Genomic DNA, 69,127 nt, shown 5'->3' with positions numbered 1-69,127 from the left:
ATCCTAAAGGAAATCAGTCCTGAAAATTCATTGGAAGGACTGATGCTGAAGCTGAAGCTCCAATCCTTTGGCCACCTGATATGAAGAGCCTACTCATTGGAAAAGACTCTAATGCTGGGAAAGATTGAAGTCAGGAGGAGAAGGGGTTGACAGAGGATGAGATGGTTGGATGGCATCACTGACTCGATGGACATGAGTCTGAGCAAACTTGGAGAGATAGTGAAGGACAGGGAGGCTTGGCATGCTGCAGTCCATGGGGTTGCAAAGAGTTGGACATGACTGAGTGATGGAACAACAACAATAGCAATTGGGGAATGGCATTGGGGGCAGGGAGGTGATGGGTGGGTCCCCCATGGAACCGCATCTTTGTGGCTAGCTGATCCTCATGGTCTTTGCAGCCATGTTGGCCCTTAGTCCCTGGAAGCTGACTGGCCACAGAGCAGTGCTTGTGTCTCTACCTGCCACCAGGGCGGGATCCAGGGACTGCCTCCTCTGAGCTCTGCTGTCCTGGGCTTGGGTCGTGGGTAATTATGCTATAGAATAAGGTAGGTAAAGGATCAAATACATTTCTTTCTTGTAAAAGGAAGGAAAGAAAGAAACTACTTGAAGCTGTAGCAAAGATGAGCTTGCTGCATTTGACTTGCTCTGAATCAATGTGAGAAATCCTGGAGGCCAGGTTTCCCAGAGGACCTACCCTGGGTGGGGTTTGCCCCACCTCCCCTGCAGGCTTTGGGGCCCTAGAGAGGGCAAGGGTGGCAAAGCATAGGGGCTTGGAGAGCCAGGGTGGAGGCTTGCCACCTGCAGGCTGGTCTCGGGGTACCTTGCTGTGGTGGGACCCTCTGAGAGACCTCTGTTCATGGCCCAAGAGCCCATCCCATGGTGCTGCTCACTTGTTGGTGGGAAAATGTGACAAGCAAGCTGTGTCACTCTACCCACTGTCCTCTGGGCGCTTCGGCCAGAAACAGGCTGAGACAGAGGAGGATGTTCAGCATCTTTATCATGTTCCTGCTTTGTTCAGAAGTCTTGCCTACTTGATGCTCTTTTAAAAGCTAGGTGTCCCGAGGATGTCAGGTAGTTAGGATACCCCTTGGCTCTGCAGTTTCGCTCTGCAGAGAGCAGAGGGTGATAGTTAGACATCCACCCCCAGTCCTTGCCATTGTCAAGTGGCTTTCCACTTCCCCCTCCCCCTCACCCACTGCTGGGACCCCACAGCAGGGGACACGAGTTGGCAGGACCTGTGTAGCTTTTGTGAGGGAAGAGAGGGGAAAGCCTGAGCTCATTCTCTCTCAGCAGTCTGCAGTTTCCATCCTTGTAGGCTTAGAGACCCCAGAGAGGAGAGGCAGCTCTTTTCTCAGCCCGGCCCCAGGTGGTTGGATCGGGGGGGGGGGGGGGAAGAATTCTAAACTGTATGCCTCAATCTCCTCTGATCAGCACCTCCTTTCTACTCTTTTAAAATATTTCATGTCAGTGTGAAGAATGTGACAGTCCTTTCTCCATCTACGAAAGCGACATCTTTTCTGAAACAGTCACCAAGTGTGTGCTCTGCCGGATGAATGAGACAGACTTGTCAACAGAGGCCTCACACTCATCAGAAGGAGAGGCCTCACTGTCAAGGGAGAGCAGCCCAGATGAGGATGGCTGATGACCACAAGACCCTTGGGGTGACTTGAGCCCAGGTCACCTGTCACGTAGGCTTGGGGGCTCTGCAGAGACCTCTCTCTGGGGCCCCTCCCCAGTGGGTGGGCCCATCAGAATAAGGCAGGGGCCAGGCCAGGCTCTGGCTGGACTCCCACCACTGCTTGGCCTCCTCAGCTCCACAGCACCTCAGGGATCCCTTTGTCTGTAGTTTTCATGCAGAATAAATCTAGATGCTTTTGGAAAACAGTGCGTGTGTGAATTCTAGAAACATTTTGGCTATTTCTATGTCCTGGTGTTCATCCTGTCTCATTTTGGGAACATATTCTGGTCTCTGGGTTTGCCCTGTAAAGCAGTCATTGGGTGCTGGCACCAGCAACCCCTGAGGAAGGGTCTGTGGAATGAAGAGGAAGCTGTGTAGCCCCCCTCTGTGGAAAGGACTGTACTGTGGCCCTATGGGTGCCTCCCTGGCTGATGCACCCAGATGGTCACCTGCCTAGAGCTGAGGAAGATCTCGTTAGGCAGGTAGGTGAGGGCATTTCCATCACAGAATGCTGCTTGTTTTCCACCCCAGTGTCCTCAATTTCCAGAATGCCCAAGCATGTGTACAGCCTCCTTCCTGCTTCCACAGCATCGAATACAACGTAAATCAATTACTGCACAAAGAGTGAAGGTTTCAGGTAAACAAGAAGGGCTCCCTTTTCCATTTGGTATGGCTTACAGGAGTCCCATCAGGTTTCCCTGGTGGCTCAGATGGTAAAGCATCCTCCTGCAGGAGACCTGGGTTCGATCCCTGGGTTGGGAAGATCCCCTGGAGGAGGGCATGGCAACCGTCTCCAGAGTTCTGGCCTGGAGAATCCCATGGACAGAGGAGCCTGGCAGGCGACATATCGACTACCCCCATGGGGTCGCAGAGTCCCATACAACTGAGCGACTCAGCACAGCACAGGATTTCCATCAAATATCATTAGTATGCCCCTTGGTCCCTCTTAAAAACTTAGGCGCAGGACTGATTTACTTAATGTTAATTGACTGGCATCCTAGAATTCTGTCCAAGAGCACCCTAACCCGGTAGTCATTGCCTAGGCAGGCCCTGTGCTTGGTGCTGCCCTCCTTCGTCACAACAGGGGTGACTGCCCAGCTTCAGCAGACTGTTCAGTATTTATCCATTAATTTACAATCATGATGGATGGTACACGGCAAAACTCCACCGAATGGCCTCCCAGTATTGGAAGAGAAGTCGTATCCCTTCTCCCTCACACGAAGACACGCAGGGATTATTTTTCCTCACTGCGGAGGAGGATGGACAGCCTGCATGTATCAACACTGTCCCCAGGGATGGACACTTAGGTTGCTTCTCCTTTTTGACTTTTACAAACAGTGCTGGAACGAACCTTCTTGTGTACATAGGTCTGCAGAGACTGCCATTCCTCCTGTGGATGAAACGCTCCCACTGGAGAAATCTCTAGGTCAATGAATTAGCAGGTTTCGGGTTTGTTGCTGCTCAAAAGCCCTCTGAAAAGTCTTGCGACGAAGGGGCTGATGTGTCTGAGTGAGGAGCCCCAGAAGGCGTAAAGAAGAAGCCTTGGTCGGTAGGGCTCTGCTTTTCTCTGGGCGCAGAATCCTCCCACGTATGGTGTTGATGCTCCAAGGGCGGCAGCCTAGGCCCCTTGAAGCTCTGGATCCTTCAGTGCTTATTCAGGGTCCCCTCGGTGCCCCGGATTCTTTCCGTGCTCAGGACCCGCGGAAGAGGCCCAGTGCAACCTAGAGGTCTGGTGTGGACCGGCGGGCGAATGAGCCCCCAGAACTGGCGGCGCCCGAGATCACGGTGGCTAGTGTGCGGCCGAGGAGGGCAATCGGCTTCCCAGGCTGAGGGCGCCAGTGCTATGGGTCCGACGCGTGGTCACCGTGGGACCACCGCCGGGTGTGAGCCGAGACCTAGCGCGGGGGCAGCCGGCGGCCAGGCAGCGCTCGCGGGGCCGGGATCTCTGGCGCGGGAGGGGCTCGGCCTTGCCGGACAGCGTGGGGCTTCCCTGCACCAGTTATGGAGGGCCGGAGACCGGACCTTGCGCGAGCATCCCCTAAAGACGGGCCATCCTGGCTCCACGTCGGTGAGCAGATACCACAACACTGAGATCACCGGCCCCTCAGCTCACTGTCCGAGCTTCCGGTTTCAGAGTGCCCCTGGTCTAAGTTGCCTGTGACAGAGACCTTACACCGCGCATGCGTCACCCACCAACAAAGTTTGTGCGCATGCGCGCAGCCTATCTAGGCAACAGTGATGGGGAACACATTTGCAAAGCTGAAACGCGGGTGGCGCCGTGGCTTAGTTGGTTAAAGCGCCTGTCTAGTAAACAGGAGATCCTGGGTTCGAATCCCAGCGGTGCCTCAACCGAGCGTCCCGGCTCTCTTTTTGCCCAACTAACCCAATTTTGCTGCGCCTCTACCCTGTTCCTCCTCGCTTTGGGGGTATGACATGAGGCTTTGTTGTAGTTCAGTCTCTGTCGTGTCTGACCCTTTGCGACCCGATGGGTGGCTGCACGCCAGGCTTCCCTGGACTTCATTATCTCCGGGAGTTTGCTCAAACTCAGGTCCGTGGAGTCGGTGATGCCATGCACCCTAACCCTAACGCTAACCCTCTCATCCCGTCTCCCTCTTCTACTGCCTTCAATCTTTCCTAGCATCAGGGAAAAGAGAGCTTAATAAGCCATTTTAGTCAGCCCCTGCCCGTGGCGCGGTGGGGCGCTGGCCCTGCTCGGAGTCCCTAGAGTTTCTTGAGTGGCGTGGGATCACTGACTGGGGCTTCGGTGCCGAGGGGACGCTAGCTGGAGGCGGCGCAGGACTTCCATTTAGCCGTGGGAACACTCTGGGGTTGGAGACCTGCACAGGTTCCGCGGCGGCTGCGTGGCGAGGCCCAGCCCTCGCGCTCCTCCATCGATTTCTCGGTGCTGGGCGCCCCTCACACAGCTCTCCCGACTTACTCCTCTCTCTCTAGCCACACAATCCGGATCATCTTTCCCCAAACTGAAAGATGGGTTCGATGAGGTCAAGGGAGGCCCAAAGTCGCCGGGGAGAAAGGAGGATTGAACCCTGCCAGAGCGACTCTCGGGGTGATGAAAGTATGAAATTTCCAGGGAGGGAGCCTCAAATGGGACTCCCTGTGCCAAGTTTAGAGCCAGCTTCTCCGAGGTGCCTTCTGTGAGGCTGAATCCTAAGGCCCGGAGCCGCACAAGTAGATGATTGTGGGTTCTGACCCCGAGCAATTGCATCGGAGTCTCTGGAGGGGTCAATGAGGCCTTGGAAAGAAAAGAACAAGTTACCCAGGAATTCTCATGTCAACCTCAACAATTTTCCTGTTACATGCTTCAGGACAGTCCCGAAGAGTCGCAGAAATCGCAGTTTATGGCATCAGCGTCTGTACGCAGATCACCTGCTCCAGAAGCTGCACCTTTCTCGCCTTCTCCCGTGGTTCTGAGTTGTGTGTGTGTGTGTGTCTGTGTGTGTTTCCCTCTTTGTTGAGGGTCAGTTCTTGCCCTTTGCCGCTTGTTTGGTTTTGTTTGGTGTTGCAAAGGAAAACTTGTAGGAATACTTTGAGGCTTTGCATTTCTGATAGGAGAATCCTCCTAACCCAATTGGAGAAGAAGACTTTATTGGTTATAGGGCTTGAGTCATTTTTTTTCTGGCACGTCTTTACTGCTAGCCTGAGGTATTCGGAGTCAGTTTTGACCATTTGCCTGTTAGATAGATAAGGGGAGTCCTTGGTTGGGAGTGTGAATCTGGGTCTTAGGGAAGGTCAGCTGGAGAAAAGCATCTGTGAGCCATCATCCCTTTGTGCTGGCTTACCTGGTGGCTCAGATGGTAAAGAATGTACCCCCAATGCAGGAGTCCTGGGTTTGATCCTTGGGTTGGGAAGATCCCCTGGAGAAGGGCATGGCAACCCAATCCAGTATTCTTTTTTTTTACATTTTTAACTTTTTTTAAATTGAAGGATAATTGCTTTACAGAATTTTGTTGTTTTCTGTCTAACCTCAACATGGATCAGCCATAGGTATACATATATCCCCTCCCTTTTGAACCTCCCTCCCATCTCACCCCTCTAGGTTGATACAGAGCCCCTGTTTGAGTTTCCTGAGACATACAGCAAATTTCCATTGACTATCTATTTTACATATGGTAATGTAAGTTTCCATGTTACTCTCTCCATACATCTCACCCTGCCTCCCCCCTCCCCATGTCCATAAGTCTATTCTCTATGTCTGTTTCTCCATTGCTGCTCTGTAAATAAATTCTTCAGTACCATTTTTCTAGATTCCATATATACGCATTAGCATATGATATTTATCTTTCTCTTTTTGACTTACTTCATTCTGTATAATAGGCTCTAGGTTCATGCACCTCATTAGAACTGACTCAAATGCATTCCTTTTTATGCCTGAGTAAAGAAAGGCAATGCCAAAGAATGCTCAAACTACCACACAATTGCACTCATCTCACACACTAGTAAAGTAATGCTCAAAATTCTCCAAGCCAGGCTTCAGCAATACGTGAACTGTGAACTTCCAGATGTTCAAGCTGATTTTAGAAAAGGCAGAGGAACCAGAGATCAAATTGCCAACATCCTCTGGATCATCAAAAAAGCAAGAGAGTTCCAGAAAAACATCTATTTCTGCTTTATTGACTATGCCAAAGCCTTTGACTGTGTGGATCACAAGAAACTGTGGAAAATTCTGAAAGAGATGGGAATACCAGACCACCTGACCTGCCTCTTGAGAAGCCTGTATGCAGGTCAGGAAGCAACAGTTAGAACTGGACATGGAACAACAGACTGGTTCCAAATAGGAAAAGGAATACGTCAAGGCTGTATATTGTCACCCTGCTTATTTAACTTATATGCAGAGTACATCATGAGAAACGCTAGGCTGGAAGAAGCACAGCTGGAATCAAGATTGCTGGGAGAAATATCAATAACCTCAGATATGCAGATGACACCACTCTTATGGCAGAAAGTGAAGAGGAACTCAAAAGCCTCTTGATGAAAGTCAAAGAGGAGAGTGAAAAAGTTGGCTTAAAGCTCAACATTCAGAAAACTAAGATCATGGCATCTGGTCCCATTACTTCATGGCAAATAGATGGGTAAACAGTGGAAACAGTGTCAGACTTTATTTTTTTGGGCTCCAAAATCACTGCAGATGGTGATTGCAGCCATGAAACTAAAAGACATTTACTCCTTGGAAGGAAAGTTATGACCAACCTAGATAGCATATTCAAAAGCAGAGATATTACTTTGCCAACAAAGGTTCCTCTAGTCAAGGCTGTGGTTTTTCCTGTGGTCATGTATGGATGTGAGAGTTGGACTGTGAAGAAAGCTGAGCGCCAAAGAATTGATGCTTTTGAACTGTGTTGTTGGAGAAGGCTTTTGAGAGTCCCTTGGACTGCAAGGAGATCCAACCAGTCCATTCTGAAGGAGATCAGCCCTGGGATTTCTTTGGAAGGAATGATGCTAAAACTGAAACTCCAGTAGTTTGGCCACCTCCTGCGAAGAGTTGACTCATTGGAAAAGACTCTGATGCTGGGAGGGATTTGGGGCAAGAGGAGAAGGGGACGACAGAGGATGAGATGGCTGGATGGCATCACCAACTCGATGGACATGAGTTTGAGTGAGCTCTGGGAGTTGGTGATGGACAGGGAGGCCTGTCATGCTGCAATTCATGGGGTTGCAAAGAGTCAGACACAACTGAGTGACTGAACTGAACTGAATATTCCATTGTGTGTACTTACCACAACTTCTTCATCCATTCATCTGTCGATGGATATCTAGGTTGCTTCCATGTTGTAGCTATTGTAAATAGTGCTGCAGTGAACAATGGGATACATGTGTCTTTTTCAGTTTTGGTTTCCTCAGGGTATATGCCTAGGAGTGGGATTGCTGGGTCATATGGTGGTTTAATTCCTAGTTTTTTAAGGAATCTCCATACTGTCTTACATAGTGGCTGTATCAATTACATTCCCACCTACAGTGCAAGAGCGTTTCCTTTTCTCCACACCCTCTCCAGCATTTATTTTTGATGATGGCCATTCTGACTGGTGTGAGGTGATACCTCATTGTAGTTTTTACTTGCATTTCTCTAATAATGAGTGATGTTGAGCATCTTTTCATGTGCTTGTCAGCCATCTGTATGTCTTCTTTGGTGAAATGTCTATTTAAGTCTTTTTCCTTCTTTTTTGATTCAGTACCATTTTTTCCTACTTTTTGTTTGTTTTTCTTGTATTGAGTTGTATGAGTTGCTTGTATATTTTGGAAAGTAATCCTTTGTCAGTTGTTTCATTTGCTATTATTTTCTCCCATTCTGAGGGTTGTCTTTTTACCTGGCTTATAGTTTCCTTTGCTGTGCAAAAGCTTTTAAGTTTAATCAGGTCCCACTTGTTTACTTTTGTTTGTATTTCTATTACTCTAGGAGGTGGGTCATAGCGGATCGTGCTTTGATTTATGTCATCGAGTGTTCTGCCTATGTTTTCCTGTAAGAGTTTTATAGTTTCTGGTCTTACATTTATGACTTTAATCCATTTTGAGTATATTTTTGCGTATGGTGTAAGGAAGTGTTCTAATTTCATTCTTTTACATGTAGCAGTCCAGTTTTTTCCAGCACCATTTATTGAAGAGGCTGTCTTTGCCCCATTGAATATTTTTGCCTTCTTTGTCATAAATAAGGTACCCGTAAGTGCATGGGTTTATTTCTGGGCTTCCTATCTTGTTCCATTGGTCTATATTTGTTTTTGTGCCAATACCCACTCCAGTATTCTTGACTGGAGAATTCCACGGATGGAGGAGCCTGGCGGGCTACACAGCCCATGGGGTCACAAAGAGTCAGACACGCCTGAGTGACTAAGCACACACAGCCTTGCCTGCAGCAGGTAACTTTGAAGATGTCCTCACTCCTGGACAGTGAGCAAAGCCAGAAAAGAGATTTAAGCCCAGGGTTGAGCCCAACCCTCCTTCTTTTCTTTTAAAAATGTTGTGCTATTTCTGCATGGGGCCTTTCTACTTGCTGTGCCCTGCACTTGGAATGCTATTTCCTGGGCCTTTTGCAGAAATGGCTCTTTCTCCTCTCTTGGCAGTCAGTAAGTGTATCACCTCTTTGGAAGGCCTCCTCTCACCATGCTCTGTACAGGTTCCTCTAGGTCGGCATCCCATACCTCATCTTGCCTGTTTCCTTATAGCCTTTTCACAGTCTGAAATCATTTTGTCTCTTGTCCACCTTCTCAAAGAGCATTAGGCCCGGGCAGGTGGGCAGCCTTATATGTCTGTCTACCTAATGGTGCTTGGACTGTAATAGGCATTTGTGGACACGTGACTTTTTTTTAAAATATATGTATTTGGCTGTGCCAGGTGTTAGTTTCAGCACGCTGGATCTTTGATCTTCATTATGGCAGATCAGATCAGATCAGTTCAGTCACTCAGTCGTGTCCGACTCTTTGCGACCCCATGAATTGCAGCACACCAGGCCTCCCTGTCCATCACCAACTCCCAGAGTTCGCTCAGACTCACATCCATCGAGTCAGTGATGCCATCCAGCCATCTCATCCTCTGTCATCCCCTTCTGCTCTTGCCCCCAATCCCTCCCAGCATCAGAGTCTTTTCCAATGAGTCAACTCTTCACATGAGGAGGCCAAAGTACTGGAGTTTCAGCTTTAGCATCATTCCTTCCAAAGAAATCCCAGGGCTGATCTCCTTCAGAATGGACTGGTTGGATCTCCTTGCAGTCCAAGGGACTCTCAAGAGTCTTCTCCAACACCACAGTTCAAAAGCATCAATTCTTTGGCGCTCAGCCTTCTTCACAGTCCAACTCTCACATCCATACATGACCACAGGAAAAACCATAGCCTTGACTAGACAAATCTTTGTTGGCAAAGTAATGTCTCTGCTTTTGAATATGCTATCTAGGTTGTTCATAACTTTCCTTCCAAGGAGTAGGCGTCTTTTAATTTCATGGCTGCAGTCACCATCTGTAGTGATTTTGGAGCCCAGAAAAATAAAGTCTCACACTGTTTCCACTGTTTCTCCATCTATTTCCCATGAAGTGATGGGACCAGATGCCATGATCTTCGTTTTCTGAATGTTGAGCTTTAAGCCAACTTTTTCACTCTCCTCTTCGACTTTCATCAAGAGGCTTTTTAGTTCCTCTTCACTTTCTGCCATAAGGGTGGTGTCATCTGCACATCTGAGGTTATTGATATTTCTCTTGGCATCTTGATTCCAGCTTGTGCTTCTTCCAGCCCAGCGTTTCTCATGATGTACTCTGCATATAAGTTAAATAAACAGGGTGACAATATACAGCCTTGATGTACTCCTTTTCCTATTTGGAACCAGTCTGTTGTTCTATGTCATTATGGCAAGGGACATCTTTACTAGCAGCATGCAAACTCTTAGTTGTCACATGTGGGATCTGTTTCCCTGACCAGGGATTGAACCTAGGTCTTCTGCATTGGGAGCATGGACTCTTGGCCAGTGGACTTCCAAGGAAGCCCCTGGACACATGACTTTTTAAAAACTGAACATATTATATTGTTTGGATTATGCATTTTTTGGACAGTTAGTTCGGCCTTTTCAAATATCGTAAGGCGCCAGTTCTCAAAATGTGGTTCCTGGAACCCTAGGGGTCCCTAAGACTCTCTAGGTGGTCAACTCTACTTTCATGATTTTACTGTATGTCACTTTTTCACTGTGCTCACATTGTCATCGATGGGCTGCAACACATCAGCATAGATGCGGGTAAATTCAAGGCAGTGGGGCCACAGGGCCCTAGTTATCATTATATTTATTCTTCACTACTACACTTTCAGAATTCCCTGGTGGCTCAGATAGTAAAGATGTTTGTTTGTTTTACTTACTCAGTCATGTCTGACTCTTTGTTACCCCATGGACTATAGCAAAGGCTCCTCTGTATGTGGAATTCTCCAGGCAAGAATACTGGAATGGGTTGCCATTTCCTTCTCCAGATGGTAAAGGATCTGCCTGCAATACAGGAGACCTGAGTTTGATCCCTGGGTCCAGAAGTTTCCTCGGAGAAGGAAGTGGCAACCCACTCCAGTATTCTTGCCTGGAAAATCCCATGGACAGAGGAGCCTAGTGGGCTACAGTCCATGAGGTCGCAGAGAGTCAGACACAACTGGGCAACTTCACTTTCTACTCTTTCACAGAGAAAAAGCCAGTTTCCCTTAAGAATGTGCTTATGGAGCAGTAAGCATTATTAATTTTATTAAATCTTAACACAAGTACTTTAATATTTTGTGTGAGGAAATGGGAAGTAGGCAAAGAGCCCTTCTGCCAAGTATCAAGGTTCAGTGGTTGTTTTAAGAAAAAGTACTTGTGTGATTGTTTATCGGGTGACAAGGCAACGGTTTTCACAGAACACCATTTCCACTTGAAAAGATAACCGACAGGCAAACATGCTTATTCATATTTAATAGACATCTTCTTAAAAATGAATAAAGTGAACCTATCACTTCAAGGAAACCAACTGACAGTATTTGTTGCCAATGATAAAATGTGGATTTCCAAACCAAAACACAAGTTTTAGAAAAGTTGTATCCACCACCATGAGCTCGACAGTTTTCCAGTATTTAAAAACTTTCTGGGACTTCCCTGGTGGTCCAGTGGTTAAGAATCTGCCTTAGAACCTTGGTGGGGGTTCTAGGTATAGGATAAAAGAAGAATATCCACAATTTTCTGGAAAAGGCTATTAAAATACTCCTCTGTTTTCCATCTACATATCGCTCTGAGGACATATTGTCTTCTATTTCAACCAAGATAACATATCACAGCAGACTGAATGCAGGAGTAGATATGACAATTCAGCTGCCTTCTGTTAAACCCAACATAAAAAAGATTTGCAAACTATAAGACAATGCCACCTTCTCACTCAGTCTTGTTTTATTTTGTAAATAGTTTCATGCAAAATGTTATTGTAATTATTACTTTAAAACATTGTTTTAAAGTTATTGTTAAAACTTATTGTTACTTTAAAACATTAATACATATTTATAAATTTGTCTCAATTTTAATTTCTAATATCTCAAATTATTGATAGATATATTCCAAATAAAAACTTCTTTGGGATGCTCAGTAATTTTTAAGAGTACAAAGAGATCTCAAGGTAAAAAGAATTGAGAACCACTGTTTTAGTGAAAAAGCTTTTGGAGCCTTGAAGGATTTTAAGAGAGGCGGGATAAGAGAGAGTGTTGGGAAATGTGTGAGGGGTTGCATGCGTTCCCCTCAATGAAACAACTCTGAATTATGGTAACTGAGGATTGGAATGTGGTGACATCATTTTTATTGACCAGTGACTCCTCCATTCATTTCAGTGACTCCTTTGATAGTGTTGAATGAATTATCTTGATGACAAAATTATGATTTAAGTAAAGTTTTGAAATCATACCAATACAGCCTCCTGATGAAAGTTCAAAAAAGAAATGTATAGACTGGAACTTCCCCACTCGTTCAGTGGCTAAGACTACACATTCCAAATGCAGGGGCCCTGGGTTTGATCTCTGGTCGGGGAACTAGATCCCACATGCCACAGCTAAAGATTTAGCACAGTCAAATAAAGGAATAATAAATAAATATTTAAAAAGAAATGTATAGACCAAGATACATGCGAAGCAGTATTGTCTGTATTGAGGAGGGCATGGCAACCCACTCCAGTATTCTTGCCTGGAGAATTCCTGTGGACAGAAGAGATTGGCAGACTACAGTCCATGAGGTCACAAAGAGTCAGACACAACTAAGCCACTAAGCACAGCACATCATCTGTGTTAATGGGTAAGAACACTGACTGTGGAATCAGACTGCTTTGCCAGGTGTGTTTCGGAGAAGGCAGTGGCAACCCACGCCAGTACTCTTGCCTGGAAAATCCCATGGATGGAGGAGCCCAGTAGGTTGCAGTCCATGGGGTCACTAAGAGTTGGACAAGACTGAGTGACTTCATTTTCACTTTTCACTTTCATGCATTGGAGAAGGAAATGGCAACCCACTCCAGTGTTCTTGGCTTGAGAATCCCAGGGACGGGGGAGCCTGGTGGGCTGCCGTCTATGGGGTCGCACAGAGTCGGACACGACTGAAGCGACTTAGCAGCAGTAGCAGCAGCTGTGTGTTTGCTGCCGGCGATAAATGTTCAGCACATTTCTTATCCTCTCTGAGGCTCAGTTTCTGCACGTGTAAAATGAGAATAATAATAATTACCTCATTTGCTTGTCCTAAAGACTAAATGAGTTATTTTCACGCTTAGATCACACAGAGAAAGTACTTCATAAGGGTTTACTGTTAGGTTTTCAATTGATTGGATAAGGCCCACCCAGGTTAGGGAGTAATATGCTTTACTGAGTTCACAGGCTTCACTCAGTAATTACTCGGTAATTACCCAGTAATTAACTTAGGAATCAATTTACTCAGTAATTACTCCATAATATGCTTTACTCAATCTACCAATTCAAATATGTAATTTCATCCAGAAACACCCTTATAGACACACCCAGAATAATGTTTGATCAAATGTCTGGGCACCCTGGTGACCCAGTCAAGTTGACACATAAAATTGCCCTTCCCCACACACAAAAAAAAAAAAACAACAACAACAACCCACAAAACATATCCTTTAATTATGAGGGTTCTAATTTCTCCACAACCTTGACAACACTTGTTATTATCTTTTTATAGCCATCCTAGTAAGTTTGATGTGATATCTCACTGTGGTTTTGATTTGCATTCTTTTAATGACTTACGGTGGTGAGCATCTTTTCATGCACTTGTTGACCATTTGTATATCTTTGGAGAAATGTCTATTCAGATCATTTGCCCATTAAAGTATTAATGGGTTGTCTTTTTTTTGCATTTAATTATTCTTCATACACGTTCCTTATCAGATACATAATTTACAAATATTTCATGCCATTCTGTGAGTTTTCACTTTCTTCATGCGTGCGTGCATCCATGCTAAGTTGCTTTAGTTGTGTCTGACTATTTGAAACCCTATGGACTGAAGCCTGCCAGGCTTCTCTGTCCATGGAATTTTTCAGGCAAGAATAATGGAGTGGGTTGCCATTTCCTTCAGGGGATCTTCTGCACCCAGTGATTGAACATGCATCTCTTATGTCTCCTGCATTGCCACTAGCACCACCTTAGAGAAGGCAACGGCACCCCACTCCAGTACTCTTGCCTGGAAAATCCATGGACGGAGGAGCCTGGTAGGCTGCAGTCCATAGGGTCGCTAAGAGTCAGACATGACTGAGCGACAACACTTTCACTTTTCACTTCCATGCATTGGAGAAGGAAATGGCAACCTACTCCAGTGTTCTTGCCTTGAGAATCCCAGGGACGGGGAAGCCTGGTAGGCTGCCGTCTATGGGGTCGCAGAGAGTTGGACATGACTGAAGTGACTTAGCACCACCTTGGAAGCCCCCACTTTCTTTATACTGTAATTAAAACAAATTATTCTGTATTTACTGGCTACACTGGGTCTTCATTGCTGTGCATGGGCTTTCTTTAGTTGCAGGGCGCGGGCTTCTCATCGTGGTGGCTTCTCTTGTTGAAGAACCCAGGTTCTAGGGCATGTGGGCTTCAGTAGTTGTATCGCTCAGGCTTAGTTGCTCTGAGGCATGTGGAATCTTTCTGACCATCATTTGAAGTTCAAAAACTTGTAATTTTGATCGAGTCTAATTTATCTATTCTTTTTTCTTTTTTTTTTGTTTATGCTTTTTTGTGTCTAAGATTCCATTGCTAAATCCAAGGTCACAAAGTTTTACAATTACATTTTTTTAAGGGTTTAAAATTTTTTCTTTTACTTTGGTTTCTGATTCGTTTCGAGTTAATTTTGTATATCATGTGAAGTAAGGGTCTAACTTCATTATTTTGCATGTGGATATCCTGGTATCTCAGCATCATTTATTGAAAATCAATTGATCATAAACATGAGTGTTTTTCTTCTGAATTCTCAGTCTTATTCCATTAATCTCTCAGTTCATTTCAGCTCAGTTGCTCAGTTGTGTCTGACTCCTGGCGACCCCATGGACTGCAGCATGCCAGGCTTCCCTGTCCATCACTATCTCCTGGAGTTTACTCAAACTCATGTCCATTGAGTTGGCGATGCCATCCAACCATCTCATCCTCTGTCGTCACATCTTTCCTGCCTTCAATCTTTCCCAGCATCAGGTTCTTTTCAAATGAGTCAGTTCTTTGCATCAGGTGGCCAAAGCATTGGAATTTCAGCTTCAGCAGCAATCCTTCCAATGAATATTCAGGACCAATTTCCTTTTGGATGGACTGGTTGGATCTCCTTGCAGCCCAAGGGACTCTCAAGAGTCTTCTCCAACACCACAGTTCAAAAGCAAAAACAAGACCAGGAGCTGACTCTGGCTCAGATCATGAACTCCTTATTGCAAAATTCAGACTTAAATTGGAGAAAGTAAAGAAAAAACTACTAGACCATTCAGGTAAGAGCTAAATCAAATCCATTGATCTATATGTCTATCCTTATTTAAGTATTGAATTGTTTTGATAACTGCAGTTTTGCAATAAGTTTGGAAATTGGGCATTTTGAATCCAGCTTAATTCTTCTCCAAGATTGTTTTGGCTACTCTGGGTCCCTTGAGTTTCCATATGTATTTTAGCATGTTTTTCAGTTTCTGCAAGTAAGCCAGCTGGGATTTTGTTAAGGATTACCTTGAATTTGTAGATAATTTGGGGGAGAGAATTGCTGCCTTAGCAATATTAACTCTTCCAATCCATGAACATATCATTCATTTTCCTTTATTCAGGCCTTTAATTTCTTTCAACATTTTTTTTTTCTCTTTGGAGTATACATTTTGGACTTTTGTTAAATTTATTCTTCTTTTTGATGTTATTATAAATGGAATTATTTTCTTAATTGTATTTTTATATTGTTCATTGCAAATATATAGAAATACAATCGGGTTTTTTTTTAATCGTAATCTTATATCCTGAAGCCTTGCTGGACTCTTTTATTAGCTCTAATACTTTTTTAGTGAGTTCTTTAGAGCTTTACTATACAAACCATATATTCTGTGAATAGAAAAAATTGCTGTTTTTTCCATTCTGGATATCATTTATTTCATTTTTGTGCCTAGTTGCTTTGGCTAGATCCTCTAGTTCAGTACTGAATAGAAGTGGTGAGACCACACATCCTTGTTTTTTCCCTGATCTTAGGGGCAAAGCATCCAGTCTTTCACTATTAAGCATGATGTTAGCTACAGATTCTTCACAGATGTCTGTTATGAGGTTGAGGAAGTTCTCTATTCCTAGTTTGTTGAGTGTACTTCTCCATGAAAAGATTTTGTCGGATGCTTTGTCTGTATCCATTGAGATATTTATGTGTTTTTTGTGTTTTTTTTATTTTATTGTTATATTACATTAATTCATTTTCAGATGTTAAACCAACTTTGCATTCCTCTGATAAATCTCACCTAGATGTGTTTTTAACATATGTAATCATCAAATTTATCTTGGAAGTCTTTCAAGGTGCATGCCCCTAAATTCCTTATATTCTCATTTATCACTCTCTTGTGTTTCTGGCTTGGCTGTGGCTGGTTTTAAATTTTATTTATTTATTTACTTAATTGGTGTAAAATTGTTTTACAAGGTTGTGGTACTTTCTGCTGTATAACAGCATGAATCACTATATGTATCCCTATACTCCCGCTCTCTTGAGCCTCCCTCCCACTCCCCAACCCCAACCATGACTATTGTATGAATTATACTGCATATAATTCATGAATTGCATGAATTGTTGGTCCTATTGCACCCACAAGGACCCCTCCCTTGTTGGTGGACATCATGGTGGTGTGAGGTTTTCTCTGAATCTCACCACCAAGGACAAATCTGGGATATCACTCCCCTCACACACAGGTTTCTTATTGCACATGAGTCTTTCTAAGACAAAGTTGAGAAGGGATTGCTGATTGTAGTGTGGACAGGTCACACTTTCCCCTCCTCCTCCAGCTGTTCTGGAAAACGCACTCCTCCACATCTGGCAGCACTGGAGACTGCCAATATCAGGGTAGCTTTGTAAAATGAGCTCTCATTGTTTTAACCCGCATTTCCTTTGCTTACAAGTGGAGTTGGGTATCCTTCTATATGTTTGCTGGGCATGGCGTTTGTTCTGTGAATTGCCTGTTCATATCCTTTGCTCAGTATTACAGCTGTGTTGTTTGTTTTTCTTATTGATTTGCAGGTGGAATTTATATTAGATAAGAACCCCTTGCCTTTCATAGGTGTAATCAGTATTTTTTTCTCAGTATGCCATTTGCCTTTGGACTATTACAGTTTTATCTTTTTGGTTATTTGGAGTTGGTCCTCTTTCAAGTCGTTTGGTCAGTTTACAGTGTTCTTAATCTAGGTCTTCTATTGTTTCTTGCTGGGTTTATTTCTAGTTGGACATGAATTTGGGTAAACTCTGGGAGTTAGTGATGGACAGGGAGGCCTGGTGTGCTGCGGTCCATGGGGTTGCAAAGAGTCGGATACGACTGAGCAACTGAACTGAACTGAACTGATGGTGAATGGGATAATATTCCTATTATATTAAAATTTCTATACTCCTGCTATGTAGGACCTCCCTTTATGTTTGGATATGGCTTTTTAAAGAAGCCCTCTTGCCTGAGTCTCTTACAGTTTGATAATAGTCCCTTCAATAGATTTGTAAGATTTGGGGGAGAGAGCAAATCCTGGGTTCTGAAAATTGGGATATTGAAGGATAAATTTAATCTTAAGGGGAAAAAAGATCACAACAAACTAGAAAAAGACATCTGCAATACATATAAGTAACAAAATAATTTTTGGCAGAGGAAGGACCCAGCGAGGTTAGCAGAGTCATAGAAATTACCTCATCTTATCAGAATTTCAAGAGACTTCCAGAAAAACATCTACTTCTGCTTTATTGACTATGCCACAGTCTTTGACTACGTGAATCACAACAAACCGTGGAAAATTCTTAGAGATGGGAATACCAGACCACCTGACCTGCCTCCTGAGAAATCTGTATGCAAGCCAAGAAGCAACAGTTAGAACTGGACATGGAACAACAGACTGGTTCCAATCCAGAAAGGAGTACATCAAGGCTGTATATTGTCACCACGCTTATTTAACTTATATGCAGAGCACATCATGAGAAATTCTGGACAGGATGAAGCACAAACTGGAATCAGTATTGCTGGGGGAAATATCAATAACCTCAGATATGCAGATGACACCACCCTTATGGCAGAAAGCAAAGAGGAACTAAAGAACCTCTTGATGAAAGTGAAAGAGGAGAGTGAAAAAGTTGGCTTCAAGCTCAACATTCAGAAAACTAAGATCATGGCATCTGGTCCCATCACTTCATGGCAAATAGATAGGAAACAATGGAAACAGTAACAGACCTTATCCTTTTGGGTTCCAGAATCACTGCAGATGGTGACTGCAGCCATGAAATTAAAAGATGCTTACTCCTTGGAAGGAAAGTTATGGCCAACCTAGACAACATATTAAAAAGCAGAGACATTACTTTGCCAACAAAGGTCCTAGTCAAAGCTGGACTTTGACTACTGGTTTTTCCAGTAGTCATGTATGGATGTGAGAGTTGGACCATAAAGAAAGCTGACTGCCGAAGAATTGATGCTTTTGAACTGTGGTGTTGGAAAAGACTCTTGAGAGTCCCTTGGACAGCAAGGAGATCCAACCAGTCCATCCTAAAGGAGAAGGACTGATGCTAAAGCTGAAACTCCAATATTTTGACCACCTGATGCGAAGAGCTGACTCTTTTGAAAAGACCCTGATGCTGGGAAAGACTGAAGGCAGGAGGAGAAGGGGACAACAGAGGATGAGATGGTTGGATGGCATCACCAACTCAATGGACATGAGTTTGAGTAAACTCTGGGAGCTGGTGATGTACAGGGAGGTCTGGTGTGCTGCAGTCCATGGGGTTGCAAAGAGTTGGATATGACTGAGAGACTGAACTGAACTGAAATGAATCAGAATTTGAAAAGATAGGTTATCAACAATCTGAGTGTTTATCAAAGAAAAATTAGCATTTGTACATGAGAAATTAAAACAAAGACCTGTACAAAATGTTCACAGATGCTCTAAGTACAATGGCAAAAACTGAGACTAGCCCAGGTGTCTGTCACAGGACACAGATAAACCGTGGCATATGCAGGCAGAGAATTTCTATGGAGTCACAAAAAGGTATGGATTTCCAATATACTCATGTGAACAAAATCTCACGTTGGAGATAGTAAAACAGCACAGGGTTCATGAGTTCATTTATGTAAAACTTGAGAAAATGCAAATTTATCACAGTGATAGTAGATCAATTGTTGCCTATACGGTGGAGGGATTGACTAAGAAGGGGCACAAAAAATAAACCTTTCTGGGATGATGGAAATGCTCTTCATCTTGGTAGGGATATGTTTATCAAAACTCATCTAATGTTTACTTAATATGTATGCATTTTATTGCTTGAAAGTTAATCTCAATTAAAATATTAAAATAATCAAAATCGTGTTACCACAATTTTGTTAAAAATCTGGAACTTTACCCCAGTCTGAGCCACCAGTTTTTCTTGCCTATGTCCTGTGTCCTCATGGCAGGGCCAGGCCTTCATTTAGGGGTTGTCTCATCACCCCCTATTTCTACCTTCTGTGTAATTACAGCTTAAAAGGGGCTCCAGATAGGGGTTCATCTGGGCCAGGAGGACAGGGATTTATACACCCCATTAGCTGCTTCCTGGGAAGGGTTTCACATTTAGTTATCATTTGGAGGGCAGGCTCAGCCTTGGGGATGAACCTTCTGACATCCTCCTGGGGAAGAAGCCTGGCTATCAGGGAAGAGTCTGGAGTGTGTGGGGTCTCCGCTGTGCTGGGTTCTTAGGGAGACAAAATCAATCATGGAGTTCCCTCCCTCCAGCTCTGTTCAATCATGCAGTTATTTTTATAAATCAAACTGTAATGTTGAATGTATTTGTACAAATGATATTTACAAGATTTTATTATTTAAGCTAATAGGTAACTAACAGAGAAACAGAAAACATTTCACACTACATTATATTTCTTATAATCAGATTATACTTTAATACAAAAACTCATCTAAATTTAACTGAAACTCAGCAAGCATGGAGTGTCTATTAGGCGTGAAACGATTTACTCTGTGCCCTGGGAGCTGTAACATGAGCTTAGAAGATCTGTGGGGGGAGTGCCCTAATTCAAGCTGGAGGAGCATTAAAATGGAGAGTGAAGGGCAGGTGTAGGATTTAGTGTGGACTGGTTTCCGGCCTTCATGTTTTGATTCCTCACTGGTCTGCATCCCTGAGATATTCTATCACTTACTTCTGAACAGAGTGGCTTCTTAGAAGGCTGTTGCAATCAGTTATTTTATTTTAAATTGAAGTATACCTGATTTACACTGTTGTGTTAACTTCTGCCGTACAGCAAATTGATTGTTATACTTACACGTACATTATTTTTTGGTATTCTTTCCCATAATAACTTATTTGAAGATAGTTCCCTGTGCTATTAATATATAGTAGGACCTTGTTGTTGGTATTTTACTTTTTATTTTAAAACTTATTTATTTACTTATGTTGGTTGTGTTAGGTCTTCATTGGAGCACACAGGCTCTCTCTAGTTTCAGCGAGCAGGGGCTGGCTACTCTTGAGTTGCAAGTTGCCTCGTGAGGGCTTCTCAGTGTGGTGGCTTCTCTTTGCTGCAGGGCACAGGCTCTAGGGCTCTCGGTCTTCAGTGGTTGTGGCGACTGGGCCCTAGAGCGCTTCGGCTTCAGTAGGTGTGGCATACCAGCCCAGTTGCTCCTCAGCCTGTGGGATCTTCCTGGACCAGGAATCGAACCCATGTCGTCCTGCATTGGCAGGCAGATTCTCAGCCACTGGACCACCAGGGAAGTCCCATTGTTGGTATGTTAAACAATAATGTGGTACCAAGTCAGCCACTAGCTGTGCTTACTCTGCTCTATGCAGTGTCTGGTATACCTGTGTGTACCTGGGTCTGAAGTGCATAGAGGAACTTGGGAACTTTGCTTTAAAGAGACTTCAGGAGGCCAGCTGATGATCCAGGGAGCAAGTCTTCTGATGAATGCCTCAGTGGAGCTTCTGCAGGTCAGCCCCAAGGGCACACAGCTAAAGGTGACCTGGGGGTGGGGCGGATTCCTGGGATGGCTGTCAAGCCAGTGACTTTCAGTAAGTCCACACTTATGAGAGTCAAGCCCTGGAGAAAGCCAGACTGATCAGTTTCCTGGTGGAATGGGCACCCCTGATTTCCCTCTTTCAGTGACTCCCAAAGCTCTTTTTAATGCATGAGAGTAAAAGAATTTTGTTTGAATCATCATAACTTCGAGTACAGAATATAATTATATAAACACATTTCATCAAACAAGTATTTCTAGACCATGTTTTCCAAATTTGTAAAATATCATGAAAGCGTAGTTGCTCAGTCGTGTCTGACTCTTTGCTACCCTATGGACTGTAGCCCGCCAGGCTCCTCTGTCCACGGGATTTTCCAGGCAAGAATACTGGAGTGGGTTGCCATTTCCTTCTCCAGGGGATCTTTCGGACTCAGGGATCCAACTCAGGTCTCCCGAATTGCAGGCAGATTCTTTACCGTCTGAGCCACCAGGGAATCCCTGGTGGTAAAATATCACAGAGATAAGAACTTATTCTAGATCATAGCACTTCAAAATGAGATTGGAGGTAAACAAATGAAGATACTTGCAATTATGATACCTGTGTTATTCTTTACATTCTAAAATGAACAAATTTGGGACTTCCCAGGCAGTCCAGTGGTTAAGACTCCATGCTGTCAATACAGAGGGGTATGGGTTGGATTCCTGGTCAGGGAAAGAGGATCACACATGCTGTGGGGCAAGGCCAAAAAAAATTGAGCAAATTTGTAATTAGCACGTGGTGATCTATTAACTACATTTGTTGTTGTTCAGTCACTATGCCGTGTTCGATTCTTTTTGACCCTGTGGACTGCAGCCTTCCAGGCTCCTCTCTCCATGAGATTTGCCAGGCAAGAATACTGGAGTGAGCTGCCATTTCCTCCTCCAGGGGATCTTCCCAACCCAGGGATTGAACCTGGGTCTCCTGCATTGGCAGGTGGATTCTTTACCACTGAGCCACCAGGGAAGCATTAGCTACATAAATACATACAATGTCTCCCAATAACTTTGAGAGGATGCTGGATTTTATATTCACAACCAGCCACATTTATCATTGCATCTTATAGTCTATGATTTTGTTAAAAATAGTAAATTCTTTCAAACTCCATCCACCATCGAAAAATGAAACAAACGACCTGATGAAACAGAAGATGCAAATGTGGGGAGCAGTCTTTGACAAAGGGGCCAGTGGGTTCTGACAGATGAAGTGGGTGTAGACCAAGGACGTGTTGCAGCTGGCAGGATTTTGCTTCCTGGTATTGTCATCAGTGTCTTTGGAGGCAGGGCCAAACGAAGGAGAGGGTGTCAAGGCACACGAGACAGAGGGCTTGAGGGCAGCCTGTGTGGCCGCTCACAGGACTGAAGCCCTGGTGGGAAGGGAGGTGGCCTCTTGGTTGGGAGCCCAGCACCTTGTCCCGTGTGCTCCTTAGAACTTCTCCCACTGAAGAAAAAAGAGAACTTGGTTGGGTCCAGACTCTGGGAAGTCCCAGGGTGGCACTGGCTTCTGGCGGGGTGGCCCAGTCTTCCCAAAGTGCCTCAGGGTCTGTGTATTCTCTGTCACTTGTCTCTGCTTCCATTGGGGTTGCCTCCCTTCCAGGTGGGAGGGGAGCTTGCTGCCAGTGGCCTCAGACGGACATCCCGCTGCCACACCAGCTCAGGGCAGAGAGTTTCCCCAGCTTCGAAATCTCAGGCTCATCTTTGTGAGCCAGAGTTGGGCCTCAGGCCTGTCCTGGGTGAGATGCTGTCCACCCAGAGGAAAGGAGGGAGGGCTCAGTGGGTGAATCCCACAGTGTCCCCTTGTGGTCCTGGCAACACATCAGAATCATCTCCTGAATGACTCGAGAGACCTTCTGTTTTATTTTTTAATTTACTTTTGGCTGCTCTTGCTGGAAGCAGGCTCGCTCTAGCTGCAGCAAGCAGGAGCTGCTCTTTAGTTGTGATGCCGCCCACTTCGCTGTCTCCCCTTTGTCGCAGAGCACAGGCTCTAGAACTCACAGGTTTCAGTATTGCAGCTCGTGGGCCCTGGAGCACAGGCTCAGTAGTCGTGGCACATGGGCTTAGTTGCTCCTTGCCATGTGGGATTCTCCAGGCCCAGAGACCGAGCCCATGTTCCCTGCACTGGCAAGCGGATTCTTCACCAGTAGACCACAAGAGAAGTGTTTGAAGGAACCAAACCAAACCATAGTGCAGTTTCTGACCCATCTCATTGTTCATTCTAGCATTTTCCCCTTGCTTTTCTGGTAATTTCATTCTCACTCAGTGAAAAATCTATTTTTCTCATTAGCTCCAATACATTTACTTCTTTGTTCTACTAGACATGTGAAATGGTTTCAGAATTCATAGCCTGCATCTGTTTGAGAGGGCTTCACAGGTGTTACAGTGGTAAAGAATCCGCCTGCCCATGTAGGAGATGAGGGTTCGATCCTTGGGTCAGGAAGATCCCCTGGGGAAGGAAATGGCAACCCGCTCCCGTATTCTTGCCTGAAGAATCCCCATGGACAGAGGAGCCTGGCGGACTACATGGAGTCCCGTGGGGTCACAAAGAGTTGGACTCGACTCAGCGACCGAGCACACACACACATCTGTTTGAGAAACAAATCTTCCAACCAGAGTACAATTTATGTACAGTTCTTTTTTCCTTAGTTTTACCATATCTCGTCAGTACACTGCCTGAGTTCTTTTCTTCCTCACCAGTTTCATTGTGGCTAAACCATCCATTTGTAAGCAGATTTACTTGTCTGCTTTTCATTTTCAAATTTCAGAGTATGCATTTCACTTTGGATTCCCTTGACATTCTGGATGATTTCTAAAAAAATTTTATATTGTAAAATTTACTCTTTGTGGTATGCAGATCTATGGATTTTTGACAAATTACACACACTTATTTTCCAGTGTTGAATGAGCCTTGTATTCTTGGGATAAACTCCGTTTAGTATCTTTTTAATATATTGCTGTATTAAATTAAAAAAAAATTTTTTGGCTGTGCCAGGTGGCATGGTTTGATGCCAACTCCCAGGGATTTAAGATCAGACGACACTATCCCTTGACCACAGCTGGACACTCGTCCCAGGATGGCCTATACAGGAGAGCACCTGGCCAGGCTCAGCTAATCAGAGACCTTCCATAGAGTTTGGAACTTGATTGGCTGGCCTGTAACATGCAGACCCTGGTTCTGTGTGTGATGGCGGTGGTGGTGGGGTGCCATGCTTTCTGCTATGTAGTTGCAAGAAACAGAAGATGCTGAAGAAGAGAACAGATTAGGTACAGGGAGAAGGGCTAGGATGAGAGACCCAAACCACACAATCTGCCTGTTTCTACCTTTTGTATTTCTTTTCAAGGGATAAAAGTATTTAGAGACAGAGATGTATGTGTACTACCTTTAGGGAAAAGAGCGAATACATTTGAGTTCTTGAACATACCTCAGGCCACAGTCCCTTAGGAAGACTTGAGTTGGGTTTCTGTTACTTGCAGCCATAAGTATCACTGGTCACTTTCCCTCAACTGGCCTCCTCCTCCCTAGTCTAAATTGGGGGTCACTGTGGCTGAGCCACACCATGCTGATTCTCATTTTCATCTTTCATAAAGTGAAGGAAATCCTCTCTGACTTTCATGCAGGGATCTTGCATGGAGAGGGGATTCAAAGGACCGCCAGGACAAAGATGTTGGAAGGAGGACAACCAAGAATTTCAATCATCTGAATTTTGGGCTGAGATAAATCCAAGAGAGTAGCCTGGTGGGCTACAGCCCTTAGGGTCACAAAGAGTCAGACACGACTGAATGACTTAGCACACACACCTATCCAATAGTGATGATGATAATGGGGATGACGATTTGGGATTTTTGCCTCCCCAGGAGCAGAAAAGAACTTTTGCCTCCCTAGTTGGCCTTGAAGTTGTCATAACCCTCCTGAGAGCAGATATTATTATTGTGGTTGTCCTTGTCATTACTGTTACAGCTAGACGTAACTGAGCACCCTGAGCTCATAGGGTTCTAGGTGCGTCCTTGGCCTCCCTTGCCGCCTCCCAAATTTGACCACTCCATGGCGACCTGTGACCGAACCTTAGATCAAAACCGATTAGACTTTGGATCTTGAGAACAAGATTAAGGAAACTGAGATTATTTTCTCCTCTTAATTTATAGAAATTTTTTAAAAAGAAAAAATGAAAAGAACATCATCTCTTGGTGTTCTAGGTGGTATAGAATGTTATTTACATAAACAGTTGAATGAACTTTGGGGATGGACATTTCTGATGCTCATTCTCTAGATGAAAACATCACTCCCTTATTTTTTGCACGACTTCCGTTGTTGACAACATGGGGAGTTGAGTGGACAAAACTCAGCCCCATGCATTCCGGTGACTTCCAGTCCCTGGGGACCAGGGATGATGTTGTTCAACCTGGCTTCAGCTACCTGAGAGAGTGTAAAATTGTATTTCCAGTGCTATGTAACCTGCTCGTTTTCTTTGTTATCTGAGATTTAGGAGCTGGAAGGAGACCTCTAAACTTCTTGGCACTGATTATTTCAACTGCTGTGAAGCTAATGATTCGCATATTGAAGGAATAAAATATCCTAGAAACCTGCTAAAGCAGGAATTTCAAAGCGTGTTCATTCTGTTGACAAATGTGCCCTTCTGAGAGGCTTATGGAGGCATGATTTTATTTGCTCTTGTTCCTAAAGGTAGTGCACACACCTCTCACTCTTGCTAAATACTTTTTCCCTTGGGAGAAAAAAAATTTGCAAAAAAGTTGCAAAAAGGAGAAATAGGCAAAGAAGAAAAGCAAATAAAAGATGGGGAGAAAAAAGCATATGAAAAGATGTTCAATTGAGCAAATGCAAATTGAAGCAGTGAGGTTTTTTTTTCCCCTCCAGCCACATAAGAAACTATTATATAAAGGCTAATGACAATTCTGTGTTGCTGAGAAAATGAGCACTTTTTATATCCCACCTTCCAGGTGCAATCTGGCAACCTTCACCAGGGTTTACACTGCTTCCTTTGGCTCAGAAACTGTACCTCCAAGCACAGTCTTGAAGCCCTAACTGAAGCCCTTTGTGAGGCTGGAAACTGAGGCCATTGACTGAAGATTGCTTAGGAGAGAGACCAGAAACAGCCTCACGCCCACAGCGGGGACGGGTGAGACGCGTGCCGTACAGCTCTCCACGGCTCTCCACGGAGCTGGGGCAGGTGGTAAGAATGAGGGTGCAGACATTCACATGCAAATGTGCGGACAGGAGGTCTGTTACTGCAAGTGAAAAAAGCGACAAATCTGTGCTCATTGTGATTTCATTTCTGTAAAACATTTGTGTGTGTGTTTTAAAAAAGTAGTCTGGGGAGTCACCAAAGAATAAATACTGTATGACTCCAATCAGACGGGGTACCTGCAATAGTCACGTTCATAGATGAGGAAGTAGAATGGGGGTCACCGGGGCAGTGGGGGTGGGAGGATGGGGAGTTACTGTTTACTGGGTACATGGATGCAGTTTGGGAAAAAATTCTGGAGCGGGATGATGGTGACAGTTTAGTGCCACTGAATTGTGCGCTTAAAAATAGTTAAAATGGGGGACTTTCCTGGTGGTCTAGTGGCTAAGACTCTGTGCTTCCAATGCAAGGGTCCTGGGGTTCAGTCCCTGGTCAGGGAACTAGATTCCACATGTCGCAACTAAGGATCCCATGTGCCACAACTAAGACCCACACAGTCAAATAAATCAATAAAATAAAAGCTTCTAAAAATGGTTAGAATGGCTCACTGACAAACAGCAAGTCCTGCTGTATAGCACAGAGAACTATACTCGATATCCTATGATAAACCATAATGGAAAAGAATATTTAAAAAAGAATGTATATGTATGTGTGACTAAATCACATTGCTGTATAGCAGTAATTAACAACATTGTAAATCAACTATACTGCAATAAAAAAACTTTAAAAATGGTAAATTTCATGTTATGTATATTTTACCACAAGAGGATTTATTTTAAAAGAGGCTGGAAGGATTTTTGCCAAAATAACCCTGTATGGTTGGTCTTTGTTTTCCTTATAACATGCATACATTACTTTTCTATTTTGTGGGCAGCCAGTGAGCTATGGGTTCATCAACTACCTCTATTTCCATTAAAGAATTAAAATGCTATTATGTTGACTCGAAGCCTGCACCCATGATCTCTTTGGGGGTGTTTCTGTCAAATTTTCCCTTAGAAGCAAATGTATAATTTTTGCCTCTTTTCCCTTCCACCCCTCACCTCTGCTTACCCCTCCCACCCCACAGACTTCCCAAACTTCCTCTAGCCAACGGGGAACACTCTGTCATGGGTCCTGCTGCACGGCCTTGTAGAATGTCAGTCTCAGTGCCTGCAGATTGCTCTTACCCACGGTGGGCACCACTGACTGTTCTAGCTGCCAGGGAAGTTTGTTGAGGAGAGAGAGGAGGACATTCGGGGATGGAACGAGGTCATGGAACCCACAGCAGCAAAGTTGGACGCCAGCTTGGCACTCACTGGCAGAGCAGTCCCAGGAGCCAGCCACCAGACCCCTCTTCCCCGATGCAATGAAGCAGGGTCCTGTAGGGCCCCTCCAGGGACAGAACCCTCTGTGTCTCCTGCCTCTCATTTGTAGAAAAGCTTTAGCCTCCTAGACCCATTCTGAGTTCCAAAGAGCAAATTGAATCAGGGAAATGAAAAAAATACAGAAACAAAGGAAAACAGGTAGCAAGACAAACTATTAATAGTTTAGCCAGAGAACAAAGTCAAGCACCTTCAGTTCCCTCCTCAAGGGCTGTAGGTAATATCCTGAGCCATAAACTCAGTTGTTCTACAGATACTAAAACCCCCTACCAGGTAGAAGTTGACTGCATGCTGACCACAAGCATGTAGACTCCACACTGGTTGGAACCAGAAGGTTGATGAACCTGCTTATCTCAGCAGCAAACAAGCAGAAGAATGGCCACCAGCTGATCAGTTAGTTACCTTTCGATCCTCAACCCTAGTGTTGTCTTTGAAACGCTTCCCCAGGAGACTTTGGGGAGTTCAGGGTCTTTTGAGCATGAGCTGCCCATTCTCTTTGTTTGGCCCCATGTTGAATGCCTTGCAAAAATGCTGCGCTTTTCTTCACCACAGCCTGGTGTCATTAGATTGGCTTTACTGGGCACAGGTGAGTGGACCCAGTTTGATTTGGTAACACCAACCCTTCTTCCCCCACTTCCCCCCACCCTCCCTGCTCTGTAACCAGGGCCTGAGAGTGTGGTGATTTGCTGATCTTGGTTGTGTGCATGTCAGTGCTTGCAAGAGTGGGACAGAGAGTGTCCCTAATAGGCTTCTGCGCTTCTAGCAACAGCCGGGGGCAGAGCATCCTCAGAAGGAGACTGTGGCTGGGACCAGGAAGGGAGAACCATCTAACCCTGGCAGCTGCCCACTCGGTAGCAAACTTCCAGAGCTTGAAAACTTTTCACAAGCTATTCCCTCTGTCTACTACAATCTGTCTCCAAACCTTTGCCTCACTGCCTCCTTGTATTCATGTCTCAGCTTGAAGGCCATCTCGGTGCATCCCTCTGGTAGGCCATTGAAGATTCCTCCATCCTGATCCCACATCTTATTTTCTCTGAGGTACATATCTTCACCTGAGGGTGTTGTATTCACTCACCTGCATGTTTAGGGTCACCTCTCCGTTGGTTCTTGTATTTGTCACCTAGACCTGCCGTAACAAAACACCATGGACTGGGAAACTCAACAGCAGATATTTGTTCTCTCACAGCACTAGAGGCTGGAAGTCCAAGATCAAGGTGTCAGCAGGTCTGCTCACAGCTTCCCGCAGAGGAGGAGGGTGGGAGAGAGCAGTCCAAGAAGCGTGAAGGCCGTAATCTTGGAAGTGGCACCCATCGCTTCTGCTATTCATGGAAGAGAATCACTAGGTCCAGGCCACCTTCAAAGGGAGCAGGGACGGGACACTCAGAGGAGCATGACTGTCAGGAGTCTGGGATCATTGGGGACCACTGTGGACACAGGTACCCTGTTGCCAAGCTAAGGAGGAAACTCTCATTGTTCAACCCCCACCATTTAGAAACCATTACAGGTGTCAGCATTCTTGGCAATAGCCAAACACTGTTTTAACAGCCTGAATGTCCCTTGGTATGAAATGCACATGCTTCAGTCATGACCAACTCTTTGTGACCCCATGGACTGTAGCCCACCAGGCTCCTCTGTCCATGGAATTCTCCAGGCAAGAATACTAGAGTGAGTTGCCATGCCCTCCTCCAGGGCATCTTCCCAACCTAGGGATCGAACCTAGTCTCTTGCATTGCAGGTGGATTCTTTACCACTGAGTCACCGGGGAAGCCCATGAAATGCACACGTATGTATAAATAGAATAATAATAAGTTAAAAGGAATTGTGCTTGTTTGGGTCCTTTGAGAAGCAGCCATGGAGATGATATTAGATCTGCAAGGTAATTACTGGGGGAAATGCCTGAACAATAAAAGGGGAGGGAGCTGGAGAAATGGGGGGGGGGGCGGCCTCCAGGTCAGATGCAGACCTTACCCTGGGAAGGAGGAGTGGGTGGGTGGCAAGAGGCTCAGTCTGGCCAGGCTGAGTCACAGTTGCCCGTTAAGGGAGCCCCCATCCCACCTCATCTTGCAGCAGTGGACTGGCATTAGCACCCCAGCCACACTCAGCCCCTGGCTGGGAGCAGCGTGCAGGAAGTGTGGCAGGGGACCCATGCATTTTCATGGCTCCCAGGTGAATAAACTGGGTCTGAGCATAGCAGCGTGGATAGATCTTGTAGATATAACACTGGGTGAAAAGCAAGTTGTCAGAGAATAACCAATTATGTAAAATACAAAATGAAGAGGGTGGGACGAATCGAGAGAGAAGCAGCACATATACACACTATTGTGTAAACTAGCTAGTGGGGAGTTGCTGTATAGTGGAGGGAGCTCAGCTCGGTGCTCTGTGATGACCTAGAGTGTGGGATGTGGGATGTGGGGGTGCGAGGGAAGCTCAGCAGGGAGCGGATATATGCATACACGTGACTGATTCACACTGTTGTACAGCAGAAGCTAACACAACATTGTAAAGCAATTATATTCCAGTTAAAAAAAGAACTCAGAAAAAACCCCAATATGATACATTGGTCATGGGTATATACCATGTAGTGAAAGTATAAAAATGAAGAGTAAATATGTATACCAGACTCAGGCTGGGTTAGTGATGGAGAATGGGATGGGGCAGGATTCTCTTGAAGTGATGGCTAATTCCAAGGAATGCTGGGTGGGCTCCTTTCCTCTGGGGGGTGGGATGGATTTATGGAATGAAAGATTGGAGACATGATGAAAGACAGTATTTCTGCAGGCAGCCCGAGCCAGGCTGTCACTTGCTTCAACCCAAGTCAGTCAACACCTGCTAATCACCTACTAGGTAGGTGTGGGCAGAATTGCCCTGGATGATTAGGATATAAAGGGTAGTTAACATCTCTAGGAAGGAACTAACAGCCTGAGGACACAGATAGCCATGAAAATAAGCTTGTAAATTACAAGAGGAGGATGTGCTCAGTCCCAGAACCCTGTTTGCTGCTGCTGCTGCTGCTAAGTCGCTTCAGTCATGTCCGACTCTGTGCGACCCCATGGATGGCAGCCCACCAGGCTCCCCCGTCCATGGGATTTTCCAGGCAAGAGTACTGGAGTGGGGTGCCATTACCTTCTCTGAGAATCCTGTTTAAGATACAGAAAAAGCAGTGAGGTGGGAGGGAGTTTTATCTTCCTCTGGGAAGATGGACAGAGGATCGTTGGCCTGGGTTCTGAAAACTGAACAGGAGTTTTTCTGAAGGGAGTTGCAGCTGGATAATGACTAATATTAATATTTACTGAGTGCTTACTCTGTGCTGGGCACTGTTGTGAGTGCCTGAGAGGTATTAATGCTTTGAGCTCTTACCATGATCTAGAAAAGTAGGTATTGTTGTGGTCGTATTCATAGAGGAGGAAACCAAGATTCATAGCAGTTACACCTGCTCACGTGGGGAGTCCATGGGGAGACAGGTTGAATTCTCCGCAGGTTGACTCCAAAACTTCTGTGCTTAATCATGTCCATCTTCCTGCTTGTGGGATGTGGGATGCATGGGGTGACTTCTAGTGTAACTGGGATGATCCTAATCAGAGCCGTTGCATCCTGCCATAAATACCTGTTGTTCAGTTGCTCAGTCGTGTCCCATGCTTTGCGACCCCAAGGACTGTGGCATGCCAGGCTTCCCTGTCCTTCACTGTCTCCTAGAGCTCGCTCAAACTCAAGTCCATTGAGTCAGTGATGCCATCCAGCCATCTCATCCTCTATGACCCCCTTCTCCTCCTGCCCTCAATCTTTCCCAGCATCAGGGTCTTTTCTAATGAGTGAGCTCTTCACATCAGGTGGCCAAAGTATTGTAGCTTCAGCTTCCACATCAGCCCTTCCAAGGAATGTTCAGGGTTGATTTCCTTTATGACTGACTGGTTTGATCTCCTTGCTGTCCAAAGGCCATAAATACTACTGAACCACAATGCTAGGATACTCCTCTCTCTTCAGTTCTTCTCCAGTGTTTCTCGTTTGATTGAAGAGAAAATCTTTGCTTTGAAGGTAGTATGTCTTTTTTAAAAGTTTTTTTTTTTTAATGTGGATCATTTTTAAAGTCTTTATTGAATTTGTTACAAGATGGCTTCTGTTTTATGTTTTAGTTTTTTTGGGTTTTTTTTTGCACAAGGTATGTGGGATCTCAGCTCCCCAACCAGGGATCTAACTCACACCTCCTGCTCTGGAAGGTGAAGTCTTTATCGCTGGACAACCAGGGAAGTCCTGAAGCTAGTGCACCTTCAGTTCTCTAGATTACTTCCTAACTGTTCTCGGTGGTGAAAACAGGGATGTAGGCAAAAAAAAAAAAAAAAGTGCAATGTTTTGTTTGGATCATAGATCATAGTTCCTAAGTTATGGCTAGAGATCTGGATTTATGTTCAGGGTAATGATGTAAGATTTCTTTCTGAAGCAGAAACACTTAAGTATATTTCTCATTTTAGAATGAGCTGACTTAAATACAACTACTAAGTCCATAATAAAGGCTCACAATCCACCACGGTAGAGGAGGGGTCTTCTAGCCTGGGTGAGTGAGCAGCACAGCAGTAGGCTCCCCATTGTCCCCCAGGAGTCCTTTGAACTCAATAGGGAAAAGTGGCCTCCCTAGGAGCCACCTGGGACCCTTCAACAGGCTGCCTTCATCTCGCACGCATGCTGGGGGGGAGCTGAGTCTCCACTCTCTTGATTTGAACCGTGAAGGAGACACTTGGGCTCGTGAGGGCTTGTCCCCACGGCTTTCCTCGTCTCTCCCTCTGCCCTTGGGTTTCCCAGAGCTATACAGCTCCCTCTGGACTCAGGCTTTCAAACTATCACCTTCATTCCCGCGGCAGCAATGAAGTTAAAGAACAAACAGTACCTGTTTACTCACCTCGGGGTTCTGATGTACTTTGCTCCATTAATAATTTAGTGAGGTGGACTGAATTGGATTGATTCCCCCCCCAAATCAATATACAAAATGATTACTGTTTCAGGGTACTTCTGAGTGGTTCAGCAAGGCGGAGGGGGAGCTTTTTGATTGAAAATTGAAACTGCACTCCTTATTCAAAATTACTGTGGAGAGGGTTATGTAAACCAAGGGGATGACCTGGCACTAACATTTTTATTGCAGTAAAAAGCCTTTTTTTTTTTTTTTGAATGGGGCTTTTATAGCATACTATCACTGTTCCAGGCCTATAATTTGAAAATTACTGTTCAATACTGAAGGTAAAATTATTTTACTGCTGCAGGTCTATTAAAGTTGGAAGAACCAGCGGCGGCCTGGAGAGTGTCTAGGTAGATGCACTTTGCTGCACTGAGCCCATTGCCAGTGTGCCTGCAGATGCGGCAGGCGGGGTCCCTGGGCTGCACAGGGTGGAGCAGGGCTCTGCTCTGCGCTTTGTGAGGTTCTGGGAGGGTAGGGATGCTGGGAAACACATTAAATCCAGAGCAGCCACTTAGGCTGGCCACCTCACCCCACGGAGTCCAGGTGGAAATGTTGTCACAACTTGGAATTTTGCCAGTTTTAGTACTTTAAAAAGTACCTATTTATTTATCTGGCTATGCCAGTTCTTAGCTGTGGTACGAAGGACCCTCGGTCTTCATTGTGGCATGCAGGGTTGTTTTTTTTTTTTAAGTTGTAGCATGCAAACTCTTACTTGTGGCATGTGAGATCTAGTTCTCTGACCAGGAATTGAACCCAGGTCCCCAGCATTGGGAGCATGGCGTCTTAGCCACTGGAACACTGGGCAAGTCCTTATTTTCAGTATTTTTTATTTGTGGTCAAATGCCTATTACACAAAATTTACCGTTTTAAGCACTTTTAAGTGCACAGTTCAGTGGCATTAAGTACAGTCATGTTGTTGTATAACCATCACCACTCTCCATCTCCAGAACTTTCATTTTCCCAAAGGGAAACTCTTGTTCATCAATGAATCCCTGTTGGTTCCTCCTCCCCGAGTCCCTAGCAACGACCTTTCTACTTCCTGTCTCTGTGAATTTGATGGCTCTATGTCCCTCATGTAAGTGGAATCACACACTATTTGTCCTTTTGTGAATGGCTGGTTTCACTTAGCAGAATGTTCTCAAGGTTCATCCATGTTGAAGCATGGATCAGAACATCCTTCCTTGTTCACTGAATAGCATTATGTCTATGCCTATAACTCTATATTACACTTTACTTATCCATTCATTTATTAATGGGCACTTCTGTTGTTTCTGGGCTTCCCTGGTGGCTCAGATGGTAAAGAACCAGCCTGCAATGCAGGAGACCTGGGTTTCATCCCTGGGTTGGGAAGATCCCCAGGAGAAGGGAAAAGCTGCCCACTCCAGTATTCTTGCCTGGAGAATTCCATGGACAGAGGAGCCTGGTGGGCTACAGTCGGGGGGGTCCCCAAGAGTCGTGGTGGCCACCTCAGTCGTTAGACTGAGGGACTAACACTTTCACTTCCCCTGAGTTGCTTCTGCTTGTCGGTTATTGTGAATAATGCTTCCACGAACATGAGTGTACAAACATTTCCTGGAGTTCCTGCTTTCAATTCTTTTGGGTGCATACTCAGAAGTGGAATAGCTGGATCATATGGTGGTTCTATATTTAACCTTTTGAGAAACTGCCAAACTGTTTCCCACAGCAGCTGTACCATTTTACATTCCCATCAGAAATGCACAAGTGTTCTAACTTCTCCGCATGCCTGCCAACACTTGATATTTTCTTTCTTTCTTTCTTTCTTTTTTTTATAATAGCCATCTTAATGGATATAAAGTGGTGTCTCATTGTGGTTTTGATATTTCTAGTACTTCTAAGGCAAATAAACCTTAACTCTCTTTCTCTGAGGCTATTCTTTCTCTTCTTGCTTCTTTCCTGTCCTTCTACCAGCTTATATTCAAGCTGTACAACATTAGCTGCCATTCAGAAGTCCCATAGTTGCACGTTTTCCTGTTAGTTTCTACCTAAAAGGCTGAGATTTTAAAATATCATTTGAGAAACACGGACTTTGATGTATATGAGAGCAAAATAGCGAAGAAATAGCAAAATAGAGAAAGCACGGTCTTGTGAGGCTTCTCTGCTGGGTCCCAGAGGGATCTTATAAAGCATTCAAGGGTTGTTTCTGCCCAAAGAGAGACTTAAATGCAGACAGAACAGCCCTCCCACCACTGGCTCCAGTGAGTGGCCATCCTCAGGGGCTTGGAGCGCTTCTCTCCAAGGTGGCCCTGGACATGTAGCAACAGTTACCTCCACACGCTGGAGGGGCCGCTCACAGGGCTAAGAACATCTCTCCAAACGCTCTCCTCCTCTGCTTCTTGACTGCTCTTCTGGCCAAGAAGGAAACGTAGATCTTAGCTCTGGCTAAGGTGGAAACATTCTGGGGCCAGAACGAGTTGGGTGGAGAGGGGGGCTTGGAGAGGTTGGTAGGCAGGGTTAGTCCCACAGGATCACAAAGCTCAGGTTAAAAACTTCAAAGTCTGCCCTGGTGCATTTTCTGTAGGAAGCATGATTCACTTTGCATGTTAAAAATGTGAGCTGTTAACTGGGAGGCAGGGGACCATGTAGGAGGCCCAAGAGAGAGGAGGTGGTGGCTGGGACCAGGGAGCTGGCTGTGGTAATGAAGAGAAGTGGGTAGATTTGATTTGAGATACCCACATTGTGGGGTTGAGCTATCGGGACTTAGTGATGGATGGCTCTAGGGGGATTGGAGTAGAAATTATTAATTCAGCAAATGATGCCACCATGAACCAAGAGGGACACAATAGCGAAGGTGCAGACGGCAGATTTGGAAGTGTCTGGAAAATGGAGAGCTTGCCCCCCACCCTGGAAGGCACTTGCAGTAGACCTGGACCCAGTGATCATAAGCCCTTGTTTCAGTTTGACCTGCCAAAGCCACATTTGGCCTTTGCTCCTCAAAACGATGCTCACTGTGTGAGATTGAGAAAGACCATTACCAGCCAACTTGGCGTCCTCTACATAGGGTCCAGCAACCATTGGGTAAGAGCGGGCTTGAGTTGTGCCTGCATTTGGTGAGGAGGTTGTTCCAGAAGGGGATTTATGTGGGACGCCTCCAAGCCCCTTCCTTCTCTCTGCTTGCCCTCCTCACCTCACTCCTGGAGCAGATTGCTGTCAGTGGCCCACATGCTGAAGCTCAGGAGACATGTGGAAGGAACAGCAGCTTCCCTTCCTCCTAACTAGGAAGGTCAGCTTCCTGCCAGGAAGACCTTGATCCCCTGCCTGGGTCCCTCCGCCCCACTGCTTCCTCATCGGCTCCAGCCGGTCTGCAGGGTCTTGGGGTTTGTTACCTGTATCACCCCTTTCCAGTACTAAATTCTCCACTAGTTGGAAGATTTGGTTGTGAGGGACACAGGCCTCCTGGAGACAATCAAGCCAAAGTGGGATGTTTGTTAAAAAGTTGTGGGGGACCTGGTGACTGCAACCAGACTGTCAAGGCCTGCAGCAGAGATTAGGCTGCCAGGAACTGCTCCAGAAGTGGTTAGAAGGGTTACAGGAGAAGACTGGGCCAGGGCTCAACTGGAGCCCCCTAGGGAGGCCCTTCCTGGGGCAGCAGCCTCTAGAGGGCGCTAGACCACCAGGAGACTAAACTGGAAAGGGATGTCAGATAGTCAAGGTCTCCATATAGGCAGGGTCCAGAGAAGGCAATGGCAGCCCACTCCAGTACTCTTGCCTGGAAAACCCCACAGACAGAGGAGTCTGGTAGGCTGCAGTCCATGGAGTCACGAAGAGTCGGACACGACTGAGTGGCTTCCCTTTCACTTTTCTCTTTCCTGCATTGGAGAAGGAAATGGCACCCCACTCCAGTGTTCTTGCCTGAAGAGTCCCATGGATAGAGGATCCTGGTAGGCTGCAGTCCATGGCGTCACGAAGAGTCGGACACAACTGAAGCATCTTAGGAGCAGCAGCGTAGGCAGGGACTAAGTTTGTGCCAGAAGACTCAGTAATCAAGATGTGTGTGTATGCGCTAAGTCGCTTCAGTCATGTCCAGCTCTTGGCAACCCCATGTATTGTAGCTTACCAGGCTCCTCTGTCCAGGGGATTCTCCAGGCAAGAATACTGGAGTGGGTTGCCATTTCCTCCTCCCTTCCAACCCAGGGATCAAAACTTAGTCCCTTACATATCCTGCGTTGGCAGGTGGGTTCTTTACCACTAATGCTACTTGGGAAGCCCCAGTAATCAAGATAAGTCACATATATTTCTGTGTTAGTCACTCAGTCATGTCTGACTCTTTGCAACCCCATGGACTATAGCCCACCAGGCACCTCTGCCCATGGGATTCTCCAGGCAAGAATACTGAAGTGGGTTGCCATTCCCTTCATATATTTCTAAATTTCATTAATTATTGTTTTTTATTTTATTTTTTTACTGTGCTCGGTCTTTGTTGCTGCACGTGGGCTTTCTCTAGTTGCAGTGAATGGGGGGCTACTGTCTAGTTTTTGTGCGTGGGCTTCTCACTGTGGTGTCTTCTCCCAGGTGGTTCAGCAGTAGAGAATCTGCCTGCCAATGCAGGAGACCCTGGAGACTCAGGTTTGATCCCTGAGTTGGAAAGATCCCCGGGAGAAGGAAATGACAACCCACTTCAGTATTCTGGCCTGGAGAATCCCATGGACACAGGAGCCTGGCAGGCCACAGTTTGTGGAGTTGAAAGAGTGAGACACGACTGAGCAACTAACACACATACTCTTGTTGCAGAGCATGGATCTAGGTGCTCAGGCTTCGGTAGTTGTGGCACATGGGCTTAGTGGCTCTGTGGCGTGTGGAATCTTCCTAGACCAGGGATTGAATCCGTATCCCCTGCATTGGTAGGTAAATTCTTAACCACTGGACCAACAGGGAAGTTCCAGATAAGTTATATTTTTAAAAACGTATATAAATGCAAGAAAAATTCGTGCTGAACAAATTATCAAAAGTTTACATAAAGTTAGGTGGTTGTTGTTTTCTGACCCTGCTCTACTGGGCAGTGGGAAGACTTGTTCCCAATTGACTGAAGGGTCCCAGGCTGTCTGTGCTCTGGCCTGTGGGTTTATGAGGGTTGACAGTGAGTCTGAACAGATTGGGCAAATTGGAGCTTTTCATCTAACCATGTTTTCCCACTTGGTTAAACATATTTTGTATTTGAGAAGTGTACATAGGGGCTCATATTTTTCCATTCCCCACAAGCTCCAGTAGGACTCCCCAGGGCACTGGTGTCAACCCTGGATTCCTTACATAGCTTGAAAAACATATACCGAGGCAGAAAGCATCTTCAGATGGAAACAAAACTGCAGACTCTGCCTATCCCTACCTCTGCTGAACATTTTTGCTAAGCATAAACACCCATTATAGGGTGGTCAGCAGCCTGATGAAATTTTGAAACCGAATTACGGCAGGCTAGTGTTCTTTACTATAAATGACTCATTTATCCTGTTATTTGATTCTTAAATCCTTTAATACATATCCCAAGAAGTCCACTGTGGAAAAATCACCAGAAGAATTAGAAGAGAGAACAAGGGAAGACAGAAAACCTAAAAGTTGTTTTTTCCCCAGATTTTTAAAAATTAAAATCCAGCTGGCCTGCACTGTGAAAATGAGTTAGTTGAATTACAATGTCTACAATGTTCACTAACATAACACTGGTTTCTCTCTACCTTCTTTGCAAAACAGGGAACATCAAGGGGAGACCAATCCTGAGCCTTGGCTTGGGGACGAAGGCAGGGAAGGTTATACCCAGCAGCCAGGACAGGGAGGGACGCTCTGGGGACATCCCATTTCACAAGGTTCTCAAGAAAGGAGGGGTGGCCCTTTAGGTGATCTCCTCAAACTGTTCCCCAGGGTTTCGGCTTCTACTGGGCCCAGGCCCTTGGTTGACAACACTCCCGGATGGAAGAGGCTGGAAAACAGGCCTTTTCTCCATTTCCCAGTGCCTGTTGGGATGACTGCGTGGGCTCTGGGGCCCGCGGGAGGGGTGGGTTTCCAGAGGCCTCTTAGAATGGTCACCTGGTCAGCAGTGTCCCCTCACAGGCCTCGCTCTGCGCAGAGCGATTCATCTCAGGGATGTGGTGGGTCTGCTTGGTCGTGGCCAATGAGGGGGGCAGGTCCTCACACAGAAGACAGGCCTTAGTCTTGCGCCACCAGGCGCGGTCCTGCCCTCAGGTCCCCTTAGCAGCTCCTCTAGCCCCTTTCTCTGCCACCCCCTACCCATCACCGCCCCCCTCCCCTCCCATCTCAGCCGGCTCCGGGAGGGACAGATTCTTGGGCGGGGAGGAGGGCTGCTGGGAGCGCCAGGCTCTGCCGGGAGGGCGCGCACTGGCCAGGGGCCGCCTGCGTGGAGCTGTCCAGCACCCAAGGCGGGGCGCGCGCCCCCCGCCCGCCCCAGCTGCCCGCACCCGCCCTGCCAGCGCCACTGCGGCTCGGCGGGCGTGTCACGTGGCTGGCGCGGCGCGGCCTCCGGGCTCGGGCGGGCCAGGGGCTGGGCGGCGGGACCCACAGACCCGCGGACGCTCCACCGGCGGCACCGGCCGGGCGGGCTCGGCGCAGCGCGGGGCGGCCGGGGGGCGCCAGGGCCGGGCGGGCTGCGCGCCGCGGGGCATGGGCGCGCCGGGGGCCCCCGGGCACAGGCCGGCCGCGCCGCGGGGTCCGGGGCGCGGGGGCAGCGGCGGGCGGGGGTCCTCCCTGGCGGCCGCCGCTGAGCCCCCGCGGGGCCCGTGACGCCGCGGCCAATGTGGCCCCGCGCGCGCTGCGGGCCTGCACCGCCGCCTCACAAAGACGCCGCCGGAGCCGCCGCCCGCATCCGAGCCGCAGCAGCAGCGGGAGCCCGAGCCGGAGCCGCAGGCGCGGGGCAGGAGGCGGCGCCCGCGGGCGGCCGGCCGGCCCCGGCATGGAGAAGCGGGCGGCCGCGGGGCCGGAGGGGGCGCCGGGCGCCCGGGCGCAGCTCGCTGTCGTCTGCCTGGGTGAGTGGGCCGCGCGGCCGCAGCGGGATCGGTCCCCTGCCTCGTAGTTCCGCGCCGCGCCCTGGTCGGACTCGGGGCGCCCCTCTCCTGGTTGCGGCTGGGGCTCCCGGGGCGGGCACTGCGAGAGCTCCCGCCAGAGGCCGAGGAGACTGCGGCTCCCCGACACCCCGGCCTGCTGGGGTCTTAGGCCTCTCTAGCAGGGTTCAGAATAGCGTCCGGGAGCCCGGGTGAGCGGCGCGCGGGGCGGCCCGCTATGCGGGCGCCTGGAATTGGCGGGCAGTGGCTTTCTCTCTAACTTCCCCGCGCTTAGCCTGGCGGCGATGGGGGATCCGGACCTCCGGAGCTGCGGACAAAGGCGAAGCCAGCGGGGCTGGGGCCGGTAGTCCCCTGAATAAGGAACTATTTCCTGCCTGGAGTGGGTTGGGGGCGGGAGCCAGCCGGAGCCGGGATCAGGATGCGCGGCAGGAGGCAGTTGCTAGAATGACTCCTGTCTCCCCTTTGTGTCTTCTCGGACCCAGCAGGGCAGGCCTCAGCAGCCCAGGGTGATGTGTCTGGGGAGGGCCGAGGGACCCATCCAGCCCTGCCAGAGCTTTTCTGTCCACCTTTCCAGGGCCTTGTGTGCGGGAGAGGGGAAGCAAGGGGTTAAATCCTCTAGCCACATGGCTCCTTTATTTACCATGATGAAGGAGGGAGGCCATTATCTAAGCCCGGGGTCATTGGGGGACACCCTATGGTGTCGTCAGTGAAGGCTCTGTAATCCCAGAAGGTTTGTTGAAGCCACTGAAATGACAAAGTAAAAAAAAGAAGCCTGTTCACTTTAGGGTGCACTCTCCTCTGCCCCCAAGAATCTAGGAGCTGGGGTCAGGCCCCTGCCTTAGCTGCGTGAGCAGATCTCAGTAAGCTTCATGGCCCCTAAAGTGCCCACTCCCCAATCTGTCAGTGTGGTCCCGTGCTCCTGAGTGCCTGGCTTCCCCTGGGGTGCAAGGCAAGGCACAGACCCTTTGGCCTCCCCTAAGGCCCTCCCCGCCCAGCAGAGCCTGGGTGTCCTGCCAGGGGGCAGCTGGCTCTCTTCTTCACCAGACCCCTGGGCTACAGGGCTGACCCCTGTAGAGATGTTCTCTGCTTCCCTTGGCATCGTTGATGTTGGGGAAGGGGGCACCCTGAACCTCAGGAAGTTGAGTGTGCCTACATCTTCTGCTCCCATAATCGCTGCAGGAAAGCATTCAGTGAAAGCAAAGGGCAGATACCATGGTGGTGGATACTTGAAGGGGTAGGTGGCAGGCAAATTCTTTGCCTCTCTTCGCAAGGTCAGCATGGTGCAGTGAGAAGGACCTTGAACCCTGGTAGCTGTGAGTGCCTGTAGAATGGGGGTGATCAGAACTGCTTCCCTCCCTCCCTGGCTGGCTGGCAAGGCCCCTCAGAGGGAGGAAGCCATACAGTGGTAGGAGCCCCCTTCATAAGCAGGGCCCGTGCCCGGGTTGAGCAAGGTCTTTCCCTGAAGGATGGTCAAGGCCCTGGTTCCCAAGCCTGAGAAGATACAAGCAAGCCCCCTCCCACGTGAGTTAGAATTCCCAAGCGTGGGGAATGGCGGGAGTGGCCTGGTGCAGCCAGGCTTGCACCCTGCTCTCTCCTACTATGGGTGTTTGGGTGAGTCCTGAGATCCCCTGGGGTTCTCGTTCTGCCCATCCCAGCAGGCCTGTAACAGTGCTCTAGGCCGTACCCTTAAGCAGCCTGGAGTTTGGGCTCTCTTGTTTTGCACCCCAAAGGCTTAAGCCCCGAGAGCCGCCCCCCTTCTCCTCCCCTCCCCCACACCACTGAACCCGCTTTGTGTCTCCCACAGTGAACATTGTTCTCACTGGGCGGTTCAGCAGCGCCGTTCCTGCCTTAGGTGAGTAACATGCTTCTCCCCTTCCCTCCTCCCTGCTCTCCTGGTTTAATGACCTCTGAGTACCAACCTTCAGGAGCCTGGCTCCACCCCTGAGGTCACCTGGCCTTTTTCCACCTCAATTCCTGGGCATCTATGCATCACAAAGGAGTTTTTTGGCATTGGGCAAGCTTATACCTCTCTGAGCCTCAGTTTCCTCTTCTGTAAAATGGGTGCCTTTAACCATGAAGCCTGGTTAAATGGGCCAGTGAGGTAAGGTGTTCAGCACAGCTTTTGCATGTGGTAGCCTCATACAGCTAGGAAACTGTCATGGCCTGCACACTTGGCAGACTGTGATTCCTGTAGGCAGTGGGGGTCCCAGAGAACCGTAGGGCACCATAAGATGCCTGCCTGCTTTAAAATTCCACCTGGGATTTAGTTTATGAAGGTATCACTGAGCAACAACACAGAGAGGCCAAAGCCACTGATGGAGGAATTTGTTACTTGCGTGTCTTGCGAGGAGGGGACATGCCATGCCACTTTTAGGGTCACTTGGACAATACCAGGTCTAGTCAGGCAGACAGAAGTGAATGGAAGGCTTTGGCCAGAGCCTTGATCGAAGTTTCAGTGAGAAGGGCAAGACAGGGCAGAGTAAACATCTTAGGGCTGGCTAGTTTGGCTAATCCCCAAGAGCTCTGGGCTGGGGGGGTGGTCTCTCTGTGCCTGGTACCTGACCCTGGGATGAAATATTGTCTTGGCGTGTGAATTAGGTAAGAAGCCTGTAGGGGTTCTTTCTCGCATCAGCCTGTCTGCCAGGGAAAGACCAGTTTCAGGGACACCGGTTTGCAGCAAAGTAAACACTTTGGCTGATAGTTTGGCCCTGTGATAAGCAGGTGCCAAATAGACACACGGGATCTAAGAAAACACAGTTGAACTCCGTGGCTGCCTCCTGCCTGTCTGTCCATCCGCTGGCCGTCTTCATGCGTGGGCCTGGTGCCGAGTATAGCAAAGGCCGCCAGGAGCGGGAGCCTTCAGGGCTGAGGCCATCAGGGGCATTTGCCCTTTGCTGAGGGGGCTGCCAGGGGTTGGGTCCCTTGGTGCCAGGGGAGACATCTGAGAAGGGCCTCGGGAGCTGGAGTCTGGGGGCTGCGGGCTTGTTTGCTGTGTCCTGAGCTGCGTCGTGGGGCAGGAGGTACCTGGGATTTTTATTAATAGTTCTGCTCAGGGCCTGCAGAAGGCAATGGCACCCCACTCCAGTACTCTTGCCTGGAAAATCCCATGGACAGAGGAGCCTGGTGGGCTGCAGTCCATGAGGTCGCTAAGAGTCGGACACGACTGAGTGACTTCACTTTCACTTTGCATTTTCATGCATTGGAGAAGGAAATGGCAACCCACTCCAGTGTTCTTGCCTGGAGAATCCCAGGGACAGGGAAACCTGGTGGGCTGCTGTCTATGGGGTCGCACAGAGTCGGACACGACTGAAGCAACTTAGCAGCAGCAGCAGCAGCAGCAGCTCAGGGCCTGGCTGGCAGCAGAAGCCCACTGAGGCAGCTCAGGGAGGCGGAAGGGTGGGGTGGGGTGGGCTGTCTCCTGGGCTGTCCCTGCGATGGGGAGGCTCAGAATTCATACAAGCTGCTCTCCCAGGCTTATCTCTTAGATGCATACTCTCAGCCTCCTTTTCCATTCTCCCTTCAACCAGCTCCTTCCTGCTCCTGCAGCCTGGCCTCCGCTGCTGACCGCGCTGGCTCAGGGCCCAGCCTTGCTCAGAGCTGAGCCAGCCTCAGTCCCGCCTGACGTCACGGCCCCTGCAGCTAACCACCCAGTCTCCCCACCCCAATCTCCAGGACCAGACAGACTGGCCTCACCTGGGTCAGGTGTCCATGGCCATGGTAGAGAGTGGGCGCAGGGGGAAGGGGACAAAGGGGTGGCAGGTCTTACACATGTGAGTCCCAGGCCAGTCCCCCTGCTGGTGTGTGGGCAGGCATGTGGCTCCAAACATGTCTGTCCCGGGTTCGAAAAGAGATGCGCTAGGGACAAAGTCCATCTGTAGAGCCCGGAGAGAAATCCATCCAGGTTCAGCCTCCTGTTTGACTGCCAGCGGGGTTCAAGCTGTCTGTGCCTGCACCCCTCCACCCCCGCCCCTGGCCCCGGTGTCCTGAAGCTGCACACAGAGCCTGTGTGGCCACAGGGGCTATGCCGAACTGAGGCTGTCCTAGAGCTGGTCTCTCACCCTCTAGCATTGCTGAGAGAAGTGGAGACCAGCTTCTGGCTGCCAGAGTGTCTCCTCCCACCCGAAGCTCCGTCCCTCTGCACTTCTAGGGTTTCCGTGCGATTCCTGCTGTGAGGAGCCTGGGTCATCACTGTCTCACCTGCTGCTTCCCCACCCTCACTGGGCTCAGTCCCTCCGCAGGGTCCAGCTGAGCCACCCGGGGACCTCACAGGCTTTTGCCTCTCAGCTGCCATCCTGCCCCAACTTGTCAGGCACTAACTGGGTTGGATAACTCACCCCTGCAGCCCAGACTTTGGCCGCTGTGACCCAGGGGCTGAGCATGGGCAGGGTCTCCAGGGTGTTCTCTGCTCTTCTGGCAGCTCCGCCCAGGCACTCTGCTGGGCTCCCGGCTCCCAGTCCTCCAGCACACTGGCAGGCGGTCCAGAGTGCCGGCAGCCACTGGAAACCAGGTCTGCAAGCTGTGTGTCTTCAGGCTTGCTCATGCCCTCTCGGGAGTATTTGACATTTCTTTGGACCAAGAAAGGACGCTGGTCTGAAAGCACTCAGTCACCCCTTGCTCCCTTGAGCAGGCCACCTTGACCTGAGCAAAACTTCTGTCCAAGTGAACACAGGTCACTTGCAGTTAAGCTCAGACAGACTTCTCTGACGGCCCCTAATGACCCCCAAGAGCCTCCATCCTGCGTCAGTATCTCCCAGCTCCCCTCACTGCCCACCCCTCATCACACACGCCATCTCTGCCCTCACCTCCCATAGGTGTCCCCTCTCCTCACCCCACACGCACGTCTGCCTCCAGACTGCTACTCCCCCACATCTTCCAGCCACCCTGAGATGAGCAGCACCCTCTGACTCCATTTCACTGATGGGCAAGCTGGGCCTAGGGTGTGACTGGCAGTGTGGACTCCAGAACTGGACTGGATTCACGAAGCTCTTTCTCCTGCCTGTGCCTGGGTGCTGGGGTGGCGGTGGGATGGGAGTGAGATTGCTGTCCCAGAGAAGCCCAGGGCTGGTCGTCTGAGCTGGTGATGCCCTCCAGGCCCATGGCCAGGCAGTGTCCAGTTTGGGCTCCTGCAGGGACCCCGGCCTCCCTCCCCATCCATGGTCACTCTGCATGGGCCAGGCCGACGGCTGCAGTAACCCGTGGTCTCTCTGCCCACTCCCCCCTTGCAGAAGAATTAACAGTGACTCAGTGACATTGCTGCCCCCAATGGGGAAATGTCTGGGGCATCTGAGGGGCACTTGGGGTGAGGCATGTCTGGGGGAACATGTTGCCAGGGGATTGTTGAGAAGCAGTGTCTGGTTTTCTGCTCCTGACTAGGCTGGTGGTCTGGAGAGACAGGCTTACCCATGTCATGAAAGAGGGTCAGACATGGGTCCCTGCAGGCCTGGCTTTCTCTGGCTATATGGGGGATAAACCCAGCCTCCACGAGGGCTCCATCCTGTGGGGAAAACCTCTAGGCTACAGTGGGTATTGCTTTGCCTCAGGCCTGTCCTGGGGGCTGAGGGGACAGGGGTGACTCCCACACTGGCTGATGGAGCATCTGACTCCGGGTGTAACGTTTGCTTTAGAGACTCAATGTTGGGGGAGGCTGTGCTCCCAACCCTGCCTAGGGACTCTTCCCCCACCCAGCATCCTGGAGGAGGAGGAGCCCTGACCTCACACCTGCCAGGGTGTCCCCAGGTCAGCATCTCTGTGAAGCCCACAAAGCCTCACCCATCCAAGGAAACACGTTGCTCAGGCCCCTGATCACCACTCCGGTTGTTTAGTCCTTACCCTCCTGGGTTGTGAGAACACTGAGGCTCAGGGAGGATGACCTCCAGGCCCTGGTGAGTGCCAAGTGGGGAGCCCTGGCTGGTACCTCACCAACCTGGGGCTGTCAAGGCTCTGACGGCGACCCGATGTGGTCAGCCTTGCTTTAGGGTCGGTGTGGGTTTTTCTCTTCCAGCCCTTGATGCTCCTGTGAGCCACTGCTGGGGGTTAACCCCCTGTGGGTCACAGCCTTGGATCACCCGGACCTCCACGGGTGGAGCATGGGAAGCTGCCGGAGGGCTTTCACTCTTCTTTCTGCAGCTGAGTCTTTTGGGGTTCCAAAGAGTCTTGTTGAGAGCCAGCAGAGAGATCCTGCTTGCAGGGCAACAGTCAGGGGTCAGGGAGAATGAAGAGGTAGGTAGTGTCACTGGGCTCAGGAAAAGTACTATTTGTCTCCCCGGGCCTCAGTTTTTCCATCTGTATAATGGGCCTGCCTGTGCCACAGGCTGTTGTGAAGATCAGATGAGGAAGTATGGTGAGGGGCTATGAGGGGCAGGGGCAACCAAGTATAGGACCTTGCTTGGTCCTGCAAAGGCCAGGGCACACCAGGGCAGGGTTTGCCACCTTTAGGCTAGGTGAGCTTGGCTGGGTGCAGAGGGCATGTGTAACTAATGAAGTGGGTACAATGAGGCCTGCGGGGCTGGGCATAGAGGCACTTATCACCCGTGCTGGCCAGGGTGATGCCTTGTGCTCACTGACACAGTGGACGGTTGACACTTTACCAATGAGTTGGCACTTTATCAATGAGAGGCCCAGCCCACTAGAGGACCAGGGTGGGCCCTGACTCTGCCACTTACCCGCTGTGGCCATGGGCAACTCACCGACCCTCTCTGAACCTTGGTTTCCTCATCTGGTTATGACATCCCCTCCTGGTATGCCTCCCACTCACACTCAGGATAAAATCTAAATGCCACACAAGATGCCATCAGACCCAGCCTGTGTTTCCAGCCTCCTCAGGATATCGGCCCCTCCCTTCAGGCCCGTTTTATAAACTTCACTTTGCCCAGGGAATCTGCATTGTCTGTCTGCTCCTCCCCCAGTCTGTGAGCCCCACAGAGCCAGACTTTTACCCGTCTTATGAACATGCCTGGTACTGTGCTTGCCTCATAGTAGGTCCTCACAAAGAATGTGTTGGGTGAGGCCTGTATTAGGCCAGCCCTGGGGTGGTGGGGTGGCAGGCAGGGAACCATAGTGGGCCTGCTTATGCTGGGTCACCAGGCCTAGGGCTGCAGGATTCTCCACCGAGCTGAGACCCGAGGCCGAGAGGCCTTACCTGTGAGGTGCCAAGGAGAGTTGGTGGGCTGGCTCCCAGCCCCGTGGAGGGTAGGGGAGAAGAGCTGGGCTCTGGGGCTCAGGGTAGACTGTCCTGAGTCCATGGGGGTCCTCCTCTCCCCACTCCATACATACCACTTCCCTGAAGTCTCACGGCACGCCCATGCCCTTGGCCATGATCACCTTAGCTGGCCTTGAGCCTACCTGGGGAAGGCCTGTGCTCAGGTCACGGGGTGAGGGGCTCAGTGTCGCCCTCCCTCACTGCCCCCTCCCACCCAAAGGTGAAGCCAGCGCCTCTCAGCCTCCTCTCCTGACAGCCGCGTGCAGCGGGCAGCTGGAGCGGCACACTGCGCGCCGCGGCGTCATCTACAGCCCAGCCTGGCCCCTCAACTACCCGCCGGGCACCAACTGCAGCTGGTACATACAGGGCGACCGCGGGGACATGATCACCATCAGGTACGTGTGCGCGGGGGTGTCAGAGTGACTCGATGTGGGCCTGCACGCACTGCATGTGTGATGGTGTGCATGTGAGTATCTGTGACAAGTACAGTGACCAGATGTGTGTGTACGTGTGTGTGAACACACATGTGCTTGTGTATGTGTGTGCACCCAACCTGAGCAGGTATGAATGACACGTGTATGTGCGTTTGTGAGCACATGTGTGTGTAGGTGTGGAGGGCATGTGTGTGAGATGTGCAGGTGTGCAAATACATGTGTGAGTCTATGTGTGCACATGTATGGGTCAAATGCATGTGAACATGTGGGTGTGGGTCTCTGGGGCTGGCTACCCAGACCTGGGCCTCTTTCATGGGCTTGTGAGGCTGTCTATCACCTCAGGCCTGCCAGGGAGGGGAGCCCTGGGACTGGAGGGCATGGCCCAGTCGTCTGTGAGGTGGCAGAGGTGTCCTGTCTGTCCTGCAGGGGTGGCTTGAGGCCAGGCTGGCACTAAGCCCAGAGCAGGTTTTCCCCCGGGCCCTCGGGGCCATCTCAGCAGGAGAGGGAGGAGCAGGATGCTCAAGCTTCGGGGATGTGCAGAAGGAAGCGGGGTGAGGAGATTAGATGGTGGAACTGAGGCTTGAGTTTGGCTGGGGTGTCACTCCTGTAAATGCAAAGCCTGGAAGACCCAGTCACTCCACGTCTCCAAGGCCGGGGTGTGATGGGAACACATCAGGGTCTGTGTCTGTTTCCCTGTGGCCACTGGGAATCTCTTCAAAGACGCCAGCCTTTTTGGCCACTTCTAGAGTACTCCTCGGCCCTGCTCATCCACAGCCCGGGCCACTGCTTCTCCCCAGGGGATGAGCTGTCCCCCGGCCCAGGCCTGCCCTGTGCACACAGGCCCCCTCAGTGCCCTGGCCTGGGATTCTTGCCAGGGTTGTTGAAGCAAAGCCAGCGTAGGGGGATCTGGACCCTTGGACCTTGTCCTTCAGGGGAGAGTGTACGTGGAGGGAATTGCCTACCCTGGGACTCCTGCCTCTGCCTCCACGTGGCCTTGGGTTGGGGCACCGTGTGTGTTCTGATGGAGGGTGGAGAGGCACAAGAGGAGGCCTTCACAGAACTGCAAGGGGGCTGACATGTTCCTAGTTGTCCACGTTGTCCTGATTCTTCATGGAGCCACTCTCGGACCCCTGGGGGCCTGCTGAGTGGCTGGGAGTGGAGGAGAGGATGCTGGGGCTGGCCGTCCTTGCTGTGAGTTTAAGCATGACCTGCTGGTCTCTGGCCACCCACTCACGTCTGAGGTCCTCCCTACCCCCTGCAGCTTCCGAAACTTTGACGTGGAGGAGTCCCACCAGTGCTCCCTGGACTGGCTCATGCTGGGCCCCGCAGCCCCGCCCCGCCAGGAGGCCTTCCGGCTCTGTGGATCTGCCATCCCGCCCGCCTTCATCTCTGCCCGGGACCACGTCTGGATCTTCTTCCACTCCGACACCTCCAGTTCTGGCCAGGCCCAGGGCTTCCGTCTCTCCTACATCCGAGGTAACACCAATGGCAGGGTGCACCTATGGGCTCCCCGGGGGTGAGGGTGGCACCCTCCATCTGCCCCCTACCCTCAGGGTCTCCCCCAGTAGCCCAACGGTTGGAGCCCAGCGTTGGGACGGGAACTGGTCATCTTGCTGCCTCGGGGTGCCTTGGAACCCCTCGAGATCACTGACCCCACTTTATAGACCCCAGCTCAGGTCAGGACCTGAGATTCCCTGGCATTTGAGGTGTCTCTGCCCCTCAGGTGGTCAGGGAGAGAGTCCAGCGCCCTTCTCCTTGGGTCCTGCCTCTCCCTGGACCCTGCAGAGGCCTTGCTGGGATGGGGGGGACCTCCTGCGGGCTGCTGGCCCCAGGCCCCACGAGGAGGGTGGTTCTGCGCACCCCTGACTGTCTCCACCACGCACTTCACCCTGCAGGGAAGCTGGGCCAGGCATCCTGCCAGGCTGACGAGTTCCGCTGTGACAACGGCAAGTGCCTGCCGGGCCCTTGGCAGTGCAACACCGTGGACGAGTGTGGCGATGGCTCGGATGAGGGCAACTGCTCGGCGCCCGCCTCAGAGCCGCCAGGCAGCCTGTGCCCCGGGGGCACCTTCCCCTGCAGCGGGGCGCGCTCCACGCGCTGCCTGCCCGCCGAGCGGCGCTGCGACGGCACTCAGGACTGCGGCGACGGCTCCGACGAGGCCGGCTGCCCCGACCTGGCCTGTGGCCGGCGGCTGGGCAGCTTCTACGGCTCCTTCGCCTCCCCAGACCTGTTCGGCGCGGCCCGCGGGCCCTCGGACCTTCACTGCACGTGGCTGGTGGACACGCAGGACCCGCGCCGCGTGCTGCTGCAGCTGGAGCTGCGGCTGGGCTATGACGACTACGTGCAGGTGTACGAGGGCCTGGGCGAGCGCGGGGACCGCCTGCTGCAGACGCTCTCCTACCGCAGCAACCACCGGCCCGTGAGCCTCGAGGCCGCCCAAGGCCGCCTCACCGTGGCCTACCACGCCCGCGCCCGCAGCGCCGGCCACGGCTTCAATGCCACCTACCAGGTGAAGGGCTACTGCCTCCCGTGGGAGCAGCCGTGCGGGAGCAGCCGCGAGGGCGACGCGGAGGACCCGGGCGAGCAAGGCTGCTTCTCGGAGCCGCAGCGCTGTGACGGCTGGTGGCACTGTGCCAGCGGCCGAGACGAGCAGGGCTGCCCTGCCTGTCCCCCGGACCAATACCCCTGCGAGGGGGGCAGCGGCCTGTGCTATACGCCCGCCGACCGCTGCAACAACCAGAAGAGCTGCCCCGACGGTGCGGACGAGAAGAACTGCTTCTCCTGCCAGCCGGGCACCTTCCACTGCGGCACCAACCTGTGCATCTTCGAGACGTGGCGCTGTGACGGTCAGGAGGACTGCCAGGACGGCAGCGATGAGCACGGCTGCCTGGCGGCCGTGCCCCGAAAGGTCATCACCGCTGCGCTCATCGGCAGCCTGGTCTGCGGGCTGCTGCTCGTCATCGCCCTGGGCTGTGCCTTCAAGCTCTACTCCCTGCGCACGCAGGAGTACAGGTGGGCGCTGGGGCCGGAGCGTCACTTCCTCCGTGTTCCTGGAGAGAGGGCCTGAGCTCACGCTTCCTGCAGCTGTGGGCACCCGGGGCTTCTCCGGTCTGGGCCCCTCGGGACGCCCGGATGGAGGGAGGAGGGCCCACATCCTGGGAAGCGGGAAGTGCGACCCCCACCCCCGCCAGGCCGGCCTGCCATGCTGCCCTTCTGCCGTTGCCCTCAGGGCCTTTGAGACCCAGATGACACGCCTGGAGGCTGAGTTTGTGCGGCGGGAGGCACCCCCGTCCTACGGGCAGCTCATCGCACAGGGCCTCATTCCACCCGTCGAGGACTTTCCTGTCTACAGTGCATCCCAGGTGAGCCTGAGAGCGTGAGACCGGCCCCCCGCCCCGCCCCCGCGACCCGCCCAGCCAGACCTCAGAGAACGCGGGGTACAGGGAGGTACCCAGGGGCCGGGTGCGACAGCGTGCAGCCGGGATTGTCCTGGGTTGAGGGAGGTGGGAGATGAGGCCTCGGCAGGGTGACAGGCCAGGGGAGGGGACAAGGGGGCCCCTCGGGGTGGGGTGGGGTCGTGCTGACCTCTGCCCCCTCAGCCGCCGCCCCACCCTCCAGGCCTCGGTGCTACAGAACCTGCGCACGGCCATGCGGCGACAGATGCGCAGACACGCCTCCCGCCGCGGGCCCTCCCGCCGCCGCCTAGGCCGCCTCTGGAACCGGCTGTTTCACCGGCCGCGGGCACCGCGCGGGCAGATCCCGCTGCTGACGGCCGCGCGCACCTCCCAGACGGTGCTGGGTGACGGGCTCCTCCAGCCGGCACCGGGGGCTGCCCGGGACCCCCCGGCACCCCTAACGGACACAAGCAGCCCGGGGGCAGCAGGGGAGGGGTCCCCCGGCGCCCCCAGCCACGCCTCGGAGGTGGGACCTCCTGTGCCGCCCCCCTCCGGTCTGCGGGACCCCTTGGAGTCCAGGCCGGCTGACAAGGACAGAAAGGCTGGCAGGGACCCTCTGGTGGACAGCCCAGCCCCTGTGGACGTGCCTCAGGAGTCCTGCTCGGGCCAGGACCCTCACCCCCCGGCCCTCACTGCCGGTAGCACCCTCGGCCCCCACCCATCAGAGCCACTGGGTGTCTGCAGGAGCCCCCCGCCACCCTGCTCCCCAACGTTGGAGGCCAGTGACGACGAGGCCCTGCTGGTCTGCTGACCCGCCGGACACGCTGATGACCGCCACAGCCCCGCTTTGTAACCAGGGAATACACAGTCATTTCTACCCCGCCTCCGTGTCCTTCTTTCTTATGGAGAGGCCCACCCGGGAGCCCTGCCAGCTTCCTGTGTCAGCACCCTGGCCCCTCTGGTGGGCATGGTGGGCAGAGGGACTTGCCGGGGGTTGAACACGGGAAGAGGGTGGAGTGGTAAGCCCCTCTCCAGGGCCCCAGGGTACACAAGATACCTGGGGGGAGTCCCCATCTGCCTCCCCTGCCTCCATTCTGGGAATCCTTTTGCAGAGAAGAAAGGAGGGCCAGGGCAGGGCTCCCCGGAATGTTTCCTGTGGCTTCTCCCTCCATTCACCCTGTGGGGCGCCAGAGCTGTCCCTGGACTGGACGTGGCCATGGGTACGTCAGACCTAGTCCACGGTGAGTGCTCTGGTGGCACAGGGCCCGGAGAAGCTGGGCCAGGAGGCTTCTGCCCCTAACCTCATGCCTGTGGGGTCAGTGTGGGCCCAGTCAGCTTGATGCCGGGCTGAGAAGGTAGGCACGGGGTAGAGAAAGCTCACGGGATCTCTTACAGGCCCCAAGGCCCCCAGAAGATGGTGCCCAATGCTTTCTCAGAGGGCAGAGGCTGAGGCACCAACTGACAGCAGCCAAACACATGCCATCCCGTCTCAAAGCCCCAGTTTCCCCAACTGTAAACCAAGCCAGGCCACTGAGTCCTGACACTCACTCCGTGGGGATTTATGGGAAGAAAGGCAGTTCTGGCGGGAACCCCAGGCTCTCCTGGGTGGCTGAGCCTCCAGCAGGGTATGGGAGAAAGGGTCACACCCAGCCAATTCTCAGTCCTCCACCTCTGTAGGGCAGGGTTGGCCCCGGACACCAAGGTGCCAACCCCAGAGAAGGAGTGTCTGGCTCAAGCATCAGAACCCCCCAAAAGTCAAGAGCCTCCTCCCGAGCCAACCAAGCCACCTGCTCCAGCCAGCTCCACACATGCCCCCCCCCACCCAGGGGGACCCAACAAGTTCCTGAGACAGGTGCACCACCAGCCCTGTTTTATGCACAGATCTTTCCAGGAAAAGCTAGCAGGGCAGTGCTGACAGGGGACCCAGTCCACATCCTCAGGGCTTCCTTACCAAGCCCTTCTAAGAGTCAGAGCTCTTTTTATTTTTCCCCAGGAAAAATTTTTTTTTTTTTTTTTTTTTTGCAAAAACACCTCCTCAATAAACAACATGTAAACAGAAACAGCTGCTTCAGGCTCCACAAATGTCTCATTGTGTCTTCAAGGGCTTGTCCGTGGCAGGCAGTGGGGAGGGCTGGCAGGGGCCATTTTCCTCCTCCTCTGGGGAGCCCTGGGGGTAGACCACGAAACACAGCTCCTGGCCCCAGCGTGTTACTGACTCTGAGGACAGACAGACAGACCAACACATGGACGCTGGAGTCTGACCCCGTAGGACAGGGGTCCTCAGGGAGCTGCTCTCTGTGCACGGGACCCGGACACTTGAGCCACACCATGGGCAGACGTCTGGTGGTGGCTGGGCCCCGTGTGGCCACCTCGGCTGCCGGGAGATCCCCGCTTTAGGGCAAAGCCCAGAGAGGGTCCTATCTCCAGGCCCCGCCCCCTCGGGGAGCTGCCCAGCTCACCTGTGAGTCTGTGCACACACTTTGGTTTGCTTCTCCAGAACGCTCCCAGGAAGAAGATGGGCACCCCTGTCAGGATGATGATAACGCCTACCCCACACACCATGGGCTCCGAGATGAAGCTGAAGACCAGCAGGAATGCCCAGAAGACCAAGTACGCCACGGGGACGAGGAGGTTCACCTGGGGGACAGCAAGCAGCAGTGCAGGACACCACCCCCCCAGCTCTCCTGCCCACCCCCCAACCCTGGGGGTCTCGGGCCATTTCCTGGGAGCTGAGACCTGAGGAGCCCAGTTGGCCCAACTGTTGAGGGTCTGTCAACTTCAGCGGCTCTGAGCTCCCCACCGCGACTGTATGTGGACTGGCCGCTCGCACTTGGCTGGAGGTGAATGATTTTCAGTGTTCCACATTTCAGGCATTGAGCACTTACTTCTCCAGCTCAAGGATTGATATGCAAATGGGAGGACTTTCCTTTTAGCTCGCTTTCGGGGCTTCTGTTTTGTGTGGGCTCGTGGAATCCTCTGTGACCGTGTCTTAACCTTATTTTCCTGTCCATGAAGTGGGAGTATTCACAGCACCAACCTCATAGGGCTGCTTAAGGACTGAAGACGCCAGTGCACACAGGGCCCCAGGCAGGGCTGGGCACATGGCAAAGCCTGGCCTCCCCATTGCTGCCATCGCTGCCCCCGGAGGTGGCCCTGACCACTTCCGGCATGTGAGCCAGCCAGTCCTTCCCCGGCCTCACCTTGATGGGCCTGTGGAGCGCTGGCCGCCTCCAGCGCAGCACGAGCAGGCCCAGGATGGTGACGCCGTAGCAGAGGTAGTTGATGAAGGACACGTAGTTGATGAGCGTGTACGTGTCTCCCACGAGCATGATGACCGCCGTGGCCCCACACTGGGAGAGGACCGGGCTGAGGTCTGGCTCCCACCTGCCTCCTGTCAGCCCAGGAGGGGCCCTGGGCCGGCCAGCTCAGGCCAGGACGTCGGTGAGCCCGGCCCTCCCCTCCCACAGGGCCAGGCCTCACCCCCTGCCACCACCCAGGCTGCTGCGTGGCCCTGGCTCCCTGCCCTGCCAGCCTGGTCCCCCAACTTACACAGACGAGGAGGGCAGGAATAGGGGTGCAGCGTCTGACATGGATCATGGCTAGCAGGCTGGGCAGGTGCCCCTCTCGGGCTCCAGAGAAGCACAGTCTGGGGGATGGGGGCAGATGGGTGGGGGCCATGAGCCTGGCCCAGGGCCTCCCTGCCAGCCAGATCCCGACCTCAGCTCTGGACCTGATAGCTCTCTTGAGCTGTCACCTCTGACCGCCTGCTCCAGCAGCCCCACTGGGCAGTTTTTCCCCTCATCCAGCCTGCCTCCCTCCTGCTTCCTGTTCCTCAGAAGTGGGATCAGATCTCTGTTCCCCGAGAGTTCCTTGTCCCACCTTCAGGTGGGCTCAACCAGGCGGGATTTCCCTTCCCCCAGCACTGCTCCCGTGCACCAGGGCGGCGGCCTGGCCTCACCCTGACCACTCTCCCTCCAGCCCGGTCACCTGGAGGAGGTGAACAGGTAGCCATTGATCCCTCCGAAAGTGGAAAGTGCCACGGAGACGGGCATGACCCAAGAAAAGTAGCCCAGCAGCTTCTCCCCGAAGGTCTGGGTGGGCACAGAAGAGAAGCAGAGCGTGAGGCGGGGCGGGGGCCGGACAGGAGCCAGGGACCAGGCGGGGGCCCCCACTCACCACCGCCACGGCATTGGAGGCCAGCAGCTCCTGGGGGGACATGGCGGTGAAGTAGGCGACGTTGGTGAAGGTGTACACGAAGGTCACCAGGGGGATGGAGATGAAGATGGCACGAGGTAGGTTCCTGGGGACAGTGGTGGAGCGTGTCAGCATTGGTCCTTGGGGGGCTGGGGTGGGGCCTCAGGGAGGTAATGGGGCTTTGAACCCATCTCCAGGGCAGGGGAGAGGACAGCCCTGCAATCCGTCAGTCTGTCTCCCCACTACTCCGCAGCCCAGCCTTGGCACAGCCTGGTAGGAGGAGGAGTCACTAATATCCTGGGGGAGGGGGCAGATCTAATGTCTGCACGTGAAAAGAATGTTGCATACAGCCAAATCAGCTTTGAAGATCCTCAGAGTGTCCTTAGAGCTCAGTCCACACAGGCCAGGGTCCCCAGGGACTCCCATCGGCACCCCTCACCCCCAGCCCCAGCTGTAACTGTTCACCGTCAGGGTCCCAGCTGAGCCTCAGACAGAGCCATTGGCTTCTTTTCTAGGGACCATGTTGTGTGCACATGTGTAATTTTTTGGCCAACCACATAGCTGGATCCGTTTACAGGGAGACAATGAGACTCAGTGTTTCCGAGACCCAGAGAGGGGCCGTGACTCATCCACAACCATACAGAGCAGGGTCAGGCTGGAACACGGGCCTCCTGGCTGCCTTTCCAGAGCCGCTCGTGGGGATCAGCAGCGCAGCCAGGCCATAGGTGACCACAGGCCTGGGCGGGGAGGCCGCCTCTCCCACCCCTTCCCAGGGCTGGGCCAATGCCCCACTTACTTTCGAGGGTCCACCAGCTCCTCTGTGACATAGTTGAGGAAGTTCCAGCCGCTGAAGGCGAAGGAGCCCTGGAGGAAGGCCAGGGCCAGGTGGCCCACGGACGGCGTCATCCAGAAGTCGAAGGCGTTGCTGGGCCTCAGCTCCTCAAAGTGTCCTGGGGGGTCCGGAGGCCAAGGGTCAGCATCGTCTCCCCGGCCCTGCACCCAGCCCCATGCCCGGCCCTACCTTGGAAGATCTGGACAAAGCCCACGCCAATGATGAGTGAGAGGGCCAGCAGCTTCCCGCCGGTGAACACATCCTGTATGCGCGTGGCCCAGCGCACGCTCGAGCTGTTCACCCACGTCAAGAGCACTGCGGGAGAAGGACAGGAGGGCAGGTGGGTGAGCAGGCACCCGAGGCCAAGCCCCTCATGGTGGGCCATGGCCAAGTCCAGCCCCGGCTGCAGGACGGGGTGTCTCATGCAGCAGCCAGAGTGCCAGAAGCCCACCCCCTGAGGCCAGCTTCACGGGGGTCTGGCAGCTGGAGGGATACCCGCTCCCAAAGTCCTCCCACAGGGGACTTCCCCGGTGGTCCAGTGGTTAAGACTCTGCCTTCCAATGCAGGGGGTGTGGGTTCGATCCCTGGGTAGGGAGCTAGGATCCCACAAGCCTCCAGGCCCAAAAGCCAAAGCATAAAACAGAAACAATATTGCAACAAATTCAACAAAGACTTTAAAAATGGTCCACATTGGGAAAAAAAAAAAAAAGACCCCCAAGTCCTCCTCTGCAGGGCGGGTCCTGGGGACAGAGGCCCCGCCCACCCCCACGACTGGGCACTCACTCAGGCAAGCCATGGAGAGCACGCGGGAGGCGGCGGCCGGCGGGATGCAGTTGGGGAACACGGGCTGCAGCACGTAGTTGGAGAAGGTCATGGAGATGACGGCCAGGCTCGTGGGGTACATGATGAGCACGGCGCTCCAGAGCAGCAGGAAGCTGGAATGAGCCAGGGCCCGAGTGGGGCGGGCCTCCCGGGACCCTCCGGGCCAAGTGGGCCCAGGTGTGGGGAGCAGGGCTGCACCCTGAGCCCTGGTACCCAGGCTGCTGTGGGCGCCCAGAGGCTGGCTTCAGTCCAGGGAGGCAGGGCCCACCTTGTCGAGGTCTCTGCTCTACTGATAAATTGTTTCAACAGAGATAGCTGTTCAGCACACACTGCTATGGGCTGTCTCTGGGCAGGTGTGGAGAGAGACCAGGGAACCCACCCCTTTTCTAAAGAAAAGGTCCTCGGCCCCAGGCTGTTCCTGAGCTGGGCTGGGCTCTCCTGGGACCTCCAGTCCTGGCTCCAGAAGTAGTCCCCAGCAGAGCCCTGTGGCTACAGATGGCTGACTCTGAGCTGTGAGCCCCGAGGGACCAGACCTTGCAAAGCACCCTGGTAGGGTGGGAAGGATTCAGGTCCCCTCTGCCCGAAACTCCCTCTGCAGGGTGTCCACGTGGGAGTGAGGTCTGACCTGTTCCTGGGGGCTCTGGCTGCACCCAGGGCACCACCTGTCCGTGGGGGTGGTGCTGGCCGCCTGTCCACCCCACCTTGAAGGTGGGCACTGCCTTATCCAAGGGTACCAGTGGCCTCTGGGGCACCAAGCTCAGTGGCTTCCTCTCGGTCCTGGCCTTTGCTCTGTAGCCCTGCTTCCATGCTCCTCGCTGTACACATTCCCCCCTGCCCCACTCCTTTCACTTCTGGGACATCCTAGCACCCTGGCCCCCCTCTCATACTGGGTGTTCCCCTCTCCCCACCCACACACCCACTCAGTGTTATGTGTCCCTGGGGTGGGGGTTGGGCCCTCCTCTCCCATCTTCTCAAGTATTCCAGCCACACAGCATGATTCTTCTGCTTTCATGGGTCCCAGGCCCCTTTGAGGATCCCCTCCCCAGAGAAGAACACCCCCAGACACACCCAGAGGAGTGTGCACGCTCTGCCACACTCCATCCTCTTAAAGGCCCCTGACCGCATTGCTCAGAACCACCCTTTAAATTCTTCAGCCTAGACTTCTCTGTGCTCCAGATACCCCACCCAAGGCCTGACTGAGCATCTCCTGGGTGTGCCAAAGACCTCACCCAAGTGACAAACCCCAGCCTGAAATCTACCCCTCCTGATCAGGAACCCCCATCAGTGGAGTCTTGCTAAAGCCCTCCCTCATGCCACACCGGCCACCACGTCCCCACAATTTGGACTCCTTAATGGTTCTGGAATCTTCCTGGACCTTTGTTCAGGCCCTCAGCGTGGCTCAGCTAGATGGAGCTTGGGTTCCCTTCCACCCACAGGCTGCCCAGTCCCCGCCAAGCCCAGGCCACCACCCTCTGTACGTGCACCCTATCCTTCCTCACTGGTCAGCCAAAAAACCCCCACCTGCCCCTTCAAGCCTCAGCGCAAAAGTGTTTTCTCTGGCAGCCTTCTCCGGGTGGTAGGCAGCTATTTTCTTGGCTACTGGGCAGCTACCTCTTACACTTTCAGAGCAAGGCTCCTCCTGGTCCTGATCACATCAGAGGAGTTTCCCTTCTGTACTGTAAGCAACCTGACGACTGGGCCGGACCCTTTTATCACTGCATCCCGGCCCTCAGCAAGCAGCAGGTGCTTAGCTAACATTCACGGTGATTAAAGGAACACTAGAAGTTATTTAAAGGAAAGCTCTTGCAGAGCGTTAATAGGAATGTCATGCCCTTCATTGCTTGCCTGGATGCTGACAACATCTAGAAGTTTCCATAGTAAGGACTTTCTCACCTGTAAACACCTGGGAGGGAGGTGAGGCTTATTTAAAAGGTAGCACAGAGAGGTCAGGGGCCAGCTAGTGTCTGGCTGGAGTGCCATGGGCGTTGGTCCCACACACCCTGGCCTTAGAAGGCCATCCAACACTCCCTCCTTCCCTCCACCCATCAGGCCATCGGTTCTGGAGAGGCTGTCCCCACCCCCAGCTGCTAGAGCCACACACTTACCCAGCCAGGCCCCCAAAGATCTCAGTGACATAGGCGTAGTCCCCACCAGACTTGGGGATGGCCACTCCCAGCTCCGCGTAGCAGAGTGAGCCCAGGGCAGTGATGCCTCCACCCAGGACCCAGACGAAGAGGGCCAGACCCACAGAGCCAGAGTGCTCTAGGACCCCTTTGGGGGAGATGAAGATGCCCGAGCCAATGATGTTTCCTGCAGTGGGGAAAGGTAGGGAGGCATCAGGTCTGGGTGCCCCCAGCAGGCCAGCCTCTCTGTGCAGCTCTAGATGCTGCAGTGAGGAGGGGAGCTTGGGCTGCTCCCTGGAGGGGGGCCTGGAGGCATGTGGACGCCCACGGGCCCCTCAGACCCTGCAAGCCCCACTCTGGCCACCTCATTTCCCCTCCCCAGCCCCTGACATGCACAGTGACACCTTTGTCTGTCCAGACAGGCTCCCTGCCAGAGATGAGTCCTGTTCCAAATTCCTCTGCCTCTCACTCCCATGAGGTGGGCCAAGCCCAAGCAGTGGCAGCCACTCCAGTGCCTCCCCACAGGGCCCAAGTGCAGCCCCTCAACCCTGGCCAAGGCCTCCAGGCTTGTCAGCCTCCAGCCACCTCCTTCCTCCCGGCCTGCTGGCAGAGCCGGTCACTTAAAGCAAGACCTTGACCATGACACTGTTGCCACTTTCTATTGGCCGAGATCCAAACTCACAGTGTCTTGGGGACGGCACCTCCCCCAGGAAGCCCTCCTTGACCAGCTGGCAAGGCTCCTCCTCCCACTTCACAGCCCCAGACCCTGCTCCATACTCTCTTTATCTTCCATCTCCTGTTTCCCTGTTAGAGAGCCCTTTGCCTGCTGGGCTCCTCCCTGACCTAGGACACAGACTGCAGACACAGATTCAGAAGAGATCTGGTTTCCTGGTGTTCTTAAAATGGTTCAGCTTCTGGGCAAAGGGCAGTGGGGTGAGGGAGAGGACCTGGTACATTTTCAGGGATGAGGTGGACGGTGGCAGGCTGGCAGGACTCGGTTGGCTCAGCCTGGGGTCTGGGCACAGATGCCTCCCCCTTGGGAACAGCCACTGTTGCAAACAGGAGTTACTGCTCAAATCCCAGGACCACAGTGGGAAATCCTGGCGGGGGCTCAGAAAGCCAGGAATCTCTCCTAGCTCAGGTCACCTCTCGAGTCCTGCCTGCACAACAGGGCTATAGTGAGGATTCAGTGAAGTACTGTATGGGAAGCCTCAGCTCATTCACCGCTGCATCCAGATGTTCTTTGCATCTTCGGGTGATTCTGTGTGTACTGTTGGAAACCTCACCTAGGGCCTCCAGCACATAGTAGGTGGTCAATACACATCTGTTGCGCAAACTACGGGATGAGTGAATGAATGGCCTGAGGTCCTAAATGGCACCCGTGCCCCGATGTGAGGGACCAGTGTTCTCATCTGTGAAGTGGGTGCAGCTGTCTCCACTCGGCCCTCCCAGCAGGAGACTCTGGGCAGGAACAGAGGGGTTGGCTGGCCTTCTAGGTTTGGGTGCCAGTGGAATCTGGCAGGTCATGGGTCACAGAAAGCCTGGCCTGCCCCTGGACTGACTCTTGAGTCTTGGAAGGATGGGCACTGGTCAGAGTGGGACTCTCTGTTGACTCGTGGGGTCTGGGAGCAGAACAATGGGAGACCCTCAGAGAGCCAAGCTGCAGGCTGCAGAGCAGGCTTCCAGAATGAGCAAAATGCTGAGTGCCCACTTAACCCTGAGCTCCCTGGCAGTTAGGGCAAAGAGGATAATGCACTGGGTGACCTGGGCCTCATCCTCTGTGCTAATGAATCCAGTCATATCACTGGTGATGTACAGTAGGGCCTGCCCAAGAGGAGATAACCCCAGAACCCACAGGGCATGGACTTCCCTGGTGGCTCAGCTGCTAAAGAACCCGCACACCAATGCAGGAGACACAGGTTCAATGCCTGGGTCAGGAAAATCCCCTGGAGCCAGAAATGGCAACCCACTCCAGTATTCTTGCCTGAGAAATCCCACGGACAGAGGAGCCTGGTGGGCTATAGTCCAAGGGGTTGCAAAGAGTCGAACACGACTGAGCACACAAGCGCATACACACCCACAGGCCACATGAATAAAAAAGTCGCACTGCTGGGACCTGGGCCTCAACCCCTCCACAAATGGCCCCATCTGCTAGGGCCCAGGTGGGGAGCACAGGACCAAGAGGGCAGAGTCTGCCGGCTCCACCTGCAGGGCCCACAGGCAGGTCTGGATGAGGACACAGCTGGGGCCGCCCATCTGCATGGACTCCCTGTTCACAGTCCTACCCCACCCCCACCCAGTCGACACAGATTTCCAGTCTGGATGGCCACGATGCCCTGCTTGGCTTTCCAGTCACATCCCAGGAGCCCTAAACACATCCAGATAAGGAGGAAAGAATTTCTGTCTCCCAGCCTCCCCCCAGGTAGGCTGTGTCCTCAGCTTGCTTCTAGGGGGAGACGGGCCACCTGCTTCATCCACTGTGGGGCCCGGGGCCTCGGTGGGCTCTTGGGTTTCTAAAGGGTCTTTGAGTTCACTCTGTCCAGTAGTAGAGCCTCTGTTCTCAGGACCTGGTGGAGCAGGATTTGCCAAAAGCCAGGGAGGTTGGAAGCCAGCGGGGGTTGGGTGGCCTTGGAAGGAGCTGGGTGCATCCAGAGCCCTGAGCCACGCGCCCCCCCCACCCTACTGTGGGCCGCCCCCCCTCCCCACCCTGTACAATTCAGCCTGACAGGGCCCCACCAGGGTAGCCCTCGGGGAAGCCACACCTGGCACCTCGTCTCCCAAGGCTGGGATCTGAAAGGGACATATCACTAGTCATTGCCCACTGGTTGGAGACTTGGATGCTGGGAACTGGGGGATGGGCCGGGGGTGGAGACTGCTATTGTTTTAGACACGTGGCCTCAGGCTACAGTGCAGGACTTCTCCCCACATGGCTCAAAGGGACACGTGTGCCAGCAGGTGTCTCTGAGGTCTTTGGGGGCCTCTTCCTCCAGGCCTGGACATCCTCCAGCCTCTGCCCTGGGTCTGCGCTGGAAGATGGCAGAAAACCCCATCAAGGTCCACTGGCTGCTCTTGGTACCATGTGGGTGGGATGGGGCTATGCAAGGAGCAAAAAGGCTAGGTGAGGGGCAGAGGACAAGGAGGGATGTTGCTGAGGTGGCCGCCTACAGCAGTGGATGTTTAGGGGTGTGGAGAAGGGACCACAGAGCCATAAGGGATGCCTGCCTATCGCTCCTGGTGGTGGAGGGTCCAGGCCTCCCTTCTCAGCGCCCATGTTCAGGCCCGGCAGAATCAGCTCTGCCAGATTTAGTGAACAGCAGTGGACAAGTCTGGGCTTCCCTGGTAGCTCAGCTGGTCAAGAATCCACCTGAAGTGCAGGAGACCCTGGTTCAATTCCTGGGTCGGAAAGAGACCCTGGAGAAGGGATGGGCTACCCATCCCAGTATTCCTGGGCTTCCCTGGTGGCTCCGATGGTAAAGAATCTGCCTGCAGTGCTGAAGACCTGGGTTCAATCCCTGGGTTGGGAAGATCCCCTGGAGGAGGGCATGGCAACCCACTCTAGTATTCTTGCCTGGAGAATCCCCATGGACGGAGGAGCTTGGTAGGGTACAGTCCATGGGGTTGCAAAGAGTTGGACGTGACTAAGTGACCAAGCACAGTGGACAAGTCCATCCTTTGGGGGATCCTGCTCTGGAGGAAGCAGAGGAAGGGCAGGGACCATGGAAGGTGGGATGGGCTGGGAGATACTGCTGAGCACCTGGTCAGGTGTCTCAGTAGGCTGGAGGAATGTGTGTTCCGAGGCCTCCATATTCCTGTCCACCCAATGGGACAGCTGCTCTGTCGTCCTCGCAGGTCCTCGGCGGGGCCAGAGCTCCCAGGAGGGTGGTGAGGATGAGTCCCCCCAACCAGGGGGCCCCCCTCCAGTATCCTCTCGGCCCTCTTCCCTCAGCCCGAGCTGGGTGGTTTTTATCACATTAAGATGTTTGGCCTGATGGGGCTTACCCAGCTCCGTGGAGGAACGAAGAAAGGGCCATTGTTCCCCTGGCTGCTGCAGTGCGTGCTGACCTATTTCTGGGAGGCAGTGGCCGACTATGGAGGTCGCCAGGGTAGACCACGAAGGTCGTGCCGGTGGAAGGGGCTGGCTGCCCCGGGTGTGTGTGGGGGTAATGTGCAGAGTCTGATTCAGGGAGGGGTCGGGGCGGTCCTGTCACCACCACCCCCATCCCTGAACAGGAGTCAGCTGTGTGACTCAGGCCTGTGCTGCCCCCTTTAAGCCTCAGGTTCCCCTTCTGCCCGGAAGGGCCATGGGACTCGGGGGGCAGCAGAGGGCTGGGGCAACCCTGACTTTGGCAGAGGTACTGCTGGGCAGGATGGATATGTCCTGCCAGCTGCCAGAGGAAACACGGTCTGCTCAGGGCCCTCTGTCCTATCCCGTGGCAGGTCTCTTCCCAGCTCACTGGCCTCCAAGAAGCAATGTCACCTCCAGGAAGCCCTCCCTGATCTCCCACCATGATCTCTATAATAGGGCCCCTCCTCCTCTCCCATGGTACCTGGAGGATGGCTAGGAAGTGATTACCTTTATTTGCCATCCTGGGTGGACCTTGCATTCCCAGAGGGCAGGGACTATGCCCTGACCTGCTGAGATGAGGAGTTTGAGCCCCCTAAAAGGACAGGGGACCCCTAGGGCCTAGATCCTCTTACACATGCCTGCCTTTTCAGTGAGCATGGCTATGACGTGGCCTCCTCCTGCCACACTGGCCTGCTGGCCTGACAGAGAACAGCTCCTGGACTCCTGGGCCCTGTCAGGGACTGGCCATGGGCCAGGCCTCCTTCCCTTGCACTGGGCAATGAGTCCCAGCACCTCCCCATTAGGATGTGACCCATGAGATTTCCAGGGAAGAACTCAAAATTCCTGCTGGTAAGTCCCAAGTGTCCTGAGACCGTGGGCAGGGCCAATGACTAGTTGAGAACCCCTAAATCTGAATTCAAACCCTGGATCCCTCATGGTGGGGGGCTGTGGACAAGGTGCTTCACTCTCTGAACCTTCTTATCTGTAAGATGGGGAGATGAGGGAGTGATGTGGGTCTGTACTCATCCTGTCTGCTACCTCAGAGGTCCTGGGAAGTGTTTATGGGTAGTCCCTATTGCTGTCTACTTTGGAGACATCCAGCCACCCAAGCTGACCTATGGAGACCTGAGCCCCTTGGGACCTCAACACTGTGGGGTCAGCAGCCAGAGCCCTGCTTTGGGGGCCTTGCTATTGCTCTGGGTGAAGCCTCTGCCTCCCAGTGTCCTGGTGGTGAGCACATGTCAGGCACCCCTCTGGGGGACACAAGTGCCCGCTGAAGTCGTGGCAGAACTCCAGGGAGGTGAGTGGGGACATTTCCAAGACATGCCTGAAAGTGCCAATCGGCCAGTGTGTACCACCAGACTGACCCACTTTCCTTTTGAGAGAGTGATGAGCAGAAGGACAGAACTCTCTTCCCTGGACCTACTCACCTCACAGTCTTCCCAGATCAATGAATGGCAAACCAGGCCCCCAGCTGCTCAGGCTCCAGTTCGCTATCACCTAGACTCTACTTGGCCACATCTTTCATCCAGTTCATCACAAGTCCTTTGGCTCAATCTTCCAGACATGCCCAGGACTGAACCTCCTCTCAGCACCTCCATTAGCATCACCCCGCTGTCTGCCACCATTATTTCTTACTCGGGTGACTCCTGACTGGGCTTCCGGCTTCAGCCCCTGTTGCCCGCAGCCTCTCCCCCACAGTAAGCCCCAGGCCATGTCATGCCATGCCATCCTGTTCCATTCCATCCTACTCCACCCCACGCCATCCCTCTTCTGCTCAAAGCCCTCCTCGGGCTCCCATCTGACAAAGAAAAAGAGGCAAGGTCCTTACTGTGGCTGCAAGACCCACACAGACTGGACCCCATCCCATGCCTGACTCATCACCCATCTACAAACCTCTCTCTATCATCTTCTCACCTTAGCGCTTAATCATGACCCGGTCATCTAAACATTCAGCTGGTTTATCTTATTTGCTCTTCGACTTCCCATGCTGGAACGTCAGCTCCAGGAGGACAGGGATTTGTCTGTCTTGTTCCCTGTTGTGTCTCCAGCACCCAGAACAGAGCCCTGCACTGTTTGGTACCTAACTGTTGAATAGATGCATGAAGATGACCAGTGCTGGCCAGCCCCACCCTTGTGGCTGGAGTTGCCTCAGCCCCCAAGGGTGATCGAGAGCACACCAACAGCATCTGACCCAGGCCTGGTGGCAGCCTCAGGTCCCTACTTCCCTCATCTGTAAATTGGGGCTATGGTGAAGCAAAGACAGGCTGGTGGGTGAGGGTTCTGAAGAGGGGTATCCTGAGCAGCCCAGAATCTCCAGCCCTGGAGACAATGGAGGGACCTGGCCACAGCTGGGTGCATAGGTACTGGCTCCTAAGGAGATGGGGTTCACAAAGGAGACCCCAGAGCCCCAGAACACACTTGAGCCTGATCCACAAACATAGGCTGGATATTTGGGTCAAAGGGAGACAGTGGAGGCCAGGACAGCCTGGTCAGCAGACACAGGTGATTCTCAGTCTGCTGAACCTGGGCACAGTCCCTCCTTGGGCATGAATTGGGGAGGTAGCTGTTTGTGGTCCCTGAGTCAGGACAAGGGATCCTGTACATACAGCCTTGGGTGGGGGTGAGGAGTCACAGAAGATTTCTCTGTCCACCTGTTTGTCTATTTATAGTAGAGTGAGGAGTTCAGTAAATCTTGGTTGGATGAGCTCCCAGCTTAATCCTCAACCTTCCCCTATCGTGAGCTCTGAATCTGGCTCTGATTTTGCCCTGCACCAGAGCAGTGTGAAGAAGCACGCTGGATTGGGAGAGGAGTCCAATTCTGGTTCCAAATATCAAGTCCACCCCTTGCAGCAGCATCATTTAACTTTCAATAGCAGTTTCTATATCTATAAAGTGGTATGAAAATTCCCATCTTGCAAGGTGGGCAATCACATGAGATAAAGGGAGACTGTGTTTTCATAATGTAGCCAGGCGTATTTTTCTGAATAGACAGATGTAGTGATGTCTTGCACAGCTCCGGCCCCAGAGGACTCTTTTTCCTCCAGGCTGGCTCATTCCCCTCCAGCTGTGCTTGCTTCAGTGGTCCTAAGTACGTTTTAGGTGGAGTCTTTTTCAAGCCCAAAGCCCTACTTAGCCTGAGGTAGGGGCTGCAAGGGGAGAGAATTACAGGATCTTCTGGGAGAGTATTTGGAAGTTTTGGAGATAAGAAGAGTAGCTGCTAACAAACAAGAAAAATTATGAAGAAGGCTATAAAGTTCTCAAGACTTTTTAGGCTAAAATAGGACACTTTGAAGATATTTTTTACTCTGGCCAGGCTCTCCAGAGCAGGAAAGTGGGATAAGATGTGGGAGATGCGGCCCCTGGAACAGTGAAGAGGGGGACCTTCAGGGTGTCAGGTGGGAGATGGTGGTGCAGTGATTCAGGCCATACCTGCCTCGTCTGTCACCTTCTGGAACATTCTCCCCTTGTCTGATTTCTGCCCAGGCTAGCCTCCCGCCTGCTGAAACCCTTCAAAACTCCCCAAGTAGGGTTATAGGACCACCCCTGAGTGTCCTGGGCTGCAGTCAGATCATTTGGGCTCTGTTTTTGAGTCTGCCACCCTTGGCTAAGTCACTCCTAAAGCCCAGCTCAGTCTTCAAGGCCTCACGCCAAGGGAACAGTGGCCCTGGAACAGCAAAAATGGCATGAGAGGTGGGGAAGCTGGGAGGGCAGAGTTGTGCTGCACAGAAAAACTCCTGCTGAGTTAGCCTCATCTGCTCCCACCATCACCACCAGGGCCCTCTCAGGAGGCGAGATGAGCCAGCAGCCTCTGCTGGACTTAGGGGAGCGGGGATGGGATATGGGGATAAGGCAGAGTAGGTCTATGCTCGAGGATGCTGGGTTTAGCTGAGGCAGCCCAGGAAAAATCACGTCTCTCTCTGCCCCTTCTGGGCACTGTAGCTGGTCAGCCTCTGGACTCCCTGGTCCACCCACGATGTGTGGGCTTCCTCTTTCTGGGGGCACAGCTCCTGGAGAGGGTGTGGGTCAGGGCAAAGCTCTAGCCAGTACTCTGACTGAATCCCTGGAAGGAGACTGTCCTCCCAGCAGACGGGCAGGGGCACTCGAGGTCAAGAAGGGCTCCAGACCAGATCAGGATCAGCTCCTAGAAGATGCCTTTCCAGGTGCAAGGGGGTGAGACAGAGGGGTACCTGTACAGGGGCTGTGTCCTGGGGCAACCCTCAGTGTGAGTGTGGGGGTTGACCAAGAGCTAGACCCCAGCCTTGGCCCAGGAGCTCCAGTGTGGGGGGTGGGGGTGGGCCAGCGGAGGAGGAAGTGAAGACCCCAGACTGTCCTCCTGAGCCCCCAACTTTTTCCATCTCCAGGGATCCGAGGATGAACAAGCAGCTCCCACTGACTGGGGATGGGAAGCATGAGAAGGTGATAAAGAAAGAGCAAAGTCCACTCCATTCATCCTTCCAGCCCTTGTCTCCTGGGACACTGGAGGTGGAACAGACTCCTCCCACAGGGCTGTCTGGGGCACCTTGTGTGGACACAGGCACAGGTCTGGGTTGGCCAGTTCCTGAGGTGTCAGTTTCATGACTTGGGACAGCAGGGAAATCCCACCACTGTTTTCACTGGGCCCTGAGCCCTCTGCCTACCCAGAAATCCCCATATGTGGGCAGGATGTGTGCACTCATTCTCAGGTGGGGAAGCTGGGCCAGAGAGGATGCGAGTGGGGTCCCACCCCAGGAAGCCTTTCTGCAGGCGGGGTCTGCCCACCCCAACTCAGCCGCCCCATCACTGCTGCTCCGCCCCCCTGCGCCAGGGTCCAGCTGGCAATCTTGGCACTAATTACATTCTCGGAACCCATTTCCACTCTGGGCTGGTTCTACCTGTCCAGGCTACCCACAGTCCCTCCTGCTTTGGAAGAATAAATCATTCACACGCTATGGCACCTGGACCCTGCACACCGTAGGAACTCTGCTTGAGCCACAAGATCCAGAACTGGGAGGCCTTAGCAGTAGGCCAGCTTACAGTGTCTGCTCACTTGGCAAGGCTCCTGCACTCAAGGCAGGACCACATGTTAGAGATGATAAGACTGAGGGAAACTGCCCTGCAGAAGTTTAAAGAAATAAGGACAGCAGGAGGATTCCAGCGGTGGATGGGACCTGCACCTCGTTCGAGCGCAGAAGTCCGGGGCACTTGGGAACTCTGCGGCTGCTGTGTGAAGGGAGACGCCGCATGTGCCGCGGGCGTGCATCCTTCATCCATGGTCCACCGTCTCGGACCGCTAGGCGCACCCGGAGAGGGGTGCTCCTTGTTCCAAGCCGCTGTCCGCCTCAGGCCTCACCGCCCCAGGCACCCGCCCGCTCCGGTCCCGCTCACCGATGATGATGGTACAGGCGCTCACCAGCCCGATCTCCTTCTTGAGCGCCACCCGCTCCGAGGCGCCGGGGCCGGGACCCCGGCCGGGGGAGGGCGAGGGCGCAGGGCCCGGGTTCCCGCGCCCGCTCGGCTGCTGCGTGTGGCCGGCCATGTCGCTGTCCCGCCGCGTCCCCGCTCCCCGCACTGTCCCGTCGGTCCGACCGGCCGCCTGTCAGTCCGGCTGTCGGTGCGCGCCGCCCTCTCAGCCGGGACAGCGCCCACAGGCGGGCGCATGCGCGGGCGCGGGGCCCGGGCCCTGAGCCCCGGCGGCGGGGGCCAGGGAGGGGCGGAAGGAAGACCGGCCGGCAGCCCCCTCCCCCACCTTCCTTAAAGGGAACTCTCCCCCCCCTCCCCGTGGCTCTCCCTTTCCCAACCCAGGCCTGGAAAGAAGGAAAGGACTTGGGGCAGACTTAGGAAGAACTTCCCAGACCCAAGAAGGCTTAAGAAGTGGGTCCTCCCGCTGCCTGAGTTACAACCATTCCTGGGGTGGGGGTAGGGGGGCAGGGCTCAAAGGCAGGACTGTCCCTGCCCTCAAGGAGACTGAAGAAAGCTGGTGAATATCATAGCCGTCTATGTGCTGAGATCCACTGTGCGCCAGCGCTGTCGGACCCCTTAAATCCTAGCTCGGGTCCGTAGAGCGCGAGTGCCAGGAGAGGGATGGAGGTTGGGCCCCTTCTCCGGGTGGACGCTGAGCTCCCGGGATAGTAAAGGGAGCTGACCGAGTGGCTTGCGAGGCGCAAACCCTTTCCCATGCCGCCTTGGCCGCCTTGGCCTCCAGACAGACGCTGGGTGGAGGGTGTAGGAGCTACAGTTCTCCGAGGGGTATAGGTTGTGTCCGGGATCCCCTCGAAGGGGTCAGGAGACCCTAAGGCCACGCCATCAAAAGTCTGGGGAGATGGGGTCGGGGTGAAGACTTTGGAGCCCTCAACGGCCATCAGAGGGGACCCAGTGCCTCGTGGGGAGCCTGGAAGGGCTTCGGCTCAAAACCCCACCTTCCCTCGCTCTCCGCCCAGCCCGGCTCTGCGCTGAGCCTGGCAGGTTCTACCCGCAGACGCCTGGCCACAGGTGAGAATTCGGGCTCGGTGCACCAGAACTCGGGTCTCTGGCGAAGGCCCCGCGCAGTCCAGCCCACACCAGGAGACGAGGCCACCTCAACTGCCCCGGAGACGCGGAGAGGGGGGCCCTGGCCTCTGGGGTCACAGGCGGGGGTCGGGTGTGCAGGGCCCAAGGCAGGTTGCCGCCGCCTCCTCCTCCCGGAAGCCGTCAGGACTGCGTAGCCCGGC

At 52.2% G+C, this 69,127-nt stretch overlaps 3 protein-coding genes and 1 non-coding gene across 7 annotated transcripts in view; 3 read left to right on the top strand and 1 right to left on the bottom strand.

Annotated features, from left to right (window-relative positions):
• WDR88 (WD repeat domain 88) overlaps positions 1-1,866 on the top strand; it is a 49,413-nt gene extending 47,547 nt beyond the window's left edge. The window contains exon 11 of the mRNA XM_027515995.1: positions 1,469-1,866. Within this exon, the coding sequence (XP_027371796.1) occupies positions 1,469-1,642 (174 nt within the window). The 3' untranslated portion in view covers positions 1,643-1,866. The remainder of the gene's footprint in view (positions 1-1,468) is intronic.
• A 2,084-nt stretch (positions 1,867-3,950) lies between these two features.
• On the top strand, positions 3,951-4,024 carry TRNAT-AGU. Its single transcript has one exon. It is a non-coding gene; the product is annotated as a tRNA-Thr (tRNA).
• Positions 4,025-39,232: 35,208 nt separating this feature from the next.
• LRP3 (LDL receptor related protein 3) lies at positions 39,233-51,283 on the top strand. Of its 2 annotated transcripts, none has more exons than XM_027515990.1 (7): positions 39,233-39,338; positions 41,179-41,226; positions 46,793-46,967; positions 48,268-48,482; positions 48,902-50,018; positions 50,236-50,368; positions 50,606-51,283. In XM_027515990.1, the coding sequence occupies exons 1-7, from the start codon at positions 39,266-39,268 to the stop codon at positions 50,807-50,809; spliced, it is 1,965 nt and encodes a 654-aa protein (XP_027371791.1). In that variant the 5' UTR covers positions 39,233-39,265; the 3' UTR covers positions 50,810-51,283. The 2 variants fall into 2 exon arrangements, with proteins under 2 accessions (XP_027371791.1, XP_027371790.1); XM_027515989.1 differs by having other exon boundaries at positions 39,235-39,338; positions 50,625-51,283.
• A 973-nt stretch (positions 51,284-52,256) lies between these two features.
• Positions 52,257-68,044, bottom strand: SLC7A10 (solute carrier family 7 member 10). 3 transcript variants are annotated; one of them, XM_027515991.1, is made up of 11 exons: positions 67,806-68,044; positions 58,355-58,559; positions 56,211-56,362; positions 55,617-55,742; positions 55,392-55,545; positions 54,578-54,701; positions 54,389-54,492; positions 53,951-54,047; positions 53,602-53,767; positions 52,861-53,038; positions 52,257-52,618 (listed from the first exon to the last, which is right to left on the bottom strand). In XM_027515991.1, the coding sequence occupies exons 1-11, from the start codon at positions 67,954-67,956 to the stop codon at positions 52,381-52,383; spliced, it is 1,695 nt and encodes a 564-aa protein (XP_027371792.1). In that variant the 5' UTR covers positions 67,957-68,044; the 3' UTR covers positions 52,257-52,380. The 3 variants fall into 3 exon arrangements, with proteins under 3 accessions (XP_027371792.1, XP_027371793.1, XP_027371795.1); XM_027515992.1 differs by having other exon boundaries at positions 52,469-52,618; positions 53,602-53,751; XM_027515994.1 differs by lacking the exon at positions 52,257-52,618 and adding an exon at positions 52,643-52,775.
• Positions 68,045-69,127: the final 1,083 nt, after the last annotated feature.

This window comes from Bos indicus x Bos taurus, chromosome 18 (genome assembly GCF_003369695.1).
Source record: "Bos indicus x Bos taurus breed Angus x Brahman F1 hybrid chromosome 18, Bos_hybrid_MaternalHap_v2.0, whole genome shotgun sequence".
Classification (NCBI taxonomy): domain Eukaryota; kingdom Metazoa; phylum Chordata; class Mammalia; order Artiodactyla; family Bovidae; genus Bos; species Bos indicus x Bos taurus.
This window is presented reverse-complemented; position numbering and strand designations above follow the sequence as displayed.

Bases quoted from the DNA above. Each gene is read 5' to 3' on its own strand.
- LRP3 (XM_027515989.1), top strand. From the start codon at position 39,266: ATGGAGAAGCGGGCGGCCGCGGGGCCGGAGGGGGCGCCGGGCGCCCGG. The intron at 39,339-41,178 runs GTGAGTGGGCCG...TGTCTCCCACAG, and splicing joins GCTCGCTGTCGTCTGCCTGG to TGAACATTGTTCTCACTGGG. The intron at 50,019-50,235 runs GTGGGCGCTGGG...CGTTGCCCTCAG, and splicing joins CTGCGCACGCAGGAGTACAG to GGCCTTTGAGACCCAGATGA.
- SLC7A10 (XM_027515991.1), bottom strand. From the start codon at position 67,956: ATGGCCGGCCACACGCAGCAGCCGAGCGGGCGCGGGAACCCGGGCCCT. The intron at 58,560-67,805 runs GTGAGCGGGACC...TCCCCACTGCAG, and splicing joins CGCCTGTACCATCATCATCG to GAAACATCATTGGCTCGGGC. The intron at 55,546-55,616 runs GTAGGGCCGGGC...CGGACCCCCCAG, and splicing joins CTTTGTCCAGATCTTCCAAG to GACACTTTGAGGAGCTGAGG.